Source organism: Panthera pardus, unplaced genomic scaffold (genome assembly GCF_024362965.1).
Source record: "Panthera pardus isolate Hobbes unplaced genomic scaffold, ASM2436296v1 HiC_scaffold_12, whole genome shotgun sequence".
Classification (NCBI taxonomy): domain Eukaryota; kingdom Metazoa; phylum Chordata; class Mammalia; order Carnivora; family Felidae; genus Panthera; species Panthera pardus.
The window spans coordinates 113,574,759-113,646,315 of record NW_026526677.1 but is presented as its reverse complement, the minus strand read 5'-3'; the positions used below and the strand labels follow the sequence as shown (position 1 = coordinate 113,646,315).

General features: G+C 45.2%; 2 protein-coding genes across 3 annotated transcripts; both read right to left on the bottom strand.

The window, feature by feature from the left end:
- Positions 1–4,077: 4,077 nt before the first annotated feature.
- Positions 4,078–12,401, bottom strand: LOC109257540 (stromelysin-1). The gene is made up of 11 exons (XM_019433700.2): positions 12,129–12,401; positions 11,121–11,365; positions 10,881–11,029; positions 10,631–10,756; positions 8,900–9,064; positions 8,565–8,712; positions 7,502–7,635; positions 6,913–7,072; positions 5,739–5,842; positions 4,317–4,471; positions 4,078–4,260 (listed from the first exon to the last, which is right to left on the bottom strand). Exons 1-10 carry the CDS (start codon positions 12,231–12,233, stop codon positions 4,371–4,373), a joined length of 1,437 nt encoding a protein of 478 aa, XP_019289245.2. The 5' UTR covers positions 12,234–12,401; the 3' UTR covers positions 4,078–4,260; positions 4,317–4,370.
- A 14,539-nt stretch (positions 12,402–26,940) lies between these two features.
- MMP12 (matrix metallopeptidase 12) lies at positions 26,941–71,267 on the bottom strand. 2 transcript variants are annotated; one of them, XM_019433698.2, is made up of 10 exons: positions 71,192–71,267; positions 38,349–38,596; positions 37,522–37,670; positions 37,309–37,434; positions 34,861–35,022; positions 34,226–34,349; positions 29,851–29,984; positions 29,326–29,485; positions 28,485–28,588; positions 26,941–27,582 (listed from the first exon to the last, which is right to left on the bottom strand). In XM_019433698.2, exons 2-10 carry the CDS (start codon positions 38,564–38,566, stop codon positions 27,482–27,484), a joined length of 1,278 nt encoding a protein of 425 aa, XP_019289243.2. In that variant the 5' UTR covers positions 38,567–38,596; positions 71,192–71,267; the 3' UTR covers positions 26,941–27,481. The 2 variants fall into 2 exon arrangements, with proteins under 2 accessions (XP_019289243.2, XP_019289242.2); XM_019433697.2 differs by lacking the exon at positions 71,192–71,267 and adding an exon at positions 39,745–39,888 and having other exon boundaries at positions 26,942–27,582.
- Positions 71,268–71,557: the final 290 nt, after the last annotated feature.

Here is a 71,557-nt window from a genome sequence, read left to right as displayed (position 1 = left end):
TCTATCCCATCACCAAAATCTCCCTATTTCCTCCACCCCCGTGTCCCTGGCAACCGCCATTCTTCTCTCTGCTTTTATGAGGGTGACAATTATTTTTTTTTCTGATTTCACATCTAAGTAAGATTATGCGGTGTTTGTGTTTTTCTGTCCGGCGGATTTCACTTAGCATAATGTCCTTGAGTTTCATCCGTGTTGTCATAAATGGCAGAATCTCCTTTTTTTTTTTAGGGCTTAATAATATTCCATTGTGGGGGTGCCTGGGTGGCTCAGTCAGTTGAGCAGCAACTCAGTCCGTTGATTTTTGCATTTTGACTCTGATTTCAGCTCAGGTCATGATCCCAGGGTTGTGAGATTGAGCCTCGCGTCGGGCTCCATGCTGAGCCCACCCTCTTTCCCTCTCCCTCTGCCCCTCTCCCTGACTTGTGCACATGCTCTCTCTCTTTCTCTCAAACAAAATAGAAACTAAAAAAAAATAGTATCCCATTGTGTATACATACGACATTTTCTTTATCCAATCATCCATCAGAGGACACCTAGGCTATTTCTGTGCTGGCTATCGTGACTCGTGCTTCAACGACGGTTGGAATTCAGATACCTCTTTGAAATATTGATTTCATTCCTCAGGATACACACCCAGAAGTGGATTTGCTGGACTGTAGTGTGGTAGCATCGTACAGATGGTAGGGTAGTTCTGTTGTGAACTTCTTGAGGAGCCTCCACACTGTTTTCCGCAGCGGCTGCACCCGTTTGCACCCCCACCGACGCTGCACAACGGATTCCCTTTCTTCACACCCTCACCAACACTTTTCTTTTGAAAAGAAAAGTGATAAACTGTCTTATTTTTAAGCCAGTCAGCAGTTACTGCTGCCTATAACCCAAGGCATCCCAACCTGCCAATGTTTGTGCCCTTTCAGCCAGCATTCAGCTTCATCGCTGCACCTGCACTGCTGGAGTAGATGGGGTGCAGCGACCTGCAGGGTGGAGACCCCCACCCCCACCAGGCCCCCTGCTCCTCCCTCTCTGCGCAGGCTTTGGAGGCTGACTTTTTCACCAGATGCACAAGTACGTGTATGGGAAAGACAGTAAAATATTGAAAATAACCTACTGATATGTCGCCAGCCGAAAATAATCTACGAGTCCACATAATTTTATTTGATGCATTTTCTATTTTTGATTTCAAACAAATTATATTCAAATATATTTTTCAAATGTATATTTTATATATCATTAAATTATTTTCCTTATAGAATATTTCTATTTCTGTCAGCTACATTTATTTTCTTTACTTTTGATGACGTTGTATTTTTAAATTTCATTTCTTCGATATATGCATTTATTGAAGTATTGATTTAGTCACCGAGAGGGGACTGAATACACAAATTACATGTTCATGTCATAGACGGCGGCCAATGAGAGGATGAAGCATGTACTTGTGTGGAATGGTTGCCAAGATGCGTTAAGTGAAAATAGCAAACAGCAGTGCGAATTTGCATGCCACCATTTTGGTTTCGAGAGACAGTGTTGATGTTTGCGTCTCTACAAAACAGCTCTGAAAGCTGCGTGTACGTGCCTGTGGTTATTTGCATGCACTCTTTCTTGCTGGACTATAATCTCGATGAGGGCAGGGGCCGGGTCACAATAGCTCTCCATGGTGGCCTCTGAGAAAATGCACTAGCTGTGGGTGACGGGTGTGAGGAAGGTTAACTTTGCAGTTTTTTACCTTTTGGAATTGTGTTGTGACCACATAGGACCCTGCAAAAAAAAAAAAAAAAAGGAAAAGAAAAGAAAACTGAAAAAATTCAGGTGATTTTGAGATAAAGAAATGCTCAATTCCTAGCAAAATGCAATCTCACATGTAGTCTCTTTTGTATTCATGGTTTTAAGGAGGATCTAAATGCTGACAATCTGTATATTTATACCTCCCCCTTTTTTTTTAACATGAAATTATTGTCACATTGGTTTCCATACGACACCCAGTGCTCATCCCGACAGGTGCCCTCCTCAGTGCCCATCACCCACTTTCCCCTCTCCCCCACCCCCCATCAACCCTCGGTTTATTCTCAGCTTTTTTATTTTTTATTTTTTTTAATTTTTTTTTTTCAATGTTTTTTTTTTTTATTTATTTTTGGGACAGAGAGAGACAGAGCATGAACGGGGGAGGGGCAGAGAGAGAGGGAGACACAGAATCGGAAACAGGCTCCAGGCTCCGAGCCATCAGCCCAGAGCCTGACGCGGGGCTCGAACTCACAGACCGCGAGATCGTGACCTGGCTGAAGTCGGAGGCTTAACCGACTGCGCCACCCAGGCGCCCCTATTCTCAGCTTTTATGAGTCTCTTACGGTTTGCCTCCTTCCCTCTCTGTAACTTTTTCTCCCCCTTCCCCTCCCCCATGGCCTTCCGTCAAGTTTCTCAGGATCCACAGAAGAGTGAAAACATATGGTATCTTTCTCTGTATGACTTATTTCACTTAGCATAACACTCTCCAGTTCCATCCACGTTGCTACAAATGGATACATTTCATTCTTTCGCGTTGCCAAGTAGTATTCCATTGTATATATAAACCACATCTTCTTTATCCATTCTTCGGTTGATGGACATTTAGGCTCTTTCCATAATTTGGCCATTGCTGAAAGTGCTGCTATAAACACCGGGGTACAAAGGCCCTGTGCATCAGCACTCCTGTATCCCTTGGGTCAATTCCTAGCAGTGCTATTGCTGGGTCATAGGGTAGATCTATTTTTCATTTGAGATACAATCGACATACAACATTGTACTCATTTTAGGTGCATGAGGTGAAGACTCCATACTTGTCCATGTTACAAAATGGTCACCACCGTGGGTGTGGTCCACACCCATCACCTCCCACAGTCACTGTGCCTCCTTTTTCCAATGTAGACTCCTTATGTCATGGCCTACCTGGATATCTCACAGACATTTCAAAACTTAGAAAACCTAAGCAACTCTTCCCAATTCTTACCTTTTCCTCACAAAGCTGTGCATCTCCAAGTCGTCCCCCACCTCAGCAAAGCTGCCACCATCTGTGACATTTGTCCTTAGGGTCTAGGAGGCCATCTGGGAATTACTTCTCTTCTCAGCCCCATCGTGAAGTCCTGCTCTCTTCTGTATTCTTGTCTGACTCTGCAGTGTGACTGCTTCAGTCCCAGCCACGATCCCCTCACCTGGTTTCACACCTCCCTCAAAACCTCCCCAGTGCCATTCCCTCAAACGTTCAAAGCAGCCCAAAGCAGAGTAGATCTCCCTATTATTCTGTCAAAGACACCGATGGTTTTCCTTTGTGACTCTTATTACATTGATGGTTGCATGTACATGTTTGTGGCTATCTGCCTATATTTTTTCTTGCTGGATTATAATCTTGATGAGGGCAGGGCTGTGTCCATTTTCTGAGATTCCGATGCCTACAACCCAGCACAGTGCCTGGCACACGGAATATGATCGACAAATTATTCCCCAATGAGCAAGTTAAAGTGTGAGTATGCTCTTACTGTGTGGTTGCCCAGACATGCCACTTAGGGGCAACAAATCTACCTCAGGATAAGCATTTGCCCGTGGACTTCTCGCACAGACAGCCACAAAGTGAGTACAAGAGGATACTTTCATGTGTGGGTGGACATGAGCAGACCACGAGGTCAGGCAAAGGGGCTCCACGGAGGGAACAGATACGTAAAAGGAAAAGATGAAGAGCGGGTGTGTTGGATTTTCTCCACCTGAAAAACAAAGTGCATGAACGAGGTGACTTGTGATAACCGTAGGATCCCGCTTCACAATTTTCTCTAGAGCCTTCCCTGCAAGATCACTTCCCTAGATCCTTCTCCTGGGGTATAGCAGGAACACATACGACGTCTGGGGGGTGGACATAGGGACACCTCTTCGTCGGACACCAGGGGAGGACAAGGGGCACATTGTCTTCAGTTCGGGATGGGCTCATGGTGAGGCTGCCGCATGGAGACCCTAGGACTGACACCACTGGCCAAGGATCTCAGCTGCCTTCTGTTTCGCCCCTACCCCACCCAAGGTTGTGAGGACGAGTCATTCTCGAAGCAAACGAAACAATAAAGCAACTGGCTGATCGTCTTTATTAAATAACAAGCAAACAGTCTATATACAGTCAGTCGTCTCGCACACGAGTGTTCTCCCTTCTCCTGGGGAAGCTGCTCTGTGTGACCCAAGTGCGCACCGAGCAGCCTGCTCGAAGGGCCCGTCATAGGTGAGGCTGACCGGCCAGACACGCAGCTTATACTCGTGCTCTGTCAGTGCATGTGCAGCAGGAAGTGAACCGTTTCGATTCACAAAGACTCAGGTGAAGAATCATCGGCTTCGTTTCAAATGCCCACGTGGTGCTTCTAGACACCTCAACAGTTCAACCAGCTGTTGGTCTTCAACACGTGTGTCACTTTCTTTGCGTTGGGGTCAAACTCCAACTGCGAAGATCCACTGAAGAAATAGTAAAACCCTGGAAATACGGACAAGGGAAATAAGGGGATATCTGTTCAAAAAAAGAAGTTGGCAACATGCAGAACTCAGAATAGTAGATGATGAAAATTACAAAGCGTTTATGGAGTTTCAATATGTGTCAGGGACGATGATAAGCATTTTAGATGATTGTTTTTTCATTGATTTCTGCAACGATCCTATGAGGGAAGTACATCTAAGTCCATTCTATAGATGAGCAGGTGAAGGCTCACAGTCTGCTTGCCCGAGGTCACCCCTGGGCGGGTTGGAGACGGCACTCCATTCCAGCGCAGTCTGGCAGTAAAGCCAGGTTCAGGTCATCAGGTTATTCTGCTCTGATCAGACAAAACTCTCTGCTTCTATGGAAACTGTGATCTCTTTACTTTTGTTTTTCCTGACAGCCCTCCTCCCCTTTCCTCGCTTCATAGCCTGAGGGTCACGTGTGGCCCCAGAGAAGCACAGAAACTCTTTCCAAACACCACAGGACCCTTTACGGCTCTTCCATCATGGTGCTTGGGTTACCTTTCGAGAAGGATCACCAGCCACCAGCCATCTCTCTTTGATTAGGGGGAAAAAATGTATCTTTTTAAAAACTTTGTGCACACACAAAAGCAATGACAGTAATGCCTTGGTTTGTGAGCATAATTTGGTCCAGAATCATGCTTGTAATCCAAAGCAGTCGTACATCAAACCGAACTGCAAGGACCATTGGCTCAGTTGCGATCATATGACATTCGGCATCATGTACTACTCGTATTGCAAGACATCACTCGTGTATCAGGTTAAAATGTATTAGAAATGTTTGCTTGTCTTGCGGAATACGCGCAGAACAAGTTACTCACAATCCAAGGTTTTACTGTATTTGCAAGTGAGCCCTGTGGGCAATGGCTGACTACTCAGGAAAATCTCCCAGCAGGATGGAGGGGAGGAGAAAACCAGCCAGTTAAGAAACTTGGCCACGCCCCCGAGGGGTTTTATAACGACATGGGAATCTGAAAGATAACAGCTCTGGAGGTGAGGAAGTGACTCTCAAGCACTTTGGTTTTATCCACAAGGACAAAATATAGGGATTTGTGTTGATTATTGTTCTGATTCAAATCAACGTACTATATAAAGTCGTCATAGAAGTGGTACAGACCTGGTAATTGAAATCTAGGGGAGGGAGGTGGAAATTGGTTAAAGGAAACCCGTCATCACAAATCAATCCAGTTGCCCTCTTCCCTCTGACACCAAGTGGCCCGTTGCCAACGGAGCAAGTACCCTCTTACCAAATGCTTCAAAAGCAGCATCAACCTTCGAGTCAACCCCTGGAAAGTAGTCTGCTATTTTCTTGGGGAAGTCTGGCTCCATGGACTGTATCTTCTCATCAAATCTGCATCCAGTCAAAGAAACACAGCTCAGCATTGCACGGAGGCCACGTTACCCACATTCTTAAGTCATGTTTGGTTTCATGTGGAATTCTAGTAAACTTTCTAAGTACTGCAAATAAATGTCAAACGTGTTTAGCACTACAGAAATATGGGACTTGAATGGAACTGCACACTTAGTTCTTAGAGCTGTATCTCCAGCAGGACCAGAGTCAACAGCCCGATCTGGAAGATGTTTGTTACCATATTTCTTAAGCCTGGACAGAAAGAACCTTAATCGTCTTTCAACCACAAAGACACGAAGGTATGCATGAACAGGTACATGAAGCGAATTGGCTCATTTATCTCAAATACACATCTCCAGTTCTCTGCCATGCCTGACTCCTATACGTCCTCCCCACCCTGCACATCTGCATTTCCTACGGCAGCCTGTTAGGAAAAGGCAGAGTGGTGACAAGGAAATCACAGTGAATGTGTTTTGGACTCAGGGGCTGGACCTTGGTTGGTCTGCCCAGTTGTGTGGGCGGTCGGCCCAGGAATCAGCCTCTGTGTGAGTCCTGGGTTCTATCCATAAAACTTAAACAGGCAGCACTAATGAGGGGCGGAGCTTAAAGGAAGCCCTTCACAATCATAGAGCAAATTTGGGAAGATGAGACAAACACCCAGGGAGGCAGTGAGTCCACAGGAAAGGAATGCTAAACTGTGGCCTGGATTCTTGAGGCTTCTTTCAAATCCATCTGGGTTTGGAGTCCGGCAGGGAAGGTCCGTAGTGGGGGGCGGGGACTCGAACCAGGACTTTAGGGTGAGTGGGCTGGGGGAGGGGCGAAGGAGAGAAGAGGCCGTCCAGGCAGGTGGGGCAACAGCAGAGGGAAGGTCCAGCCTGTGGCACAAGGGCTCAAGGCAGGAGCGCTTAAGAAATGCCGATTACCAGGCGCTGCTGCGTTGGAAAGTAGGCGTGTATCCGACCTCCTCAGTGAGACGGAAGCAGGGCTGAGAGTGAGGTGGGGGTCCCTCAGGGAAAGAACCTAACGTCCCTAATCAGGCTGCATACAGAGTCATTCCAACTGCGTCTTACCGCCAGTATTTGTCCTCTACAAAGAAGTACGTTTTCTCCTTTTCCTTATCAAAAAGAGCGGCATCTATTTTCCTGACACTCGGAGGAAAACCCAGGGTGTGGATGCCTTTCGGATAACCTGCTTGTACCTCGGTTCCTCTGATGGCCCAGAACTGATTTCCTGTTAAGAAAAATAACTCACGGAATTATTTCATTATTTCTACATTATTTACCTAATTACTTATAAACGCATTTAATTTGTAAAAGTTAAGCCTTTGAGTTTTAGAAATACTTGTTAGCGCCTTTGGTTTTCATAGTAAAAATGTAATCCCCGGCTCAAAGTGGGCATTGAACAACAATGTGTGGATTGAATGAATGAACACAAATCAAAGAAGGGAATTTACAACTCTGAGCCATGTATTTTGCTATGTTCATTTCTATCATTTGTAAAACATAAAGAAAATAACATCCGTTCCAGTTAGTTCTTCATTGCCTGAGAGCAACAATGTAGATACAATTTGTGATAGTAGAGAAAATCAAAGTCCTATTCAATTTTCCTGTGAAAGGGTTTTATTTCAACAAGTTAGAGAAATTATCGTATAATAATTACCTTTGAAAGTGAAAACGATATCCTTGCTAGTCTCTTCATATGCGGCATCCAAGCCCGAAGGTAGAGATGGCCAAAACGAGGAGATCAAATAAAACCCAGGTTCAGGCGTCCTGAGGGATTTGCGCCAAAAATGTCTGCAATATGAATAAAAAGAAATGAAAACTGAAACCCAGACCTTCGCCTGTAGCACATTTTTCTCATTGACCTGCCTCACCCATCTTCCCGCATTCTCTCATCCTCTGGCTGGATGACAGGCAGAAATTAGGTGTACTTCCAATGGAAAAATATGTTTTCTTTCTCCTGGGAAGCCTGCACCAGACCTCCTGGCAAAGAAAAGTGATCCTGTGGCGAAATTAATTAGCCAAGTGTAACCTCTAAATACCTACAATTCATGCACACTGCTGTGTGTGCGACAACATGGCTTACATTTTCTTTTTTTTTAATGTTTATGTATTTTTGAGAGAGAGAGAGAGAGAGAGAGAGAGACAGCACGAGCAGGGGAGGGGCAGAGAGAGAGGGAGACACAGAATCCGAAGCAGGCTCCAGGCTCTGAGCTGTCAGCACAGAGCCTGACTTGGGGCTCGAACCCACGAACCGTGAGATCATGACCTGAACCAAAGCCAGACACTTAACCAACTGAGCCATCCAGGTGCCCCGTGGTCTACATTTCTGAAAAGACAGACCGGTGTGTGCATGTGCGTATCTGTGTCTGTAAGTATTTTTTGGTATATGCATGGAAACCTTCTGGAAGGATGTACAGGGGTCCTTGAGTACGGGGATACCCTAGGGAACCCAGATTAGTGTGGTGAGGGAGACGTGCTTTCTACTTTCTGCCTGTTTGTGCAGCTTGAAATGTTCTCTTAAGTGCATGTGTATCCTGCAGACAGGAAATTATTGATTCAATGTAACACTCTCCTGACTCCATTTTTAAAGGAGGTAAAGATAAAGTTGCGATTCTGAAGTTGGACTTTTGAAAAGCAAGCGTGACTTATAGGAACAACAAGGAGAGGCCAAGAATGTACGTCAAAAGAATAGATAGGGAAATAGAATCTTCTGGTCTGACCTGTCTTTAAAGAACAGGATTTCTCCCCTCAGAGAGCTGATGGCATCGAAGGACAAAGCAGGATCGCACGTGGCTGGTGTCCCAGGTTCTGGAGGCACAGATTCCGTGGGCGCCGCGGGGCCATCAGGGGATGACATAGGGGGAGGTCCTAAAGGAAACAGATGTGGGGGATCAAACATGAGGCGAAATGGGATGCTTCCGTCGATTTCTATGCTTTCCAAACACTCTCTGAGTGCGTTGAGACGAATTGCAAATGCTTTATGCAGCATTTTAAAGCTTTCCCCGAAGACCATGACTGCAAAGCTCCAATGCCTCCTTTTTCCAGCATCACTCACCGTACAGGGACTGGATGCCGTTCACATCATCTTGGGCAAGGTGGAAGCGGGTCAGGTCTGTGCGTGGGTTGTAGACGGGATACATCAAAGCTGTGGGGTCGGCCGAGTGATAGAGACCCAGGGAATGGCCGAGTTCATGAGCAGCAACGAGGAATAAGTTGGTCCCTATTTAAGAAATCATAAATAATAGTTCCTAATCCCTTAAGTACATGTACATCACACAAGTCAGCTGTATTTTATTGGCTTACTTACTGGAAGCACAGAGGGCCTTCTTTGCCTTGTTTTTTGGTTGACTGATCGATTGATAACACACTTAAAGGAAGCCTAGCGTTTTTTAATGCTTCTCATTCTTGAAATCCGTCTTCGAGACAAAATATCCAGTGTGTTCACCTACTGCCCTCTCCCACCTCAGAAGCCTATTTACTTCATGAAAACAAGGTCCTCTTTCTTGTACTCCGGAGGGGAACCAACCCACTTGTTTAGCACATTCATAAATATTTCTCTTCATTTGTCAATGAAAAGCTAAACACTGTCTCAACGTATTAATGTTTGCCAGTTATAGTCTCAGTTAAAGGAATCACAGTTTATTCAACTCAAATCTGAAACCCTAAACAATCATACTTTTGTATGCAGACTGTTGCCTGCATAATTTTTCAACCCCAGGATCATTATTAAGTACACATTGGGTCTGGAAATATTAGTAATGATAATTGTCATAGGGCTTGTTAAGATTGGTCTAAAACATAGCATGCCTAATCATGCCCAGCATTTGTCACAAAAGAGACTTTGACCACACGAACACTAGCTGCATTCATATATTTTTTTCCGCGTATTATTAAAAAAAAAACCCAGGATGCTGACATTGGAAATCGTTGGGTAATTACGTTTGACATGCGAAGTTTACTTTTGCGAGCATTATCTGTGTAACTTGTGATCCTACTAAAGTCCTCATTTGTGACTTTGCAGGAAGAAGTTGTTAATTCGATCAAACCAAAGAAATTTATCCGGCACTAACCTCACATTTGTACTCCCTATAGATATTCTGTTTGCATTTTGATTATAAATCCCAGAAAATTTCAGAGGTTAGTATTATTTGTTTTAGCCAGTTGTTTGAAAACGTTGGAAGTCAGTCCTCAAAGTATACAGCTATGAACTGAGAAATACCGTCCTACCTAAAAAAATTGGGCACTGTATTTGGGGGCTAGTGTCTCCCTTTAGAACAAGTCCCTAAAAACTCCTCTTAACCTAGAGAGAGTAAAAGGCTGATTTACCAGAAAAACCTAAACTGGGACCTCAGTTTCTGGAATTTAACTCCCATCTCCATTTTGAAGAGTATAGAAGACATTTCCCCCAATTTGGATATAAGCACTATCAAGGGCCCATTTTAGCACAGAGGCAAGGCAACACGTGGTCCCTTGGATATCTGCAATTCAACACAATGAGAAAATACTCTTAAGGATGGTCCTAAGATCATACTAGAACCATTGTCCTCAAAGAAGTACTTTAACGATGCCTCCAAAGCGTGCTTACCAAGACAGAGAATAAACTTTTTAGACATCTGAAAGTGTTTTCAATGATGATCAAAACAAAAATACATTCTACTTCTTGAGCCATTTGGAAAATCTAGAACACACCACTTCTCGAAGATTTGTAGCCTCTCAGAATTTTCTAAATCTAAAAAAAACAACAAAAATAACCCACCCAAATCATTCTGAGAGATGTGCGACTCACCTGATGTATCCTTTGTCCACTGCTCATCATCGTCAAAGTGAGCATCTCCATTAATGCCGGGCCCCGGCGCGTAGGCATGACCCAAAACATTTCCAGGTCCATCAAAAGGGATAAAGTCTCCATGATCTGACGGAGAAAGTGTTTTTATTTGAAAGATAGGTAATTAAAATACCTTTGGAGTCTTCCTACCCCCACCCCCCACAACAGCACTACATAAATGCATGCATTTCATATTGTTTTTGGTTTTTACCTCTAACTGCAAAAAAGATCATTATGTCAGCCTCTCCTTCGGAAATCTTGGAGAAAGTAAGTGGCGTCACCTCCTCCCAGGCTTTCAGAGCCTTCTCAAAGGCAGAGTCAACAGCCTCTCTCGGCAAATCCAGTGTGTAATTCACAATCCTTTAAGAAAAAAATCGAAGACATTATTTTCCCCTGCGGTGGTACTTGGTAAAATCGCAGCGTGACGTGAACACCTCTTTGGACCCGTTACCTGTAGGTGAGGTGAGTTTTCCTCCACTTCGGCAGGCCAGGGAAGGTGGTGAACTGGCCCACGTCGGGAACGCCGCACCGGGGCTTGCGTATCATCGCCAGAGTGTCAGGGTCCAGCTTCCCCGTCACCTCCAACCCGAGGAACTTCTGCATTTCTCGGACTTTTTTAACGACAGGTCCGCTGTGCCTTCTTCTGACAAACTGTGTCACATCCTTTGCGAGGTCGTAGTAGTTCTCCAGGTATTGCTAGTGGGGTAGTAAGTATAGTCATGATTTTTAGCCTTTCGTACTAAATTGCAGCTGCAGACTTCATCTCGTTCTGGTATTCCTCCAGCTGGCTAAAATCAAAATAAGTGACATATTCCATTCCATTCTTCAATTACAGATTCTTCCTTGCGTCCGTTTTGTCTCTGTAACCAACTAACGTCTGGAGCTTAGTCTACACCCCAAGCAATGACAATGGCGTGGAAGCTGAGACCAATATCTAATGAACTTCAGGCAGAAACACAAAGCCAAAAGGCTTCTTTGGGCATATTTGTGTTTCAGTTACACTGATTCAAGCCCTTCAACTTTCTACTTTGTGCTTCTCCTGGGGACCTGACTTACGAGAGAAAGTTGGACAGATCTCTGGGTCCGAACACGACACTAGCCATGTAAATACTTAGCTTAACTTCTCCTGGATTAAAATACCTGAAGAAGTTCCATTGCAAGATGCATTTAATTACCCCCTCCTCTTGTACTCTTGCCCCTCGAGCCCCAGTGCTGCTGCTCCCGGGGGGTCAGGATCTTAGGCAAACACCTAAGGTTTCTGGCCTCTATTTGCTCCTGCATGAAAGGAGACACAGTAGGCTGGGGAGACCCCTCCACATCCCACACTTCCTAACCTCCTGTCCCTGAACTTCTCCTCCACAGTGAGCCCGAAGCATCCCGTGTGTTTATGAATGGAAAGCAGGGGTGGTGTTCCCACTCGGCCCTGCCAATGCCTGTGGGAGATGCGTCCATCAATTACCTGAAGGAGGTCCATGTTGCTGTCCTTGTCCTCTGCGGCTCTGTCCACTGGATAGGCTGAGCACACGGCCACACAGAGCAGCAGTAGAGCCGGAAGATTCTGCATTTCCACTGGCTCTCCTTGGCTCTTTGTCGTCTTAGTGCTTTCCTCTCTGCCTACCTTCTCCTGGGTCCGCCGAATGGAGCCCTGACTTTTATAGGGCGACAGTGTTGGTTTAGGTCACCCACAGCTTGACTCATGACTGCTTTCATCCGAATGGCAGCAGGACCCTGTCCAAAAATTCCAAATCCAAAGTAGGATGATACAACCTACTTTACTAATTTCTCTCAACCTTTCCAATTTTGCAAATCAAAACAGTGATTAAGCTCCAGGAAATGCTTCCTGTCTTCGTAAGATGAAAACTAGGGCTTTTTTTTTTTTTTTTTTTTTTTTTTTTTTTATTCTGGAAAGAAAAAGTGACTGGAATTTACTAGACAATTTCTGTTTGCGGTGTTTGAGAGGAGAAATAGGCTGACTCGGTAAAAAGTCAGAATTGAGTAGGACTTCTAGATGCGGTCTTATTTTAAGAAAAACGTACTTAAAATCAAATGTAATGAGATGTGAGTAAATGCAAAGCTGAGCATCCGTAGCTAGAGTCGTATTCGTTTCTGTCAAAACGGAAGAAGCAAGATCTAGAATAAAGCTGGAAGGGAGAGTTCAGTTTTTGAGTCTTTGATTTGAAATACGTGCTATTGGTATCTCCTTGGGTTCCTGAGTTTTTGAGGAGAGAAAGCTCAAGGGGAGGAGAGAACAAAGATCGCGAAGAAGGGAGTGTATCCTTCTCTTCTGGTCTGTGCGGGTCTGTGCCCCGTTTATTGACAGGTGGCCTTCCTGGAACAGGGGCTCTGTAAAAACAGTGGCAGCATCGAATGATTTACTTTGCGCAGGACTGGAATTCTCTGTCGGTATCTCCTACACATTTCTTACTCTCTTCCAATCCCTTTCCCTCCACCTTCCATTCAAATTCGTAGATAGTTTGAACTTAAAAAACAAAAGCCACCCTGAATGGTCTCCCCAGGGTGCTCACCTGTTTTTTCTCTCTTCTTCCCTTTCTCTCCCTTCCCCTCCCCTGCCTTCCTCTCACTCCTCTTCTGTGACCTGCGGAGGGCTGCTCACATGGGCTGTGTAACAGGTGCTCCTCTGGAAGACAGGAGACATCCCCGGGGGGAGACCTCCGGCCCCCTCTCCCCGGCCCACCCACCTCCCTTATCGAAAGGGAGTGCAAACCCTAGAGGGCGAAATTCACAGTTGCTAAACGTTGGCTGAGGGCACATTTTATCCGTCACCACACTTTGGTTTTCCTTTGTCTGCTTGCCTATCCGCTGGCCACGCGACAGACGGCCGGCCAGTGCGAACCTGTGAAATGACCCACGTGCTGTCCGTGTCCAGAACATTCAGTAAGGGCAAGGGCTGCTCTCGATGCCTTACTGGCTTTACCTTTTGTCTGTTTCTGAATAAACACCAGGGGTATCTCATCGAACGTGCATCAGAGATGTGGTAAGACCCTGGAACTGGAGGCGCCCAGGTGACCGATGGCCACCGGGCAGGGGCTGGGCATCGAGTGTGAACACTGGCGTTCGGACTCAATTCTATCGAAAGACACCTCATTCCTTCAGAGGAGAGAATTTGGACCTCGTCTTGACCGAAATCAGGGGGAACGCTGGTGCTCACTGACGTCAGCATAGCTGAGGGGGCTGGGACTGGGGAAGCGGGTGGGTGGGCAGGGGAGGTGGGGGGGGGACGTGAAGCACAGGTCTCAATTCCTTCCGGATCAAGGGTTTTTTCTAAATTTTCTCTGGTGTCATAACTCAGAAAACACATTTCAAGGTTATGGGGAAACCTTACAGACATCATGTTTATTTTCCCAGAGGTTCAAAGAGGATTGGCACAACGGGCCGCGCTGTTGTTCCTGAAATAAACGCAAGAGTCTGCTCGTGCAGAGTTTGTCCTCTTATAAAACGGCGACTGAGAGGTCTCGGGAAGTCTCGAGCCTCCAGAAGAGTTCGTTTTTGGCTTCTTAGTGGTGCCTTGCACCCACGTCTCTTGCGGACTTTTCCTGCTGGACTGTTGACCTGTCTGCCTCCCCTCCATCGCCGGGGCTCCTCGTTCATCTCTGAGCTCCTAGTGGTGAGCATAGTGTCTGGTGTAAAGCAGGTACCCCAGAACTGCTGACAGAATTCATTAATATATTAGTTATGAATGAAGGGCTCACAGGAAAAAGCAAAGAGGTGAATGAAAAGTTAAAAAAAAAAACAACTCACAAATCATGCAGATGTTTCTAAATCCCCAGAACCTACATGTCATATTTACTGAATACCCTATGAACTGAATGCTTTTGCTTCACTGTCTTCGGAAAAGAATCAGGCAATCATCTTGAGTCTCTCTAGTAAAGAATAAATCGAAGGCTTGTGTACTCATATCCCTCGTTCCTTTGTCTGTAAAATACTCAAGATAGCAGCGTCAAGGGATTTTCTGACAATGGGTGAGAGTCAATTTGCATTTTGGAGATTAAATTTTAAAAGGCAATGTGTTAATGAGGAAGATAGGTAGGTTATGAGGCAACTGGGTGGAAGAAAGAAGGAAGAGACAGAGAATAAATACCCCAAAGGTAGAGGGGAATCTGTGAACACTAGGAGAAAAACACTGGCTTTTCCAGCACCGCAGTGAGAACGGCCACTCGCCAGATGACCATTTATCACAGGGCTGAACACGTACAAGGGTCACACGGCGGCAGGTTGCGGAAAGCTAGCCTGAAGGGATCGGGCCTGGCAGGAAACTTAAATTCGATCTGATCCAAACTTGGGTTCAAAAGCTGGCAGCCAGTGCAAGCCTCATTCCTCCCGATAACTTCTCCCTTCTGTCCTCCCACTCACCACGCTTCTCCATGACTAATGAGACAAGATAATACATGAGGCTTGCTGCGGCCAGCTGATATAATCATCCCTTCGGCTCCAAACTCATTTATCATGTGTCCGAGTCTCCGTCTTGAATGTTTCAGGACTCCCAAACTAAGAGTGTACATTTGGAGGTAATAAGCAAAAGAGAAATTCAGAGAAAACGTGACCGAATTATCTATTTAAAAAGAGGAAACAAGGAAGGGGGAGATGAAATGAAGGAATGAAGAAAGAAAGACAGGAAGGGTGCCATCTAGCTGAGGTGATTCCTGCATAATTAGCTCTGCACGGAATAAAGAGAGGAGGTGTGTGGGAATTATGCATAAGGGAAGATGTTTCCTCCAGGAAAAGCCCACTGAAAGAAAGCCACGGAGGGGCGGACACGGAGGAAAGTCTGGAAACAGAAGAAACAACTGTGCAGAGTCAAGAAATTTGAACGTCTGTTTGGGAAAAGACAGAATTAATTTTTACTGAAATAAAAAGTGTGTGAAGGGTAGTAATGAAAAGTGAAAAACGAAGTTGTGGGCAGGCAGGTTGGAGCTCATTCGTGGAAACCCGTTAGTCTCCAGCTGAGACGTCAGTTTATTCTGCTGGTGATGGGAAGCCATGTTTCTACAGAGTGTTTAAAATAAAGTTTTATGTCTTTCAATAAAATTTCATATTTTTGTTATAGGAAAATACAGAATATACAAAAAGTTAAAAGTAGAAAAGAAATCATAAATAGTCATGCCACAAAGAGAAAAACACAATGAACGCTTTACTGTACTTCCTTCTAAGTTTTAATTTTTTACATCATGATGATCAGGGGGAATTTAGAAAATTGTATCCACTTTTTTCCACAATTGTGAATCTCACCAGCCAGAAAGGAGTACTTATAAGGCAACATATCTCCTTTGAATTATAAGATAAAGCATGTTGCTTACAGGTTTTTTTTTTTTAATGTATGTTTTTCATAGTTGAAATCTGACCACATATGCTAATTTTCACAAGTATTTGCCCCAGAAACTTCCAAACATTTTAGTTGGAAGATGAGCCAGAACAGAAAACGGGATTAGGAACAGATAACATGGGCACGTGGATGGCTCAGTCTTTCTTCATTTCTGAGAGCATAATGACTCAGATCACCCAATGTGAGTGGTAAAAATGTTGAAATCCATCACTGACATTCCTGGGTGGTGGCAACGGCCTTTATGTGGCTCCGGGCAACTCTGATATTATGGAAAGAAGGAGAGTGTTTTGTAATGTTCTTGGCATAAATATTCCAGTTATGCAAACAGAATAACATGAACTGAAGTTTTGAGTGGTACTCCGACAGGCAGCATATTCCGACCGATGGAAAAGACGCCTGAGAAGCACGTTTTCTGATGTGATGGTCACAGGGGCGACAGCACGGTGGGGGCACGGCCATCTTTCTGTTAGAAAACAGACTTGCTGGGTCGCCTGGGTGGCTCAGCTGGTTAAGCATCCATCCGAATTCGGCTCAGGTCATGATGTCACAGTTTGTGGGTTTGAGCCCCACGTCGGGCTCTGTGCTGACAGCTCACAGCCTGGAGCCTGCTTCGGATTCTGTGTCTCCCTCTCTCTCTGACATTCCCCTGCTGGTGCTGTCTCTCAAAAATAAATAAACATTAAAAAAAAGAGGACAAGAAAACGGGCTTTGCCAAACTAACTGTGGAAAGAAAGCTCTGTTACACTTCCTAGAGCCTGACCTATACATTCTGGAAATGTTCATTTTGAGCCAACTGGCCCCAATTTATGCCTGTATGTAATTTTTTTTCCAAGGGTGGTTCAAGAGTGAAATTTGCTGATTCCACCACGTCTGAGCCCCTCTTTCATTAAGCTCTCCTACAGGAGGTGCCTGGGTTGGTTATGAAATGGGACACAATTTTTTCTCTCTTTCCAAGTCAACACTCATCCAGTAGAGACATAGCTTCATGTTGTCTAGTGAGAAGACAGTGATAGAAGTAAGTGTCCTGTGCCCGAGTGCACATGTGAGGAACAAAAAATACCTTTCTAGTTCCTTCCAATTACCAGAGTTCCCGAGGTTTCCAAAGACAAAGATGGGCCTTTATTCCAACATAACTTCACAGCCTCTAGAAGCAGCTGAACAATTCATTTAAAGAGGCAACTTTGTTTTCAATGTCACAACTTTTGTTTTTTTTCATTTTGTGTGCAAGTCTGGGAAGGGTTCCTTCAGTGACTCCTAGCCAGGGTCACCTTTTTTTTTTTTTTTTTTTTTTTTTTTAGAAATGCTTCTTGTAAGGATAGATATAAATATAGAGACAAGTAAGTTTCAAATTTCTTTCTATCTTGGAGAGTAAATTAACATCTATATGGGCTGCTTCTCTTCAATAGATCCTATCCATGGAATATTAGGGTTTTAGGAGAAGGACCACTTCATTTTCTCACATTAACTTTTTTTTTTATTAAAAAAAATTTTTTTTTAATGTTTTATTTATTTTTAAGACAGAGAGAGACAGAGCATGAGCAGGGGAGGGGCAGAGGGAGAGGAAGACACAGAATCCGAGCCAGGATCCAGGCTCTGAGCTGTCAGCACAGAGCCCGACACAGGGCTCGAACCCACGAACCGTGAGATCATGACCTGAGCAGAAGTCGGATGCTCAACCGACTGAGCCCCCAGGGACCCACTCACACTGACTTTTTAAAAAGGACTTTATTATTTCAGAGAAGTTTTGGTTTCATAGCAAAATTGAGGGAAGGTACAGACATTCTCCACATACTCCCTGCCTCCAAACATGCACAGTCTCCCCAGTTGTAAACATCTCCCACCAGAGAGGTACACTGGTCATCACCGATAAACCTGCCCTGACACGTCGTGGTCGCCTGAAGTCCACAGTTTACATGTGGTTCCTCTTGCTGTTTGGACAAACGTATAACATGCATCTGTCATTATGGTATCATACAGAGAGCATTTCCACCGCCCTAAAAGTCCTCTGTTCTGTATTCATTCCTCCCCTCACTTCCACCCCCTTGGCAACCTGATCCTTTTACTGTTCCCATAGTTTTGCCTTTTCCAGAATGTCATGTGGTTGAGAACATAGAGTATATAGCCTTCAGATTGGCTTCTTTCACTTAGAAATATGCATGCGAGTCTCTGTCTTGTGACGTTTTGACAGCTCATTCCTTTTTAGTGCTGAATAATACCCACTGTCTGGATGGACCACAGTTCCATCGCCTATGGAAAGACATCTGGGTTGCCTCCAAGTTTTGAAAGTTATGAATAAAGCTGCTAGAAACATCCACGTGGAGGTTTTTGCGGGGACGTAAGTTTTCAACACCTCTGGGTAAGTATCGAGGATCATGATTGCTGGATCATATGGTAAGAGTATGTATAGTTTTGTTAGAAACTACCTGTTTTCCAAATGATACCCTTTTGCATTCCCACCAGCAATGAATGAGAGTTGCTATCGCTCCACATCATTGTCAGCATTTGGTGTTGGCAGTGTTCTGGATTTTGGCCAATTCCAATAGGTGGGTGGTGGAGTCTCGTCATTTTTAATCTGCATCTCCCTGATGTCACATGACGTGGGACATCTTCTCATATGCTTGTCATCTCTGTATTCCCTTTGATAAGATGTCTGTTAAGGCCTTTGGCTTTTTAAAGGCTTTTTACATTGGGATTGTTTTCTTATTGTTGAGTTTGAAGAGTTCTTTATATCTTTTGGATAATAGTCCTTTAATCGGGTGTGTCTTTTGCACATATTCTCTCCCAGTCTATGGCTTGTCTTCCTGCTCTCTTGACACTGTCTCGCACTCAGCAGAAATGTTTAGTTTCAACGAAATCGAACCTAACAATTCTTTCTTTCATGGATTGTGCCTCTGTTGTATCTAAAACGTCATTCTACACCCAAGGTCATCTGGGTGTCCTCCTGTGATTTCTTTCGGGAGTTTTATACTTTATGTTTCCCACTTAGGTCTGTGCTCCATTCATTTTTGTGAAGGGTGTAAGACCTGTGCCTGGATTCACTTTTTTTGCGTGTGGACCTCCATTGTTCCAGTGCCACTTGCTCAAAGTGTTATCTTTGCCCCATTGCACTGCCTTCCCTCCTTTCCCAGAGATCAGTTGACCATGTTTATGTGGGTCTGTTCTGGGCTTTCTGTTCTGTTCCATTGATCTATGTATCTTCTCTTTCTCTTATACCACACTGACTTACTTTCAAGTAAGTCTTGAAATCAGGTAGTATCAGCTCCAACTTTGTTTTTCTCCTTAAATATTGTGCTGGGTATTCTGGGTCTTTTTCCTCTCCATATAGACTTTAGAATGCAATTGTTAGTGTCTATACAATAACTTGCTGGGATTTTGATCCAGATCACTCGTCTTCCTAGACTGAGCACTTCCCCAGTTAGAGTTCCTGGCTAGGTATGTGACAGCACCAGAACTACGTTCTAGAAGATTTATCTGGTAGCAGTGGTTGAGGTAGATCAGAATGTGAGGAAAGTGAGGTCGATGGGGTTACGGGCCATTACAATCATCCCAGCAAACTAGAAGGAGCACCTGAAGGACTACAGACACAAGTGAAAAGAACTGAGAAAGGAAAGGGATGGTACATAGAGAAAGGACAGGCAGGAGGGAAAAGGCAGGACATGGCACTGAATCTTGTCAATTGAGAAATATGGAATCCAGCTGGTCTGCAGTTAAGGGTGAGTTCTCTCTTTGGGACTTGGCACACTTTTGCCTGGTGTGGAAATAAATGAAGACCAACCAAATGAGAATAAGAAATGGTTATTTGTTCAGAGCTGGTGGTAACAAGGGAGTCAGCCACCATCACTTGTGTTTTGGCAGACATGCAACGGCAGACAGAAGAGCAGGAAATGTTATTGTAGAAAGAGAAAAGGCTTCACATACACCTTGATCAGAGCTGTTGGCATGAGGAGGCTGGAGGTGAGCTAACTAGAAGCCGGGCCCCCATGCTGTTTGTTTGGAGCGCGTATTTGGCTTTTTCTGACTAGTCTGGACTTGGAAACAGGGAATGAATTAGAGAAGCTATCAGCTGTCAGTTAAGTCCTGGCCATTGTGGACTGATTGTCACAGAAGTGACTGTTTAGATTCTTGGATTATTACTAGAGATAACAATTGGGCTTCCTGCAAATTTGATGAGTGGGCTGGCTTCTGAGTTGTTTATTGTAGATAAGAGAATGGGTTTCCTTGGCAGGTTGCTGTGGATTGTGGGTCAAAGTTCTATTTTTATATAGGATCTGGCCATTGTCCATGTTATATTATATTCAGACTCTCAGTGGAAAAGTTGTTTCCAACCTATGGCTTATGTGGCTCTGTAAGAGATCAAAGTCTTGGGAATGCATCCTTGGCTGAATGGCCTCTTCTTTTGCTATCCACATATCTTTGCTTGAACCCTAGAATTCATAAGTGCTTTACTCTGGGGAGTAGGTCTCTTCACATTTTTCTCAAATACCTGAAACCAGTAATGCCCACTGCCCTGACAAATCTGTGGACCTGCGGTCCCAGGCATTGCTTCGCCACAGCTCTGAGATGCCTCACTTTCTTCTGAGTCATGAGTTGTTAATGTTGACACTTCTTTGGAGGGGTCACATTATGTAAGAATGACAAAATGAAGTTTTGTATTGTAGTCATAGCTAGAAGGAAGGTTGGATAGCTACCAAGGCACGGCAGACTCACAGCCTCACTGGTGGCATCGTTCCAGTTTATTCTCCATTAAAACTATACCGCGACAAAGACGGAATCAAGGGCCCTGAACTTCCATTATTTTATATAGTTTTAGGTAATAAATGTCTTTGGGTCTTCCAGCACGTGTAATACAAACAGATGTCTATTCAGAACCATTCTTTAAGGAAGGAAGAAACTGCATATCGATCATCTACTATGCATCCCATGTGTTACACGGAGTATGTCTTGGCATTACACATGCACTGCAGGTCAAGATCAGTACCCTCATTTCACAGGTGAAAACCTTGACGCTCAGGAAAGTTAAAACACTTGCTCAAGTCCGTAGGCAAACTAAGTGGCAGAGATAATGCAAATGTCGTCGAATCAAAACCCAGACAAACAGGAACACGAGTTTGCAGTGTCTGCCTCTCGTCTGTTAGTAAACCCTTCTGAGCCTGGACTTAACTGTCCCACAAATGTTATCTCTCGAGCTTTCACATTCTTGAAAACTGAATCCTCTATGTGTCTCTTAACCTGGTGTCTGTCTGATAATCAGGCTTCAGTTTGGGGGGCTTCAGTTTGGGGGGCAGCTAGCTCTCATCGATTTTAGACCCCTGACTTCTGTCTTCCCTTCTCAAGTCCAGCCTTTCCTGTTCGTTTCCTTCACTCATGCTGCCCAGATGTGACCCAGTTAGGACACATATCTGTGAGCAGTCACTATGCATCACTAAGATTCAGAAATCCACAAAGCCTCCTTATTCACCAAGGTTAGTCAACGTTCCAATTCCTGAAAAAGTTAGCAAAATCCTGCTGGCCATGAATTCCTGAGTGCTTGTCAAAAAATCCAACTCTAACGTTCTGAGCATAAACGCCCAGCGTGATACCTTTGTGTCCCAAAACACATTTCACAATCCTTGTTTCTTTTCAAAATTGTATGTTATTCAGCGACGAGAGGGGAACATGCTGTTCTAAGTCATGAATTCAGAGCTTAAGTGGAAAAACTTCTCTTCGAACCTTATTTTCACATCTCCCTTAAGATACTTTATTGCGAACTTGGCTGCTCCAAAAAAGCACAAAAGAAGACTAGAATTTTTGGTTTGGATGATAACTTATTGACTATTTTATCTTGCCGTTAGTAATGGGACCAAACAATATGAGATCATGCTCCTTGTTAGTCGAAAGATTATCAGCCAAGAGAAGGAGAGTGCCGAACGAAAAAGAGCATGAGTTTGGGGCTGAACGGCCCTCCGTTCCAGTCTTAGTCTGGCACCTACTAGCTCTGTGACACCAAAGAGACTGCTGTCTTCTCTATGCCTTTTCATTTTCATTCTAGAAATGGCAATAAAAATCTGTCCTGTGAGCTTGATATGTGACAGAAGATACATATAAACTTCTAGGCATATAATAAACATTATTATTCATGAAAAAATGGAGATCTAGAGTGATAACAACAAAATTAGGTGACTCTAACTTTGAATGGTCTTTAGTAATTGGGGATGAAGGAAACATGGAGAAAATGGAAGAGGGGCCCGGTGAGCTCCCTGCCTTTCCTGAAAGAGAGGTTCTTGGGTGTGAACATGCCTATGGGGGAGGGGAGCAGCAAGTCTGGGAGATTCTGGGTCGGGGCAGTGGAGATGGGAGGAAACAAGCTTCCGGTGAGGAACTACGGAGTGTCAGGAACTTCGCCTACAGTATCCCTCAGAACAGACCTACGAGACATCTACGGTTTTCCTGGAGACTCAAAGAGGTCAATTACCTTTGTTTCAGATCAGACAGTGAATCACAGCGCAAACTTCCTAACTTATCAATATTAAGGACTTTATACAACAATTCACTGCTGACATCTCTACTTTCCAAGATTTTCGCAGCTGGTCAAGAGAAAAGCCACACTTTTACTTCCTGCGACCTAGCAGATGATGTACTCCAAAGGGTCCTTTCACTGTAAGACAACCTCACACTTATTAAAGCTTACTTTTCTATGCTTTCTTGGGCTTGAAGAAATATCGGAAATCTCTAGGGCTCCCCCAGCCCTGCTACACACACGCACATGCACGCACACAGTGAGCTGAAGCTAAATTAAGGATGAAAGCACAAGTGAGCAGCTAGCCAGAACAAATGGGGGGAAAAGGGAAATTCTCCACGGTCAAATGCTTATGTCAGAAGGACCTTGAGGGTACTAAATCCTGAGCAATTTGCAAGGTAGAGATTCTGCATCCAAAAGCCCCAGCCACAAATCCTAGAAAGAGACCCCAGAAAAATCCTCTTGCTTCCTAATAGACGTAATAACCACTATCTTAAGAAGAAAAAAAAAAAAGAATTACTCCAATATGGCCAGAAACAAAAATGCTCCTTGGAAGTCATATTTATGTACACATAATATCCAGACCTTTTTACTGGGCCTGGATGCCATACCATTGTCTATCGGACATCCTCTTCTGAATGTCCTGAGGCTCCCAGACTCAACAGATCCAATGATCTCCACTGCACCAACCACATCACTACCCTCTCCACGACCCGCTTTTCCTGGTCTCTTCCCTATTCAAGATAATTTCTTAAACCAGATCCTTAAAGGTCATCCTCTATTAGTCCTTTTCAGCCATAACCCACATGCAAAGCAGTCACCAGACTCTATTAATTCTCTCTTGTAGCTGTTATAATATCCCCTCTTGAACGTCACTTCCACCCTCCCCATGACTTCACTTCTCTCGCATGGTCTAGTGGTGATAGCAGAGAAGTTGTTCTCCTTTGCATCTAGCCCTAATTCCTTCGGATCTACTTTTGAAACTTCCATCACAAAAGATCTTCTAGGGGCGCGTGGGTGGCTCAGTCGGTTAAGCGTCCGACTTCAGCTCAGTCATGATCTCACAGTCCGTGAGTTCGAGCCCCGCGTCGGGCTCTGGGCTGACAGCTCGGAGCCTGGAGCCTGTTTCGGATTCTGTGTCTCCCTCTCTCTCTGCCCCTCCCCTGCTCATGCTCTGTCTCTCTTTGTCTCAAAAATAAAAATAAAAAACATTAAAAAAATGTATAAAAAAATCTTCTGTATGCAGTTTGCTCATTTCCATTTTAAACCCCTCCAATAAGGCCATGTCATTTACGAGACAAAGGTCAAACTCATGGCAGGAAAGGTCCTTCATGATCTGCTGTCTCAACTCTTGTCATTCCTTCCTTCATATTTCACGCTCCAATTTTGTAAAAGCTACTCTTTGTGCATCGGGGGCCTCTGAAGAGGCTTCTGCCGCTGCTCTCAGTCCCCTCAGCCGAACACTCTGCAGCATGACAACGTTCTCTCGTATTTCAAAGCACAGCTCTGATACTGTTTTCCACAGCAGGCATTCTGTGTCCCTGAATTTCTGGGCAGAGACTGAGTTTTCCATCTTGTGCTTAAACTTCAGTTACTCTACCCACTTGACAACATGGCAATCTGTTCTGTCATCTTTTGTGCCTTTGGGGGCAGAGACTCTCCTAGTTCTCTCTGGGCTCCTCATACCCATCACGGGGCCGAGAATCCAGCAGATGATAAATATTCTTCAGTGAATGAACGAAGGCAACACAAGTGAACTGGCAAACTGACTGCCACCCAGAAGTGGCACGCTTTTCCCTTCTCTTCTGCAGTGGTGACGTCCTTCGCTACATTAGAGGGCAGGAGGGAGACAGGATCAGGAAGACTAGCTTCTGGTTCTGTCTGGGTTGAGGATTTGCTTTACTGGCATGGGGGCTTCTCTACCTGGTGGCCCCAATGGTGGGCAGCCTCTGCTCCTTCCTGTTGGCTAACTAGCGCCGAAGCGTAATTTTCAAAAAAGTTAAAAGTGTCTTTTGTGTACATAAAAGATGAACACGTTGGAGATATTATCCAACTCACTAACTAGCGAGGGAATTGGTTTTAAGAAGGATTTGAAAAATACGTATGCAGTAAGATATGCTGAAATGAATTTTCTTTTCTTAAAGTTTACTTTTGAGAGAGAGAGAGAGAGAGAGCAGGGGAGGGGCAGAGACAGAGGGAGAGAGAGAATCCCAAGCAGGCTCCATGCTGTCAGCATAATCTGACACAGGGCTCAAACCCACTAACAATGAGATGATGACTTGAGCCGAAGTCAAGAGTCAGACACTTAACCGACTAAGCCCCCCAGACGACCCTATAATGAATTTATCTTATAGGGCTATGAAATGTAATGTTTGGGGTTGTCTCTTCTACAAGGCAGAAATCAATTATATTTATTTTTTTATTTTAGAAAGTGAGAGAGAGTACGAGCAGGGAAGGGGCAGAAGGAGAGAGAGAGAGAGAGAGAGAGAGAGAGAGAGAGAGAGAGAATGAATTCCTGACATGGGGCTCGATCCAACAACCCCAGGATCATGACCTGAGCTAAAATCAAGAGTCAGAAGCTCAACTGACTGAACCACCCAGGAGCCCCTCAATTAAATTTCTAAGAGGTAACATTTATTTGCATTGCTACAGAAAGGAACAATTTGCATTATTGCCATTTTTATACTATTTCTATCTTTACAGATTTATGGATAGCCTGGTCGGTGCCAAGTCAGAGGTGCTCACCCTCGTAAAATCAGCTGTCCTCCAGAGGATCTACTAGACAATGTGAATCACTGTATCGTAAAGACAATCGTCATTTCCAAGTCTTGGGTATTTGCTCTCTGTCATTAGCAAGATAACACTATTACATTTCCCAAAGCAAAATGATACTCCGTGGACTGGACAAAGAATCCTTATGATGTATTAAAGACCTTGTAACTGAGAGGTCAAGTGGAGGTACAAAGTGGTACAGAGTGGGTACTTTGATTTTTCTCCACGTAATGATTTTAAAAGGCAGGGTTTGTGGTGGTTAATAACACAGATTCTGGAGTCAAACTGACTGGCTTTGAATTTCACCTCCAAGACTGTGTAGCCTCAGGCGAGTTGGGTTTACCTCTCGGTGCCTTGGTCTTTTCATTGAAACAAAAGAGAAAGACAGCATTTGCCTGGAGCTTGGGATGAAAGCAGTGAGGTGTGTGTGTGTGTGTGTGTGCGTGCACGCACGCGCATGCATCACTTAGAACAGTGCCTGGCACACGGTTCCCATTCTAAGGATTTGTTAAACAAAATTTAAAGATGCAGCACAAACAGAGGTAGAGGGAGGAAGGGTCCACCTGTAAATCTGTGGAGGCATTTGTCACGAGTGCCGCTGAGACTGAGAAGGGCACGCTCTTGGCTTTTACTCCAACACACTCATCTGTTAAGGGAAATGGCTGCCCCTGAATTACCTAAGGCCAAAGACAATCCAACCCAGATACCACTGTTTTCTTTTGATGTTAATCCCGTGGGGAAGTTTCTTCTTTTGAAGGATGTCCAGCGTGTAGTTTGCTGAGGGGAAATAACATTCCTTCTCAGAATGGCTTGACCCTGTGCCTTGCAAAGACAATGCCAGGATTATTATACTCAAAAAGCACTTACTAGAGAATGGATCTAAGCCCCGAAGGACAGAGAACTCCATCCCCATCTAGAATCGATCTGCTCCTCATATTTTCTGACCTCAGTTCCTCCCACTAATCAAAAGGGATCATCTGAGCTTAAATGGGATTCACTATTGCTTGGATCTTGCCATCAGCAGTGATGGTGTGCAAATAAATGGAAAGCTACAAGCATTCCACAAACCCGTATCATACGAATTGGAACTTTAACATGCGTATATGCAATCCAGAAATAGGGAAAGTGTGGGTCAAGGCAGCGAACAAAATCGACACTAGGCAGAACAAGCTACCAGCGTGACGTGCTCATCGTGTATCTTGTTTTCTCAATGAATAAAAACCTTGAAAGAAGGTAACACTTTCTAAGACTTTTTACTAAATTTGGGGAAGCTTAGATTTAATGCCTTGTCAAGGTGACACAGTAATTACAAGGCCCACACGGGGAGACTTGAGCCACAGTGGGAATCACAGGAGACCAGGAAGTTCCCATTACATCTTTTCTCTCCAGGCGCATGGTCGTACACTGGGCGTGCCCCTCGGGGTCACACGCAGTCCAGAGAATGCTTTCCTGCCTTGAGACCAGGGATTTAGGTAGCCTTAGATAAGTGGCCAAGGCAAATATGACCTCTCCCATTTGCCATATTCCCATTCACACCTCAGTCATGTAGAGACTCTTTATTTAGGAGTAGGTCCAAAACTATTTTCAAAATACAGTTTTTCATGAAAAAATTCCCAGAAACCAAATACTTTCTTTCAAAGTTTTTATTTGAGCAAAAGAAAAAAAATATATATATATATATGTATACTTCATATACGATTTAGAAAAGTCAACACTGACAACAGAATAAAATAACATTATCACCATAATTATATAATTTATTTATATATTACTTACATTAATTGTCATTTCCTGGTATATTCTGTTTTTACTCCAAAAGAATTAAAATAATGTACTTGTTGAAACCTTTAATGGCCACAGAAACAAATTATTTCTTAATATTAGTTAAGGCAAAGAAATCATGATAATGTCTCAGTTGTGGGATGGTCAGGGACCAAGATAGTCTATGGCCCCTTGAAGGTGTCTGTTTTGAAGCTGAATAGTTGAATCAAGTAAAAATTGACAGTGAGGGTTTTCAAAATCGAAAAATCTTACGCAATTTGTATGACCATTTATGTGTATGATCATTTATCTCTGGCCTATAGACTTTACCTTATTTTATGAAATGCACCAGCATGCACTGGTACGCTGGCCACAGAGCAAGTAAGCAATAAATTCTTATTTAACTGAAGTGAATTGACCAACATTACTAATTACACCCTTCCTAACAACCTAACTTGATATCGTGTTTCAGCCTTTTGGTGACACGATGGGATAGGACATCATATTCCGATACATCAGATCCTTGGAAGAAATAGTAGTGTCCTGAAAATGAAAACACATTGAATAGCTTAAATCCCCACTTGCATTTTTTAAAAAAAGAAGGTAACACACATCTGTGTTTTTACAGAATATCTATATTAGACCAGACTTTATAGATGGTTTATATTAGACATTTGAGAATATAAACGTTGGGTCCCGGCACTGGGTATCCTGTCCCTGGATATGTGTTTATCATCATTTCACCATTAAATATCTTCAGTAATTTTATTGAGAAGATTGCTTGGTCTTAGAAACTGACTATTAAGAGGTGAGTTTTTGAAAAGTCACATTCCAGGTGGAGAACTCAGAGTGAGAGGGAAGACACGGGGCCCAGGCAGGGCACACGGAGGCCTTGATGGAGAAGGAAGACAGACAGGGGCATTGGTATAGAAGCCAAACGCCTTGGCCCAGCCAACAATTTGCTTAGGCTGACCTTGCCTGAGGATATTCCTCAACACAAACACAAACAAGCTCAGCGTTTTTTTTATCCCACCCTTAGCCCTGCTCCATGAAAACCTACAAAGGGTGGAGGGGGCTGCCAGGAAGGGAAAAAAATGCAAGGCACAAATAAGTGTGTGAGTCCAGCTTGCCCGAGTCTTGCCATGTGCTCACTTGCCCAACTGCAAAGCTTGATGGGAACAGCAACTCCAGAGACTCAGACACATAGACGCGGCAACAACCATATGCTCCCACATGCTAGACCACCCTAGAAATAAACTGTTGGTTCTAGCTCCCTCATTCTTCAAGCCTACCGATTCTCAACTAAGCAGACTATGAATTTTCTGTCTGTGGCCCTGTGGAGAGATTCAGGGTTCTGTTCTTTTCTGATTTGATTCCACATCCTCTGACCTTGGAGCCTTTATAATCTTCAGTGTTTTAAAAAGGGATTCCCATAATCTACTTACTGTTATTATAGTAGACTGCATCGATTTTAGGCCCAATGCCCGGAAAGGCTTTGGTAATGAATTTGGGATAACCGGGGTCCATGAGTTGTCTCCTCTCATCGTACCTGAGCAAAAAAACAATCAGTAGGACCTCCAATGAAAAATGGATTTCATGATGTAGACCTTGATATTTTATGACATGAACCACAAAACCCACCTATTCTCTCCTGAAAGGCTTTTTCTGAACAGGCTTAAACTGCGCTGATAAGAAGATCAAAGACCTAAGCAGTTCACTGATTTATTCCTAGTCCCCACAGGACTCGGACCCTAGGAGTCCCAATTTCTGGTCAGGAACTTCCCTCGCTCCTGCGCAAGGCTTGCACCAGGACCTGGTCTTGCGTTACAGAGCCAGACTGTCTAATTTCCTGTTAGGGAAGACCTTGCAGGATTTGCTGTCACTCAGAAGATGGTCTCCTCATTTTGTCTTCCTGGGTCCAAGGTTATAAAAAGGAATCTGAAAATACCCACACTCCCTAAAGAGACTGTGTAAATTCTGGGTCTCGTACATTATACCACTATTTCCCAATGTGTCTGCACTATGATTAATAATGGAACATTTTATTTACAGTGTTCCTTTAAAAAAAAACCACATCGTGTGCCATCTTACAAATCAGAATCCAGAAGTCCCGAGAACTGACCCAGGATGATAATTAACTATTCCAGACGTATGTTCTCTTGATCTCTCTTCTAGGAAGGTCAAGGATCCTTAGGAATTTAAATAGAAAAACTACCTACTGGAAAACCCCACTCCCTGCCCATTCCACAAATTTTAGGAGTCAAATAACCAATCATTAAAGCTCACCTCCAATATTGATTACCTACAAAGAAGTAGGTCTTATAGAGAAGTGGATTAAAAACAGCTGCATCAATTTTTTTCACAAAGTTAGGAAAGCCCAAAGAACGTACATTCTTGGGATAGAGTCGTTGTGGTCTTAAGTTGCTAATTACCCAAAACTTATCATCTGTGAAGATAAAGAAAAAGAATACACTGGAGTCATATAAAAAGAGTCACAGAAACACCGACTCACTACAAACAATGTCATTCTTTATCCATAGTTCTAAAACATACTGCTCTTTGTTCTTGAACATGATTTGTCTCCAGTGGTTCTGTATATTTTTCACAAGTATTATGATCGATATTTGACAAACTTTTCCTGAAATTTTTACACATTACCTAGGTATTTAAGCTATTTTTGGCTCATAGTTAAGACTCACCATTAATTAGATCTGGGGTACTTTTTTCTATGTTTATAAAAATTAGTAGTATTTCCTTCATGTATTCTCTTCCTTGAAGTACACTCAATAGCAAACTAAACATGAGAGTTACCTTTAAAAAGAAAGACTTGATTTCTGTCTCCAATTTCATAAGCAGCTTGAATGCCAGATGGTAAGTTTGGCCAGAAAGAAGAAATTAAACTAATATTGCTCTTTGGACTCTCAGGATTCCTCCACCCAAAGTATCTGATGAAAAACATTTAAAACATGTTAAAAAATCACTGTAGACTCAAGAGCCATGAAATGTTCAGTGGGAATGACCTAAAGCAATGCTGTTTTTCAATATTCTTACATTCTGTTCCATGAATGTCTCTCTAGGAGCATGAGGAAAGGACCTTAATCAAGTCTTTCATAATAACAATGATCTGAATGGGCAAATCACCATATGGAAGCTTTGATACTTCAAGGGATCTAGGTTTTCATCTGCACCCACAATTCATTCACCAGTTTTGTAATCTAAATGAAGTTATTCAACCTAAATGCCCAGTTTTTGGATCTCAAAAATGGAGAATAACGAAACCGGAAATCATTTACAAGAAGAAAATTGGAAAAAAAAAAACCCCACAAATATGTGGAGCCTGAGTAAGATGCTACTGAACAACCAATAAAGAATGAAGAAATCAAAAAAGGAATTAAAAATTGCCTTGAGACAAATGAAAATGAAAACATAACAGTCTAAACTCTTAGGGAAGCAGCAAAAGCAGTTCTAAGAGGGAAGTTTATAGCGATATAGGTGTACCTCAAAAAAACAAGAGAAAGCCCAAATAAACAATCTAACTTGACATCTGAAGGAACTAGAAAAAGAACAAAGAGAGCCCACAGCTAGTTAAAAGAAGGAAATAATAAAGATCAGAGTGGAAATACATGAAATAAAGACTGAGAAAAAATTTACCAGATCAATGAAAGTAAGATTTTGGCCTTTCAAAAGATAAACAAAATTGATAAGCCTTTATCCAGACTCACCAGGAAAAAAAAAAAAAAAGAGGGCTCACATAAATACATTCAGAAATGAAAGGGAAGTTACAATGGATTCCAAAGAAATACAAACAATCACAAAAGACTACTATTAACAATTATGTGTGAACAAACTGGACAACCAAAAGAAATGGATATAATTTCTCAGAAACATACAATCTTCCAAGACTGAATCAGAAAGAAATAGAAAATTTGAACAGACGCTACCAGAAATGAAATTGAGTAATCAAAAGCTCTCAAGAAACAAAAATCCAGGATCAGGCAGTTTCAAAGGTGAATCCTGCCAAACAATGAAAGAAGACTTAATACCTACCCTTCTCAAATTATTCCAAAAAAAAAAAAAAAAAAAAAAAAAAGAAGGGGAAGGAATGCTCCCAAACTCATTCTACAAGGCCAGCATTACTCTGATACCAAAATCAAACAAATGCACTACAAAAAAAGAAAATTACAGGACAATATTCCTGATGAACATAGATACAAAAATTCTCAACAAAATATTAGTAAGCCAAATTCAACAATACATCAAAAGGATCATACACCACCATCCAGTGGAATGTATTCCAAGGATGCAGGGATGGTTCAATATCCACAAATCATTGCAATACATCACATGAACAAAACGAAGGCTAAAAAGCATATGATCGTTTCAATAGCTGCAGAAAAATAATTGGACAAAATTGAACAGTGATTCACGAGAAAAACTCTCAACAAAAAGGTTATAGAGGAAATACATGTCAACATAATAAAGGCCATGCATGGCAAACCCAGAGCTAGCATTATACTAAATGGTGAAAACAGAAAGCTTTTCCTTTACCATCAGGAACAAGACCATGAAGTTCACTCTTATTGGAAGTCCTAGTCACAGAAATTAGGCAAGAAAAAAAAGGGGGACATCCAAATTGGAAAGGAAGAAGTAAGACTGTCACTATTTGCAGATGACATAATACTACCTATACAAAACCCTACAGACACCACCAAAAAACCGGTACAACTAATAAGTGAACATAGTAAAGATTCAGGATAAAAAACCAATACACAGAAATCTGTTGTGTTTCTGTACATTAATAATAAACTATCAGAAGAAATTAATAGTGCATTCCAATTTATAATTGTATCAAAAAAATAAAGTACTTCAGAATAAATTTTGCCAAGGAAGTGAAAGACCTGTACTCTGAAAACTTTTAAGATACTAATGAAAGAATTGACGATGACACCAATAAATGGAAATCTATTCCATGCTCATGGATTGCAAGAGGAAATATTACTAAAATATCCATACTATCCAAAGCAATTTACAGATTCAGTGAGATCTCTATCAAAATAGTTACATCACTTTTCACAGAACTAGAACAAAGACTCTTAAAATCTGTATGGAACCACAAAAGATCCTAAGTAGCCAAAGCAAACTTGAGAAAGAACAAAGCTGGAGGTAAAATGCTCCAGATTTCTATACTACACAGAAAAATTAATCAAACCAGTATGGTGTTAGACAACAACAGTCACAGAGATCAATAAACAGAATATAGGGCGCAGAAATAAACCCACACTTATATGGTCAATTAATTTATGACAAAGGAGCTGAGAACATACAACAGGGAAAGGACAGTCTCTTCAACAAATGGTGTCAGGAAAACTGGACAGCTACATGCAGAAGAATGAAGCCAGACCACTTTCTCACACCACATACAGAAAAAAACTCAAAATGGATTTTTCTGTAGAACCTGAAACCATAACACTTCTAGAAGAAAACATAGGCAGTGAGCTCTTTGACACTAGCTTTAGAGATTTCTTTTTTTTTTAATCTGTCCCCTCACACAAGGACAACAAAAGCAAAAATGGACAAGTGGGACTGCATCAAACTAAAAACCTTTTGTACAGTGAAGGAAACCATCAACAAAAGGAAAAGGCAAACTATTTAATGGGAGACTCTTGCCGGAGATATATCCAATAAAATGTTAACATCCAAAATATATAAAGAACTCATACAACCTGATATTTAAAAAAAAAATCAATCTGATAAAAAAAAATACAGGCCTGGCACAGATATTTTTCCAGAGAAGACCTACAGATAGCCAACAGAGACATGAATAGATGCTCAACACCACTAACTATCAGGAAATGCACATAAAACCACAACGAGCTATGACCTGACTCCTGTCGAAATGACTGTCATCAAAAAGACAAGAAATAACACGTGGTGGTGAAGATGTGGAGAAAAGGAAGCCCTCAAGCACCGTTGGTGGGAATGCAAATTGGTGCAGCTACTCTGGAAAATAGTCTGGAGCCTCTTTACAAAGTTAGTTATAAAAAAATGCCATATGACCTACCAGCTCCACTTCTAAGTATTTATGCAAAGCACACAAAACGCTCATTAGAAAAGACATACGTACCCTTACGGTCATTGCGGCATGATTCACAATAGCCAAGATACAGAAGCGACTTAAATGTCCACTGATAGATGAATGGATAAAGAAGATGTGGTATGTATACAATGGGATACCGGCCACAAAAAAAGAATGAAATCTTGCCATTAGCGACAACACGGGGGGCCTAGAGCATATCAGGCTAAGCGAAGGGAGTCAGGCAGAGAAAGAAACGTCATGTGATTTCACTTAGATGTGGAGTCCACAAAACAACAAAAACAAATGAACAAACAAAACAGAAGAGAAGCAGACTCACAGATACAAACTGATGGTTGCCAAGGGGAGTCAGTCAGGGGTAGACAAAATAGCTGGAGGGGATTCAGAGGCACAAACTTCGGTGATGAAATAAGTAAGACACAGACAGGTAATGTACAGCATAAGGAATACAGTCAATAATGTTGTAAGAACTCTAAGTGGTGACAGATGGTAACTAGCCTTATTCTGGTGACCTTTGGTAAGATACATAAATATCAAATTACTGTGTTGAGCACGTGAAACTAATACGGTGTTGTATGTCAATTACTCTTCCATTTAAAAAATGGAGAATATTTGTCCCGTCCATCAAATACTAATTTTCTCCACTCCTCATACCTCCAATACCTGCTTCCATCTATGCTCTAAGGCAGAAACCATTAAGTTATCCTGGAATTACTTTCTCTGTAATCAAGACTTTTAATAGGTACTGTCACACCTGTAGTCCCAGACTTAACCATTTTTACCTGTGATTAAAATAGCCTTGTTCCACTTCTTCCTGTCTTGTCTTTCCTCACCCCAGATTCGTACTGTAAATCCTTTTTTTTTTTTTTTTTTTTACTTACTAATCTTATCATTAAACACAAATGCAATCACACCATTCTCTTCCTTCAAAACCTTCAGGCTGTCTACTTCCTACAGAATTCAGTCCAAGTCCCTCTTCATTTTCATCTACGTCATTCTCCATCATTTTCCACGATTCTCTGACCAAAAAAAAATTATAAATCCAAGGACAGAGCCTCCCATATTGGCTAGATGTAAGGAGGATTCTTATACCTGTCTTTAAAGAAAATGATTTTATTTCCCACAGTAGTGGCAGCATCAAGACTCAGAATGGGGTTGCAGGTGGCCGATTCTGTACTGTCAGGATGTGATGGGGGTTGGTGCCTTTCTGGACCTCCTGTAAAACACATTTCAAGAAGCATTAGGGGAAAAAATTGCATTTTAGCTGCTAAAGGGAAGAATCATTCTTTTACAACATTCACTTTTCGGGATGAGAAATGCATAAAAAGCAACTTAGGATTCTTATAATATTCACAGGAAGCATATAATAAAGATCTTTCTCCCATGTGGTTGCAACATCATGGGAGGAGAAAAATCTGATCACTCCAGTCCTGTTCCGGTCCGATTATTTCTCTGTGTGCCTTCATCAAAGACAATGGTATGTTGGACAGAAAGAACACGCTTGAGGCCAGAAGACTCAGAATCTGCCCGTCACTGGCATTAGCACACCGGGTCTCTGTGCTTTTCTGTAAAATGAAGATAATATCTGGGTGACCTACCTCACAAGGTTTTCAGGGGGCTCAAGAGAAAAGATCCATGTTAAAGTTTTTTTCAGATGCAGATATTATGAGACTATTCATGAGAGTGAGTATCTTTGTGAAGCAAAATGGTAAAGAAATTCAACTCACCATAGAGAGACTGAATACCACGTACGTCATCAGAAGAGAGGCGAAAGGTGTTGGGGTCAACGTAACTGTAAGTAGGGAACATTATGGCTTTTGGATCACTGGAATGGCCAAGACCCAAGGAATGGCCAAGCTCATGAACAGCAACTAGGAACAAGTTTGTGCCTAAGAGGAAATCAGAGGGGGGAAAAGAGCAGTGAAATATATTTGCATCCAGAAGACAATGACACAACTGAAATCTGACACAATGAAAGGGGACGCATTTGCGAATACTTTACTTATTTCCTTTCTCTCTTACATAAGGTTTTTTGATGTCAGGACTATTGACTTTATAGGCCAGTTAATCCCTTGTTGTTAGGGCTGTCCTGTGTATCACAGATGTCTAGAAATCTCTGGGTTTGCCACTTAAAATTCTTTCTTGTTTTTTAACATTTATTCATTTTTGAGAGAGAGATAGAGAGCGTGAGCAAGGGAGGGGCAGAGAGAGGGGGACAGAATATCTGAAGCAGGTTCTGTGCTGACAGCAGAGAGCCCCTTGCGGAGCTCGAACCCACAAACTGCGAGATCATGACCTGAGCCAAAGTCGGATGCTTAACCGACTGAGTCACCCAGGTGCCCTCGGGTTTGCCACTTAATTCAAGTAGCACACTCCCTCCACTTTGACAACCAAAAATGTCTCTCCACATCATCAAATTTCCCGTTGGGGGCAAAAAGGATCACAGCAGCAGCTCACATGGCATGTGTTCTGTCGTGAACACTTCCAGAATGTTGTCTTGTAGCTGTGTTCACTGGTTCTCACCACTTCTACAACATTCCCTTTCCATTCTGCAGGTACGCTTGATCAGACTTCAGTGGATATGGAAATATCTTTACTAACCATCCTTTACTAAACCCAAATAAAAGGCCAAATTAAGTTCCAGGTCCTCTGAGCCACCAAGGAATGTATCATACCCTGTCTGTTCCTTGCGAAACTTGAAAGGAAGCCAGCACTCAGTCTATTTACGGACGAGGACACAGTATCAGCAAGATTAATGGACCAAATTAAGGGCTTGAACCAAGAATCCAATCTAAATGTCTTGGCTCAAAAGCTCCTTTTTTTACTATACATGACTCAAAATGAAGGCAAAGTCTATGCTTACAATGTAGACACAGTGACGTCACCAAGTTACAGTCTCACCTGTTCATTTTTTCTGTATGTTCTAGAGAGATGCACATTTGTAGGGAAGAGAGAAGGGGCGTGTCCTTTCTCTCACATTTCTCAGTTTTCAGAAGATTTCACTAGCCCTGGGCTGTTATGATTTTTTTTTAAATCTCTGTTCTACTCCCATGCCTTCATTTTTATCTTTCTTTTTCTACGGCACAACTGAAGCTCAGAAAAATAGATTTTCCCAGAGTCACACGCCATTTAGCTGCAGGGTGTGGCCAGTACCCAAGAGTGAGCATCTCTGGGGGGGGGGGTCTTCAGGAACACAGACCCCCTAAGCATTCCCTCTAACACTGGGCTGAGCAACTAACTCACTTCTCTCCAATAATGAGAAAGAACCAAAGACTGTCATTCTCTGCATTCTGCCTAAAACCGGGAAAAGTAAACAAAACCTATTACACTTTGACCTAAATCCTAAATTTATCCTAGTCTCCATCCCTGTAATGTGTTGCACACAAGACCACCACCGGTCCTTATCTCAAAATCCCGGGTGTCTGTCTGTCCTCTGTTTCCCACTCCATTGTGTGCTTTTTGTCTCAGTGCAAAACTCCTCTTCTCGATAAAGAACTTAATAAGCCTTGGGGCATGCATCAGACTAAAACAAACAGCCTTTGTGGTCTGTAAAAATATTGCCATCCAATGCATGTAGTATCGGCCAGAGAGAGGGGGATGCTGAGCGGAGCTCATTCTTGAAGACCTTCTCTCCAATGACTTCCCTCGTGAGTCAGTCATACAGCATAGAATTTCCCACAGAGAGATTAGGAAGGCTTGTGATAGGATGGTTTGAATTTTCCAATGGGTAGTGATTCCTTCAAACAGGGGAGAGTAGTTGTTCCTCTTCCCCAACTGCCTGAGAGGGATGGTGAGTTACAGCCTCCTCCGTAAATACACACAAGGTATCGCTTTGTTCAAGGGTCAGCTGGGCATCCCGAAATTTCTATCCCGGAAGCTCAGGAGACTATGTGACCATATAACCTTGTGTTTTGCGACAGGCATTTCTAAACTTTCTATTATAGAACTTCATCTTTCTGCGCCACTAGAAACCTAAGGAAACGTCAGCATATGATGACATGTGTGGATGGCCACGTACGTGAGGACTGCTGTATGCCCAGGGTTGGCATCTGCTTTTGCTGGACTTCACGGACTGTGCCGTCAAGAACTGACCACCTAAATGCTTTTACCTTTCCAAACTATGGCTTCTCAGCTTCCTGAGTTCACACTCCGGGTGAGCTTTTATTTTTGCCTACCTCTGTAGTTTGCAGTCCAGGTTTCAGCCTCGTCAAAATGTGTGTCTCCCCCAATACCGGGTCCGGGTCCAAAAGCATGGGCTATGATTCCCCCTCTGCCGTCGAAAGGATTGAAGTCTCCATGATCTTTTGAAAGAGTAAAGACAATTAGTCCTTCTTTACAGACAACAGGTCGTGCCAATGACACAGATGAAAGAAGTCCACCTCCTTTACCTCCAGATGCAAATCCGATCATAATGTCAGCCTCTCCTGAGTGAATTTTCCTGAATTTCAGGGGAGTCACATCACTCCATACTTGAAAAGCTTTTTGGATGGCATAGTCAACATCTGCAGGCTTCATGTCAGGAGTATAACTGTTGATTCTGTATGAGAGGGAGAGGGAGAGGGAGAGGGAGAGGGAGAGGGAGAGGGAGAGGGAGAGGGAGAGGGAGAGGGAGAGGGAGAGGGAGAGGGAGAGGGAGAGGGAGAGGGAGAGGGAGAGAGAGAAATATATGGGAACCATGTGTTAGTTCTTATTGTGACACCTCACTTCTGTCTGCATCGCTGGAGAAAGAATCTTCTCGTAAATCGATACTCTGGAAAACCAAACCCCACATCATTAACTACTAAAACATGTATCCTTGGACAGCTTCCTCCTGAAACAGAATCTAACTGGATTTCTTCTCATTTATGATTTATGGGTTTTCTCTGCGAAGGACTTACATTCACAGAAGCCTATGCCTTTTGTCCCCACTCCCAGACGTCTGGATTTATCCATCTTGACTATCCTATAAAATGCTCTCCTGTCTCTTGTTTATCATAGATATAGCTTAATTCTCCTTTTATTTGAAGGCTTTCTACTCTGCTCTGGGTGGACAAGCCAAACAGTCCCTCTTTGAGTGAACAATCCCCCCTTCCAGAAAGAACGAATTTTAACACAGGGATGGCGTTGACAATCGAGAGAGGCTTCTCACCTACTCTCAGACTTGGGGCTGTATCTAAATGGTTCAGGCTTCTGGAAGTCAGACCTCAGGGAAAGGAGAAAACCGCCACGACGTTACCTGTAGGTGAGAAAGCGTTTCCTCCACACTGGCCTCCCTGCCAGTGTCCTGAACTCGTGGACATCAGGCACCCCACATCGGGGCATGTGCATCATGTCCAGAGTAGAGGCGTCCAGTCTCCCAGTCACTTTCAGCCCCAAGAACTGCTGCATTTCCTGAAGTTTATTCTTCATCAGGTTCAGACTGACTTTCATTTTTGTCACTGGAACTCCATCCATGACAAAACCATAAAAGGTTTCCAGGTACCTCTGGAAAGATGTACTTCATTAGAGGCTCTACTTTAGTTAGACGTTCTACTACACAGAAAGGTTTCTGAGGCACCTCTGTATATATGACTCAACGGTACACTGATGCTTCTGAACCAGGTATCAGACAATTAATTATAATGAGAAAAAAATCTTTATTTTCTGTGCCGTCAAGGTGAGTCATAAACCATTAGCGATTTTGATTGCTGGAAGCCCACTGAAAACACCTTGATGTCTCCCTACCTCTCTGAACGGGCTTCTATTTTTTTAAAATATATTTCAGCATCTAGCACATCACAGCATCAAGTAGAGAGCAAGACCTTCATTGTCAGGATGCACAAATTATTAGTTTAAGTTGGGATAAAATTTTCCTGCTTACAAATCCAAAGCTCAACACAATGGACAACCACGACAAATTCAAAGTGAAAAGAGTCTTGGAAAACGGGGAGAGCATCCAAACTCAGAGGAAAGAGACAAATGGAAAAAAAAATCCTGTTTTTTATTTTTAAAATTTTTTAACGTTTATTTATTTTTGAGACAGAGAGAGACAGAGCATGAATGGGAGAGAGTCAGAGAGAGGGAGACACAGAATCTGAAACAGGCTCCAGGCTCTGAGCCATCAGCACAGAGCCCGACGCAGGGCTCGAACTCACGGACCGCGAAATCATGACCTGAGCCGAAGTCGGCTGCTTAACTGACTGAGCCACCCAGGCGCCCCAAAAAATCCTGTTTTAAAAAAAAAGCTCATGAAGAAACAGCTGGGATGACTGAAGGTAACAAGTCGTCTTGAAAGATCATGGCGGGCGGAAGCGGTTAAATAATGAAGCCACTGTTTAAACCTCAGATTGTTAAATGACATTAAACGACGATTGTACAACACAGACCAGATGTACGACTCCAATTATTTTTTAACTAAAACTCTTTGGCCACAGCTTTTTAGCAAAAGAAACAAAGTCATCCCCCAATTTTATAAAACTTTCAAAACCAGTACTTCTCCTACATTCGTCTTTGGCAAAGAAAAATACAGTGATCAAAGCAAAGAGCCGCTTAAACCAGTTTGCAACTAGTCCGTGTCAAGAGGAAACTGGTCAATGAGATCAATTTTGAAGACAAAAGTCAGGCTGCGTAAATGCTGTGGGGTCAGTACTTACTTCAGCGAAGAGCACATCATTCTCCTCAGAGCCTGTGGAGTTAGTCAGAGGAACGGCTCCAGAGGCAGTGGCCTGTAGGACCAGCATCAACAGAGGAAACTTCATTCTCCACTTCTGAAGGGTTCTCCCCAACTAACCCTGTTCCTCCTCCGTGCAAAGTTCCTCAAACGTCCCTGCTTATATAGCCCTTAGGCCCTGTTCTGTGAATATGAAATCCTGAGTGACTCACAGTTGATATCATCCCTTGACTTATCTCAAAAACCCGCAAACACAAGCACAGATATTTTTCTAGGACCAACAATGGGTCAATTAGCACCGAACTCATGACTCAGGCAATTCAGAGTATGTTTCCTCAAAATAAAGAGGCCCTATGAAATAAGGCATTATATGAGGACCACTAAGCACTACAATGTTACAGTAACTTAGAAACTTATGTCTAGAAAGCTCAGTGTCTGAATTTTTGCTATAACAATTTCCTTATATTTATTATAGGCAAAATAAGCTTTTTAAAAAACATGTAGAAAGTTGGATGCATAAAGGCCTTTTTTCTAACTTGGAAGAATCCTCTCCAAGCTGAGTCTAGCTCCCTAGAGAACTGTGATGTATGGAGACATCGTGTTGAACAAGGAAAAGTCCGTAACATCACGATGCTTTGATGTTTTGTTCTGTGTGCAGGCTGTGGAGACAGATCCCAGAGGCGGATCCCGTGCCTCCCTAACGGGCTGGAGTCAGCAGCTTAAGGTCAACTGTGCAGGGGGAAACGTTTGCTCCCGGAATCGATCTCCCTCTCCGCTCAGCTCCCCCCTTTTCCCTTGATGTGGTTGCTCTGTTCGCACAGCATCTGCCTCTCAGTCAGTAGGGAATGCTCGAAGACGAGCATTAGATTCCGTCTAAGAATCCAGGAATAAATCACGATGGTGGAAGCATGAGCGGTGGGGCTGTCCCCCGATTCTGTGTGAACGGTCTGGTGGTTGAGGGGTCACATGACACTGGGTTAGGGTTCAGCCATTGCTGTCACCCACCTCCCAGTGGGTCCCCAGCGCTTCCCTGAGGCTGATGCTCCGGGAAAACAAGGGATCTGTCTGCCCTACAGCCAGCATCCCACCTCCAACTCTGCCCTTTCAGGCTCTCTGATTTGACCTCTAGGATCTTCAGCTGTTTCATCTGAAATGAGGCTGATAACCTTCACCTCCTTATGCTTTTGTGATGATTACACAAGACGGTGTATCATAAATACCAGCGCATAGTCGTATTATCCGTCTATAGTGGTATAGACGAATATTCAGGTCCTTTCTCTCGGCCCAAAAGGAGAGAATCATGCACCTTTAGGGTGCACCCAGGTGAGGCTGTATGCCCCACGAAAACGAGGATCAAGCAGAAGTATTGGAAGGCAGTTCTGTCAGATACTGAACTTAAGAATCATTGGAGAAGCATGATGGTCTGGCTAGGAAGCAGCAGAACATGGGATTTAGAGAAAACATGGGAGGGGCTGGTTCTCTGGCCACAGAGCATTGCCCCATGAGGGCAGGGTCTGGTTGCATTGTTCAGCCCTGTATTTCTGGTGCCTAAAACCACCTTGAGGTTAGTAGGTGCTCAAGAAATAGGTATGGAGCAATCTTGTTGGAGAATAGGGCCGGTAGAACAACAGTACTGAACCGTCTTTGTGGGAGCTGTTGTTACACAGCAGGTGTGCCCCTAAACCTCACTGAAAGCACACGAGAACCCATTGTGTTCCTAAGCAGGAAGGGGTCGGGTGTGGGGAAGACTTTCAGGAAGTCTAGAAAGCGTAGGATGTAAAATACAAGGTAAAAGCCGCCCAACTACAAAGGAAGTGAAAAATGTCCTCACTGGAAGCTGTCTTTAAAAACAAAAAACAAAAAAAAAACTGGGGTAGCTGGTGGCTCAGTGGGTTAAGTGTCCGACTTTAGCTCAGGTCATAATCTCACAGTTTGCAGCTTTGAGAGCCACATCAGGCTCTGCGCTGACAGCTTGGAGCCTGCTTGGGATATTCTTTCTCTCTCTCTCTCTCTCTCTCTCTCTCTCTCTCTCTCTCTCTCTCTCTCCCTCCCTCCCTCCCTCTCTTTCTGCCCCTCCCCTGCTTGCTCCCAATCTGTCTCTCTCAAAAATAAACAAACATCAAAAAAAAACCACAAAACCCTATACTCAAATTGTAATAGTTTCTGGTCTTGGCTTATCAAATGCCCCAAATGGGTTAAGTATGAGCAATAAGGGCCATTTGGGCAGCCATTGAATGTTACAGGGGGTGTGACCTTAGGTTCTGGGGTCAAGTCAACAAGCTTGAGAATCTGAGCTCATGTTACGATCTTTCACAATCACTGATCTCTTTAGGACTTAATGTCTTCGTTTGTGAAACTGGAATAAAAATAGCAGCTACCTGCAGAGTTGTTGCCAGGATTACCTTAAATTACAGGGAAAAGTACTTAGTCTAATGCCTGACACACCTTATGGTTTCAGTGAGACTTCAGGAAGTCTTGCTTCCTTTACTGCACGCTTAGGCGAGACACTGAAAAGAGGGTGGTATTGGGGATGAGAAGGGAAATCACGTGCGTGTCCAGACCTCCCTCCCACGTTAGGGTCACAAAAAGATTGTGATCCAGGCCCAGCCTGGGAGCTGAGGGTCCCAGCAGGCACATGGCTTCCAGGGGATGCACTGAGGGGGGTCAGAATCAAGGGCAACGCTCCCTGTAAAGAACAGTGTGTCTACACAAGTACAGAAAGTACCCCAGGTCGGAGACCCTCATAACGGGGACAACTTGCTGGAAAGACCTTCTTATTGAAAAGCAGATCCAATAGCACAAAGCTTCCCTATTACTCTGTTTCCCTCCTGAGCCAGATACCAGGACATTCTGAGGCATGTCCCCGATATAATCACCTCCAGCTATTCGGGGCGTCGTCCCTAAGGATCTAGAGGCAAAGGGCAGTGTGGTCATCGGTGAGGACCGGGGAGGAGACACGTTCCCCAAATATAGAAAAAAATCCCCCAGCTTACCCTTTCACCAGTTGCGGGGAGAAAACTTCAGCTAGTTAATCCTCTCCTTTTATGGATGAAAAACTGGGAGTCCAGAGAAAGGAAGTGAATTGCCTGAGGATGCATCAGGGAGGTCTCCTGACTGTCCTGACTTGTTGTCACAACAGCCATGGTTCTGTCACACCTCACGGGTTTTTCTGCAGATTTCTGTCTTCCCAGGGTTATCTTACTGCCACAAACCACTACGCGTGTCCCTGCGATGCCCTCGGTCCTTTCCGTTGAAGCCACGCTCTCCCCTTTGCTGCTGTGGGGCCCGGAGGAAGCAGACAGCCTGAGACACTGTAGGGGATCTGGATGCCCGGCAAGGTGGCAGGCCCCGTCCATCCCTGGAGAATCACCTCTGCGCCCCTCCCCCCTGCCCTGGCCTGGGCCGTGGCCACTGCCAAGGTGGCTAGCTGCCAGAGCCCCCCAAGAACTGGCCCAGAGCACCCCCGAGAAGCGCGACATGAAGAGTCAACCAGTTGTGTGCACTTAAACCTAACTTCTCCGTGTCCCTGCTTCGTTTCCTTCATGGGTAAAGTGGGGACGATATTAAGGTTGTGTGAAGAACAAATGACATAATTCGTGAAAAGCATTTATCTTCCTATGACAGCACCTCAAAAATGTTCATTCTTCGCCTTTACCCTTTACCTCTTGTCCCTGAATGTTGGTCATGTTAGGGTTGGGTTAGCCCCGCTAACCTTTTCCACATGGGAGAAGAGTTCACCTAAAGACCAATTTTCACCCACGAGACTATCCATGTACATCCGGCACTGAATCGAAAACAGCCTGGAGAAGAGCGGATGTTGGTGGGGGAGACAGCTTGAAGAGTCCCCTCCACCTTCTTCCAGAATGACTCGGAACTTGACCCGACCTGGAGCTGCTACTAAGCCCTAAGGCAGAGAATGTCAGAGTGACTGGTCAGAAATCTGCTGCCTTCAAATGGCTGCTCGGCCCTGCATCGTACCCGAGTTCACCAACCCCAAGCGGAAGGTTGTGGCGTGTTGGTGAGAAACCCAGAGTGTGCTGGGTTCGGGAGTGGGGCCAGCCCCACGGGGTGCAGCCCACAGAAGGGGCGAGGAGGGAGGAAACACGGAAGGTGAAGGTCGCCATGGTTTCTTTCCGTGGTCCCTTTCCTTCCCCCTGCAAGTGGCTCCCCCTCAAGCGACCATAAGCCAAGGCACAAACTGCAGCAGGAAGCCAATGTCTGACGCGCACATCACAGAGTAGACACAGTGTGAGAACATAAACCCGCGTGCTGTCAGCTGTCTATTTTCCTGTTCTTGCTCTCCAACAACACGGTAAATACCCAGGGGTGGAGATAAGGACGCAGATATCTCCCCACTGGCTTCAGCTGTAAGGCCTGGCTTCACAGGAGGTTCAAAGCTTGGGAAAGAGACTTGGCCTCAGACCTCGGCTACGCGTCCTACACACTGTGTGGCTTTGGGCAAGTCATTAACATGCAGCTCCCAGATCCATAAACGACTGTTGGGAGGATGAAATAAGAGGATGCATGGAACCACCGGGCACTGCTCCCGGCACCTGAACGGTCTGTCCGTAACCTCTTGTGCCACCCACGCAGGGCCCCCCATAAACAGACAGTTGAGACATTTCCCCATGAAATGTTCACACCAGAGATAAACTGTATCTGTTCAGGGGCGCCTGGGTGGCTCAGTCGGTTGAGCGTCTGACTTCGGCTCAGGTCATGATCTCGCGGTTTGTGGGCTCGAGTCCCGTGTCGGGCTCTGTGCTGACAGCTCGGAGCCTGGAGCCTGCTTCGGATTCTGTGTCTCCCTCTTTCTCTCTGCCCTTCCCCTACTCACTCTCTGTCCCTCAAAAATAAATATATGTTAAAAAAAATTTTAAAACTGTATCTGTTCATATGCCACATGGATGTCTGTCCTTTATACATAAAAAATAAGATTTTTTTGCCCCAGGGACCAATTTCACCCACTGAGGAGTGCACTGCTCCGCTGAGAATGTATGTCCTATATGCAACATACTCCACACTCCTGGGTCGGTACCAGACCTGTGATACCACTTCTGCCTGGCCTGACACGACACCTCACGTCTGATCTAGGCAGTCTCTGGAGGAGCACATCAAGCCCAGAGGCCTGGATCTCAGAGAGACTCTTTAGACCACAGAAGGCAAAGCTGTTGAAGCGACACTGAAAAGTATCTGCATCTGCAGAAAAGACGGACTGGCTGTATTTGTGGGCCAGATCAACGCAGAGGGAAAACAAACCAGTGGAGAGAGAGAGGGGAAGAGATTAGAGACAATCCGCACAGTTCCCTTCGAGAGTGGGACAAGGTAATTTTTAAACTACGTGATGTTTTCCTGTGTTTCTCTCCTTTCGTTCAAGCTCCACTCAAGCCGCTAGCCAACTCTGTGGTTTTTGCCTCAACCTTTGTGACGTTGAACATATTATGCTCATTCTGACTTTTTCCCAAGAATCGAAATCCCCCGAAATGGTTACCGTTTGGGAAGAGAGGGATGTTTTCTTCACCGAGCCAGTGCCGGAGGTGGTTGGGGAGCCTATGGGTTCCGGGCACCATGATGAACTGGGCCCTGCTCAGTGGGATGAGGTGGGACCACAGAAGCTATCATCGCAAGGTGCAGCAACGAAGTGAAACCCTGGGCCTGAGGCTCTGGCTCCCCTCAGGGGTCCGGGTCCTGTGGCCACAGGAGCCACAGGCAGCAGAAGTCAAGAGCACGCGGGCTGGGTGAATCGATATGGAGGGCACGGAAAGCCAGCATGACTGACTGAATTTCCTGCCAGTCCAGTGATGTGGAAGCTCAGACTTGAAGTTAAAAATTTAAAAACGCATTGTACCTGGCACAGCTGGACTGAGGTTCATGCAGGCTACATGTACCAGCTACTTAACACGATCCTTTCTGCAGAGTGGGCGTGGCCTATCATCACCATCATCATTGTTGCTGCTATCAGCATACTTTAAGCATAATTTTTTGAACGTTTTGTCTATCTTTTCCAGAAAGTGTATATATTTTATAAACTAGCGATGGTTGTAGACCCTGTCTTAGCCCTCAAAGAACACAAAAGGATAGTGTTACTAAACAGTCAATACCTAGGCATCAGAGTTTAGAGGAGGAATTCAAATAGAAACATGGAGGCGTCACCATAGCCCAGGTCCTCTGGGTCCTCTAGCCCGGACCTAGAGGAGGAACGGGCTCACATTTCCGCAGCAGGAGTCTCTCGTCTATGCATGTCCTTAAATCAGGGATGATCCCAGGCAAACTTAATGAAATATTGAGATGCCTGCCCACCTCAATTCCTGAGCCATTTCCATCCAAACAAGTTAGAGCCCTCGGAAGCCTCTCTTGCTCTCAGCTGCCTTTCAACAAACTTTTCTACCAGATATTGTTCGAGGTCCCCTGAAAGAGCTACAGCATAATGGACCTTTTCATTGCCATAAAGCACTCTAAAAGACATAAAGAACTTCAAAATATTGACCTAAGACTCTCCGCTGGAAAAATGTGCAGTCATAACCAGTCTCTACCGGAAGATTCGGAATCAGCACAGCTAGCCTATGAGGGAGACGGTTTCTGAGTGAGGACTCTTCCATTGGAAGCCCTCTTATTATCCAAAGTTGGGATATGCCAGGGTCGTGACCAAAAGTGCACTGTATGGGATCCTGCTGAACAATGACATGGGCCCACACAGAGGAAGGGAAGGGGGGCACCTAGGGAAGGGAAGGCAAAAAGAAGGACGGGGACACACACACACACACACACACACACACACACACAAGGAGGAACCGAATGAAGCCACCTGGGCATGGCTTTACAAAATTCCGTGTGGAACACTCTCTGTGCATGACGGCTACCTAACGTAACTTAGACAAACACAGAGAAAGACAGGCTCTTCCTTAGTACCAAGGAAATTCATGAAGTCAGGTTTCATATCTTAGTTTCACTATGAATAACAAAGCTCTTGGGATTTCCAACCCAAGGTGGCCCTAAAAAGATCTACTCTGTGGAGACAGCAAGGAACTTCCTCCTTTCCAACACCAACTCGATCAGATGATTAATAAGTCCTGAAGGAAGCATGAATCATGCTGAGAATTCATTTTACAAATGGAAAATATCTCACAGTGAGTGACAATAATGTCTAAACAACCATGATTTCGGCATCCGTCAAGGAAGTTCAAGAAGGTCCCTTATGCATCTAATCACATTCTTGTCTGCTTCTGGAAAGACCAATCCTGCTGTTCATCAGCCCCAGGGAAGCTGGCCTTCCGGTGCCTGTCCACAGGTATGTTCTGGTCACACACTGCCCGCGAAGCCCACTCCTTTGCTTCAAGCCCTGCTCAAGCCTCTAGCACGTTCTGTTTCTCGCTTCCACATTTGGGACCGAGCAGATGGTCCTCCTTCTGACTTCTTTCCCGGAGCCTAATTCCACTGAAGGAAACCAGATTATGTCACCCCAAAATATGTCTCTTTGGCATGAAAACTGTTTTGGGCTGAAGACGATTAAGCAATGGCAAAGGCAGAAAAAGTTCCCCCTTTTCTGCCTAAGGGCAAGATCCAAATCCTCCTTTTACTGGAGTCAGGAGCCCGCACACACAAACCTCACTCCATTAACTTCCCCCCACATTTACCTTCCCACAGCTTGCCACCCTGGGAACACTAAAACCGTTTTTCTCTGTCTTGTCATTTCTCTGCAAACATACTGTTCTTTGTTGAACATGGACGTACGCTGGAATTCTAAGCCAGCGTTCCGAGTTACTTCTCTTCTAGGTTTTTGCTGTGTGCAGTCCACAGCTGCTGCTTTTCTCTTGGGAAGTCTCTCTTACTGTTCAAGAGCTCCGGCTGAATGCCTAAGGCGAACAGAGGTGAAGTTCTGCCTCCCCTACACCACTAATGTGGACTTAGTGGGTTTCATCTCAATTTTTAATCTAGTCCGTTGGTGCCAACGACATGCCATATCCTTGTTGAATCTGCCCAAACAAGTTACATGACACAGAGATCAGGATTTATGTGCTATGTCCAAGTTCTTTACATAATACTTTTTTAAAGTTATTTATCTTGAGAGAGAGAAAGCACGGGGCAGGGGCAGAGAGAGAGACAGAGAGAATCCCAAGTAGAGAATTTCTGTGCTGACAGGGCAGAGCCTGATGCGGGACTCGATCCCACGGACTGTGAGATCACGACCTGAGCCGAAATCAAGAGTCGGGCACCCCCTGAACATAATTAATTTAATGGCTACTGTAATTATACACCGACAATGATAACTGCCACCTGAAATAAAAATAAACCAATATTTTTCATTTTATCACAATGAAATTTAAATGTTTTTCTCTGATTATATAATAATGGATGTGAGTCATAAAATATTTGAACTACAAAAGATTTAAGGAAAAGAATGGGGCTCAACTTTGTGAAACATGAAGAATAGAACATCAGTCAACATTCCATGTGTGAGATCACTGCCACTGTAGTCGCTGTGCTTTGCATGTCTCCGTGCGTAAATGCACATGCAGCTAAGTCCATTCAGAAGACTTCATACCGTGCATGCAACTTATATTACGGACACTTTCTTTTTTCAGGGCAGGGGACTTGTTTGTTAGTGTGTTTCACACGTGTGCCCCTCGTTTCTTCTCTCTCCACTGAACAACTCACCTCTTCCTGCTCTCTGGTTCCTCTTCATTAACAATCCAGATACAGACTTCTATATTTTTCCTTCTATATATATTCTGTATTTTTCCTTCTTGATCATATTGTATCGTTAAAAAGCCATTCATGAATCAGGCAGCATCCCATCCAGCATGTAGAGGGGAGCTCTACAGAAGAACTCTGTCGAGCTACAGAAAAGAAAGTGTTTCCAGGAGTAGGAAAAAGGAAATTATTAGCAAAGGATGTGTTGTTTTAGGCGAGGTTGCCTTCCTAGGGGTCGAGGGGCAGATTACCTCCTTGTGTTGACCAGGACATTCCAGGCTGGCTGGTTAAGGTCACACTCCGGGCACACTTCAAACTGTAGTTAAGTTAGGTATTAAGTCTGAGTTTACTGAGTGAGGTGTTAGTGTAAGCAATGCCATTGCCACTGTGGGGCTGTGGTTTGCCTTTTAACAGAACACACACACATCTAAGGGAGAAGGAAGTTTGTCATGATTTGTTCTATGAAATGGAATTATGTTACATACATTTCTCTGATTCTTGCTTTTCTCACTAGTGACTGCCACATAGAAACACCTCCAAGGCCTCCAGGATAGATTCAGACCGCCCTTAAAACATCCCATTACTATACTCCAAAGTTTAGGTGCACTGCACTCTTCAAGGCTTTTCTCACTGGCACATGTGTGCTCTGTTTCCAGCTCTTCCCTCCACAGAAGGGAAGGGGATCCTAAATCCATGGTACCGGAGCACTTGCCTTCCCTCTGGGTCACAGATTTGGGAAGTAATTTCTGTTTTTCTCCATATGGCTGTCTAGTGACTTTTGTGGAGCAGTGCCTCAGAACACTTGGAGATTATGAGTGTCTTCAAAAACCTCTGATGTGGTTTGTATATACAATGGAATACTACTTGGCAATGAGAAAGAATGAAGTCGGGCCATTTCTAGCAACATGGATAGAATTGGAGGGTATTAGGCTAAGTGAACTAAGGCAGAGAAAGACAGATATCATATGTTTTCACTCATATGTGGATCTTGAGAAACTTAACAGAAGACCATGGGGGAGGGGAAGGGGGAAAAAAGTTACAGAGAGGGAGGGAGGCAAACCATAAGACACTCTTGGATACTGAGAATAAGCTGAGGGTTGATGGAGGGTGGGATGGAGGGGAAAGTGGGTGATGGGCATGGAGGAGGGCACCTGTTGGGATGAGCAATGGGTGTTGTATGGAAACCAATTTGACAATAAATCATATTAAAAAATAAATAAATTAATTAATTAATTTAATTAAATTAAATTCAATCACTAAAAAAAAAAAAAAAAACCTCAGCAAAGTGATAAAACCTCTTAGGAAAATGTACTCATCTTTTTAAAATTACTTATAATTTTAGTGGCCTTGGTCCCTGGTGAAGAATTCTTGAAATTGAGAAAAATCATGCACAGCAAAGATGATTCTGCCATGGTCCTAATCATCCCCTAAATCTCCAGACCTCTTCCTTGTGATGGTGGCCTGTAGCAGATGATGGGCTCATAGCACAGAACAAGCAGGCAGCTGAGAAGGCGATGCCCACCCCCTTCTCTGTAGAAGGAGCAAGGGACCTCACAGGCCATTGGACAAATGTTCCTGCACATCCCGACATGTGTGAGCTTAGAGGCTTCTAGCAGGCGATTGCTGCCTTCCATGCAACCTGATTAGTAAGCTCTTATCACTTGCGGGTCCCTTTATGCTCACAGACTGTCATGCCACCTGTCACTGTTGATGTTGTTTCAGTTCTCATTCTGATAGCAACAATGGGCATAATGACTCCTTAAACCCAGATCATTCAATGATGTGTAGGGGACAAGGACAGGTCCCTCCGACACTGGTCACTTTGACATGCAGATTATTTTGAGCTGAAACGATCAGGAAGAAACTTTGACCTTCCCCCTCACTGCCTAAAAGAATAGAGAGGACCTGTTCCAGGAAGAGAACGGTCACCACACATAACCGTGTTACGATATGAACGAGTGACAGTGGACAGGGAGGAACCCGGCGAGGCCTGTTTGTTCAAAGCCTTCTCTGCGTCCCACTCTTTCTGATCACCCAGAAAATTGTTACTAAACATGTCCTTTTTTTCATCCTCCTGCGAATTCATTCCTCCCCTTTGAAGGCCCCTACCTCTACTGCCTTCTGCTTTTCCCGGATGACGTTTATACCTCACTGTGCCTGACTGCCTTTAGACTCTCATGTCTGTGTGGGTTCCCCACACAAACGAAATTAAATTTTATTTTCTCCTGTGAATCTGTCTCCTGTCAATCTGATTCTTAGTCCAGTTAGAAGAATCTTAAATGGCAAAGTAAAATTTTTCTCCCCCACAGATGCACACAATCTGAATTCCCCACACCTTTGATGCTTGCCTGTTGGCTGGAATTCTAATGGCAAAACGTAATCCCAAACTCCAGCCAAGAGCTACCTTCACCCCCCCTGTTCCCATCTCCATAGGACAGGAGGAGCACTTGTATCACAGACTGATGGGTGAGAGACCAAGAGCCTTCCTGAGCACCAACCCCTGTTTCTGTGGTAACAATCAACAAGTGGACTGGAGATGCTAAGGTCAAAGTACTAGACCCCATGGGTCACCTCTTCTGTATGTTTCCCCTTCCTCAGGTGTCTCTTCAAAGGTAGAGGCTGGCCCAAGGCCATAGGGCATCAGGGACAGACCAGGTCAGATGTTCTACTGAGCCACGGATGGAACCCTGGTATCCACATGTGGTATCACCTTTGGAGTAGCTTTTGCATTTAAGCACTATGTAATTTTCAATAACAAGTGTCCTCTGTTTAAGTCACAGTTTGGTGGGATCGATCATTACTTTACAATGAAGTGAAGGGAAGGAAAATTTCTGCCTCTGACCTTCAAGGTCTTCCAGCTGGACTAAGAATTAAATTTACATGAGACAAATTAACAATAGAAAAAACCAGTTGTGTAACATGTACGTGGAGGCCCAATAATGAAATTGAGACCCAGAGAAGTGACCGATGCAGACACCTGTCATAGTTTCGAGACAAAGAAACCATAAATCTGTGAGGCACTGACCGAGAAGGGAAAACTGAACTGTGGGATTTTTAATTAGTAAGGAATCCTCAACAGACTTTGGACTGGGGGAGCACATCAGTAAAAAGTAACAAGGGTTGTTTACACAGGCTGCTTGGCTCTGAACGTCCCATCTCTGGTGATGAGGATGTGTCTTTACGTCCTGGTATAAGGACCACAACTTTCACCTGGAGATGTATTCCTGTGTCCAGGGCGGCAGAGGAGGGTCTCGGTGTCCTTCCTGCACAGGCTATCTCTTAAGTAACGTATTTCAAATAACTGATATGCCAAAGTGGCACATTTTGGGGCAGCCTGCCCTTGGCCCCCACATAAGAAATACACAAAGAGAAAAATGCCACCTACTGGGGTCTAAGGTGGCACAGTATTCAAGAAAACAGCGACCTCCTCACCCCAAGGAGACGAGGTATCAGTGGGGGACCACTGAACTGGTGATGTGTGACGAGGAAGGGATCCCTCAGGTCACCCACCATTCAAGCACACCAATCTGCAGCCTACGGCCGGGGTAAATCTGACGTGAAGAAGGCACAGAAGAGGAGACACGACAAAGGCCAGGAGGGTCCCCAGGGAAGAAACGGAGGGAGGAACTGGGGAAGTTTTAGAGCTAATGACCGTGCAGATTCTATTGCTAGATGAACCTTGATCGAGTTACCTTAGGCACCACGCGAGGGAGAGTGGACAACTCAGGGGAAACCATTTTAAGAAAAGCAAGTTCATGTCACAGGCTGCTGATGACAGGATATCCCAATTCCTCAAAACCCCATGTCAGAAGATGGCACACACGAAAGTTGCCACTGAGTGGATTTTAATGAGTCAACCAAACGTTCCTGTAAGACTGGTACCGAAAAGTAACCCCAGATTCCCTGCTATACTCATACCCTGGGAAAATCCACTATTTTGATAGATCATATTGCCGTTTTTTGACCTACTCCTCCTAGTTTTCTGTGGGGAAAATCTGCGCGGTGAGCAAATACTCTAATTTCAGCTTCTCTTGTTATCGTTGGCACCCGGGCGGCAGCATCTGGCCAGGTTTCGACAGTGACAGGGATCCCTTCACATTTTCCTTCTTATTCACGAGTGCCAGCACCCGGCTGACCTCGGCTCCTCCCGGGGCCTCTCCTGCCCCCCAGTCCTTGGCATATTTGCCCCTTAGCATCTCCCTTTGGCTTCCCCGGGAGCTCAGACGGAGGAAAGCCCATGAAGGTGGGAAAGAGGGACACTGTTGGAGCGAGTGAGGACCCAACATTCATGAGGGGGTTCTGTGCGGCAAAACCTCGACCGGACACTGTAAACACGTCATCCTGTTCAAGCCGTAATGACCCCAAGAGAGTGATATGATTCCCATTTTGTGGATGGGTTCCACGAAGCTCGGAGAGTTTTAATAATGTGCAGCGGTCAACCAGCCAGTGAAGTGGAATTAGGATGTGGTGTGTCCCCACTGACCGAGCCCAGAGTCTGAAGCCTGGAAAGCTGCCTCGAAGGTTCTGTCCTAAGTCTGCAACCGTTCTCCTCATCAGAGAAACAGAGACGGATTCTCCCGGTTTGTTGTGTTCTTGTCATTTTTTTTTTAGAAGATGCTGTATCCAGAGCAATTTTGCTTTTAGATAAAATTTGTATTGCTATGTAATATATGTACAGAGAAAAGTATCCAAATCCTAAATCTCAAATGATTGATCTCAAAGTACCACTCATGTAACCCTAATGGGGCCATTTAATTTATTTAGTGCTTTTTTCTTCTGAAGTTTCTTAAATTTCCTAGCTATTGACTATTAAGGGACTTTTTTATTAGTGAGATGGATTCCCAATTTTCCTCACAAAGAAATCTGGCTCGTTCACATCTGGCACCAACGAAAAAGTAGCCATTGCACAATCAGGGGTTTTTATGCCTCTGACAAGTGTCTCCTTTGTCTCTGGCCAGGAAGATGCCATCTCACCACTTGTGTCACAGCCCTGAACACGCATTCCTCCCATCATCACTGCGTATGCTCGGGGGGATTGAAGGAATATGTCTGTGCTTTGAACATTCTTTCATGGACTTTTTTTTTTCAGTTTATTCCTTCGAGAGAGACAGAGAGAGCATCTGCAGGGAGGGGACAGAGAGAGAGGGACAGAGAAAATGCCCAACAGGCTCCACACTGTCAGCGCAGAGCCCTCCCCACATGGGGCTTGAACTCATGAAATCACGAGATGATGACCTGAGCCAAAACCAAGAGTCTGAGGCCTCACCTACTGAGCCACCATGGCGCCCCTTTCAAGGACATTTTAGCGTTCCTCGATGGCTCTCCAGGCCTAAATCTGAGAGCTCTCCCAGAGGCACCACATTCCCACCACCAGAGCTGACTCTGGACAAGGCTGGGGGCTTTGCTGATGTGTTCACTGATGCACCTGTTACCCTGAGGACGAGGGGCTGCGGTTCGGGGGACACAGGTCCAGATCGAAACCCAAGCAGTGCCCCCACATGCGGGGTGGAAGCAAGGGGACGTGTGAGGAAAAGGAAGACACAGCTACATGACCTGGAGGAAAACCATTTCCTACCAGGGCCAACGGACTGAGCTGTTCTGTGTTACACGGTGATGACTCCTGGCTGCTCCTCCAGAAAGCCCACAACCGCCAGTCCACGATCAGCGTATCTGTTCTCTCATCAACTTCTCAAGAAGTTGCTTAAAACGTGGTCACCGTGGCCAGTGCAGGGGTGAAGGCGAAGGGCAAACAAAGCTGTGTGGCCGTGTGGTGGCAGTTCTTCCGCTTTCCCAGCGAGCAGACCAGCGCCGGGCGCAGAAGACATGCCTGATAAATATTTGATGAGGGAGGAGATGAGGGCAGGACACCTCCGTTCACCCAATCTCAAAATCTTCCATTTATTTAGCTGCGTATTAACCTCAGGTCAGCAGACGGTCCTCCCACTGGCTCACCACCGCCCCGACTCAATTTCCAGGCCCGGCCACCAAACATCCTGGTAACCACATGCATCTCAGGCCTCCCTTCGTCCCATCTGGTCCACACGCTTGTCATTTTATACCTGGAGTCTGGACCCTCTTCTAACTGGTCTTTGAATCCCATTCTCTGTGTGAGACACGGTGTTGCCCGAAAGTTCCCACAGTCTCCTTTTTACGTGGTGTCCCCTTTCTCAAGATTAATGCATCAACTAAAAGGGGCTATCTCGGAGTAGGGGGGATTACAGCTGATTTGAACTTCTTGCCTTGGGCATTGTTGTGCTTTCCAAATTTTCTAGAATACAAGTTTTATTTCAAAATTCCAAAGTATATATTTTTTAATTTTTAAAAAATGTTTTATTTATTTTTGAGACAGAGAGAGACAGAGCATGAGCAGGGGAGGGGCAGAGAGAGAGAGAGAGACACACACACACAGAATCCGAAGCAGGCTCCAGGCCCTGAGCTGTCAGCACAGAGCCTGACATGGGGCTTGAACTCACAAACTGTGAGATCACGACCTGAGCCGAAGTCGGACGCTTAACCGACTGAGCCACCCAGGTGCCCCATATTGTTTTTTTTAAAAAGGTAATATTCTTTCAACCACTAATTCCATAAATATTTGCTGAGTGTATGCTAGGCATGGTGTTAGGTTCTGGGGACACAGTCTTGCTCCCAAGGGGCTCACAGTGTAATGAGGGAGGCTGTCCTGGGGTAATGCCCTGGGGGCCCTATGGGGATCAAGCAGTGAGTATGTTGTCGTGGAGCCTGGGAAACACACAGGAGGGGTTAGGAAGGGCTTCCCAGAGGAAGTGTAAGGGGAGTCTTAAACCAGGCGAGCATATAGACGGAAAGCAGGGGCTGAGGCAAGTGAACTGGGAAGAGACTGTGCAAAGCCAGAGAGAATGGCTGGAGCTGAGGGGAGTGTGTGCTTATGTATGTGCAAGCATGTGTATGCATGCTTGCATGTTAAGTGTGTGCATGCATGCGTGCATGTGTGTGCGTGTGCATGTGTGTGGGTGTATGCGTGCGTGCATGTGTGTTGGGGAGGGAAGGTATCTCTAGGGATGGGACTGCAGAGGAAATCAGGAGCCTCGATGATGCAACGGCTCCAATTCAATCCTAAGGGCACTAGGAGGAAATGAAGAATTTAAGCAGAAGCAGGAAAGGGTTGAATTTTCATCAGAAATGTCTTTCTGGTGGCTGCGTAGAGAATGCATGAGAGAAAGGCGGAGTTGTAGCCCAGTTTTCCAAGGTCAAATTTCTTGGTCATTCAAAGTATGACAAAGACATCTCTCTGATCTGGCCCCTCCCTTCTTTTGCGGACTTCTCCCACATGACCCAGGAAGGGTATGAAATACCCACCTGAGATGGGAGTGTCCCCAGTGGTGGGTGTGGCGGTACTGGGTGATTTCCTGGGGGTGGGGGGAAAGCTTCCTTTCCATCTAGGTGAACCCCTAAATACTTACCAGAGGATCTCCCTATTAGCTCACAAATTATACTCCCTCTTAAAGGCTCATTCCTCAATGTGAACCAAAGCTTTTATCAGTTATTTTTACTTCAATTTGAAACAATCTTAGATTCTTTTTCAGTGATTCGATAGATGCCTTTTTTCTGCTTTAGTCCTCTTTTGTCCTAGCCAGAGGACAATGATGACGTGGTTTATTGTCCTACAGGACAATAAAACCACCACCATCGGGGTTATCTTTCCTACTGGACAGAAACCACTGATAGTGCTGAGAGGCAAAGATTATAAATTAACACGTTGCTTCTCTAAGCCTAGATTTTAATCAATAGTGAATAACAGTTCAATAAAATTGCATTCTCCTACCTGATTAAATAACCCATGGGCAGACCCGTCACATGATGCCCTGGCAGGACACTAAAAGGACACGCTGTCTTCTGCCCGAGTTATAAGTTTTGTCATTTTTTAAAACAAAGGCTTTGTTCCCAAAAAATGTCAAGAGGTGAGAATGCCTATGGGTTCTTGGGCCTGTGTGGGAGGCAAAGTGTTGAAAAGTAGGAGCCAGGAGAGCCGGCCGTCCCTGGGAGCTGGGTGTGGGGTGCGGCTCTGGCACTGCCTTCCCGTGTCTAAGCAGCTGTCCCCTTCTCGGTCAGGTGTCCAACCTACACTGTGCATTTGACCTTCTCACCCAGTAGCCCCCACCTTCCAAAGGAAATAAGAAATTTCACATTATACTTTGAAAAGCACTTAAGAAGGCAACGTCCAAAATATACCCAAAGAACCAAAGAAATGAGAAAGCGAACCCGTGTTCACCCATCTTAGCAGTAAAATAACGGCATCTTATTCCTGGCTTGATTTGAGGGCTACTGGAGAGGTTCAACATTTTTACACTCATGCTTTCCTTTGCATTTCCTGCTCAGGTCGTTAGTTTTCACCTTTCTTTCTTTCTTTCTTTCTTTCTTTCTTTCTTTCTTTCTTTCTTTCTTTCTTTCTTTCCTTACTGAGTTAATTTCTTTCATCTTACAAATCTGTAAAAGCTCTTTTATAATTATAAAGGAAATGACTCTTTATTTATATCCACAGCCAATATTTTCTCCTGGTTATCATTTTGAGTCTATTTACAATATCTTACAGCATTCCAAACAGTGGAGAAGGTTTTTTATGTGATAATACCTGCCCATCTTTTCTCTTTTGGCTTTTAGTTTTCCTACATTGTTTAAGTGTGTCTTCTCCACTCTTAAAGTGACCGGCATATTCTCGTAAACTTTCTTCTAACATCTTTTATATTTGCTTGTATACAGCTCTTACATACGGATCTTTAACCAAAGCTGAATTTAATTCTATATGTAGCATGAATAGGAACCTAACGTTTTTCTTCTCACAGCCAATTGTTCCAGGATTGCTTTTCAAATTAACCATCAAGTCCCCAATAGAATTAAAATGCCACCTTTGTCCTACACCAAGTTCCCTTGTACGCTTGCCTCTTCTTAACTTTCATCTTGTTATAGATTAATTCCTAAACTCTTGTAAAATCCCCATTTTGGACACAGGCCAGAGTTTCTTCAGGTTCCTGTAAGTGTGCATATGATTCACTACTCACAGCTGTCTAGACATGTCCACTGGAAACAAGCCTGGTTTCCCCGAAGCTCTGGGACCATACAGCTATCCGGCCGAATAACACCGCTGTGGTTCTCGGTTCCACATACATCTCTACGTGGGCTCTTTCTACAGGTTAACCCTTTCTAAACATGACTCAGCTAACGAGCAACATGTTTGAAGGAAAGTAGATAAAACATCAACATCTGCTTTGTGGTTACCAGGGGTGCTGTTTCAATGTGGACACTGGGTGAATGCACGTTCACTGCGCAATGTTGGTTCCGCGCCGAGCACGGGCTGTGCGACAGGTGCTTCCCAGACACTGAGGATATAGCAGTGAACAAAACACACACAAATCCTTACCTCATACCATATACGGTCAAGCACATGGCTCGCTTAACATTCACATATGCATATACCTCTGTAACCACCTCCCACAGCAAGAGAGAATGGTCCCAGCCTCCCAGGCTTCCTGTTCTCCCTCCCTCCACGGGAAAGACCCCCCGCAATGTAACTACTACCTGATTGGTATCAGTAAATATTTGTTTTGCCTCAATATCAATAGAATCATAATATGTACTATCTTGTGTCTGACTTCTTTCACTCATGTTGTCGCGCAGAGCTGAAATTTATTCTTTATGTTGTGTGGTATCCCATTTTATGAACATGTCATCAGTTTTTTAATCTACTCTAGATATGTCATTATGTCCAGTTTGGGGATATGGGGAATAAAGGTGGTATGGACGTTCTTCTAAATGTGTATGGGTGATCATATAACTAATCTCATTTCTCTGAACTCAGGAATGGATTGGGCTGGTTCAATTATACACACGGTATATTGATATATACAGTCAGTTATATATAGTCAATTATACATACTATCTATATAGTATCATCTATAATATGATGTCTTGGTGTCTTTTATTATCCTGAACACCAAAAATTTTGGGGGGATGTATGATGGTATCTGTCCACCTTTTCTCTTTTGGCTTTTAGGTTTCCTGTGTTGCTTATAAATCTATCTGTATGTTTGTATATATAATAAATGTATACATGTGTTACATAAATGACAAAGAATTCATATACAAAGTACATAAAAAACTCCTACCGATCAATAAGAAATTGGTAAGACAATTCAGTTTTTTAAAAAATAGGCAAAAACCTAGGACACTTCATAAAATAGAGACTATCTAAGTGGTCAATAAGCATATGAAAACCTAGCAGTCGGGAAATGCAAATTAAGATCACAGTGAAAGACGAGTACCCAAGCTACCAGGATGGTTAAGATGAAAATGTCTCAACACACTGCCCAAAGCCAGCTAGAGATTTGGAGCACCCCCCATCAAAGCACCACCAGCACTGTTCACAGAGGTAGAACAATGAAATTTGTATGCAATCATAAAAGTCCTCAAATAGCCAAAGCAATCCTGAAAAAGGAAAACTGGAGGCATCACAGTTCCAGATTTCAAGTTATATTATGCAGTGGTAGTGATTAAAACAGTACAGTACTGACAAAAAAAAACCCAAAAAACGGACACATAGATCAATGGAATGGAAAAGAAATGCAGAAATGGACCCATAACTGTATGGTCAATTAATCTTTGACGAATAAGAAAGAATAACCAATGGGAAAAAGACAGTCTCTTCAACAAATGGTGCTGGGAAAACTGGACAGCAACGTGCAGAAGAATGAAACTGGACCCCTTTCTTATACCATACCCCAAAATAAACTGAAAATGGATTAAAGACCTAAAAGTGAGACCTGAGGCCATAAAAATCTTAGAAGAGAACACAGGCAGTAATTTCTCTAACATCAGCTGTAGCAACATTTTTCTATATAAGTCTCCGGAGGAAAGGGAAACAAAAGCAAACATGAACTATTGAGACCTCATCAAGATAAAAAGCTTCTGCACAGTGAAGGAAACCTACGGACTATGAGAAGATATTTGCAAATGACATAGCTGATGAAGGGTCAGTATGAAAATCTATAAAGAACTGATACAACTCAATACCCAAAAAACAAATAATCCAATTACAACAATGGGCAGAAGACATGAATAGACACTTCTCCAAAGGAGACATCCAGATGCCTAACAGACACATGAAAAGATGCTCCACATCACTCATCATCAGGGAAATACACATCAAAACCACAATGAGATACCATCTCACCCCTGTCAGAATGGCTCACATTAACAACTCAGGCAACAACAGGTGTTGGCGATGATGTGGAGAAAGGGGAGCCCTCTTGCACTGTTGGTGGGAATGCAAACTGGTGCAGTCACTCTGGAAAACAGTATGGAGGTTACTCAAAAAATTAAAAATAGAACTACCCTATGACCCAGCAATTGCACTACTAGTTATTTACCCAAAGGATACAAAAATATAGATTCAAAGGGTTCCATGCCGTCCAATGTTTATAGTAGTGTTGTCAACAACAGCCAAATTATGCAAATAGCCCAGTGTCCACCGACTGATGAATGGATAAAGGAGATGTGGTATGTATACACACACACACACACACACACACACACACACACACACACACACACACACTGGAATATTACTCAGCCATCAAAAAGAATGTAATCTTGCCATTTGCAACAACATGAAAGGAGCTAGAGACTATAATGCTAAGTAAATAAATCAGTCAGATAAAGACAAATACCATATGATTTCATTCATATGTGGAATTTAAGGAACAAAACAAATGAGCAAAGGGGAAAAAAAAAGAGAGAGAGAAACCAAAAAATAGACTCTTAACTATAGAGAACACACTGATGGTGGGATGCCTGGTGCCTCAGTTGGCTAAGCGTTCAACTCTTGCTTTCGGCTCAGGTCATGAGCTCATGGTTTGTGGGACTGAGTCCCGCATTGGGCTCTGCACTGACGCGTGGAGCTTGCTTGGGGTTCTCTCTCGCTCTCTCTCTGCCCCTCCTCTGCTCTCGCTCTCTCTCAAATAAATAAACATTTAAAAAGAGAGAGAGAACACACTACCAGGGGTAGTGGGAGGGGAGGCGTATGGGGAAAATAGGGTATGGGAATTAAAGAGTACACTTTAAAAAAATTTTCAAAAGAAGAAAAAGAAAATAACCTCATAGCTCCAAAGGTTGGATATGGTTTGGAATAGTCAGAATCTCCTACTTGCCTGGGAGCTGCGTCAACAGGTACAACCATTCTGGGAACAAAATTGGTAATATCTATTAAAGCTGAACATGCCTTACGGCTGAATCATCAATAGAATTTTTCAAATTTAAAAAATACAGTGTATAGTGTATTTGACGTTTACATACCAGGAAGAAAAACAAAGCAGTGACAAAGAGCAGAGAGGACAGGGAGAAGTCTGAGATGTATTTTCAGTGACACGGCATTTGCCGCGTGGCAGGTCTCATGTAAGTAACTGGGTCTATAACAGAGGGACAGGATGAGTCACCTGTTGCTCATGCATTCCCAAGAAGAGACGGCCCGTTAACTACCCCTTGCAGCATTGTGGGACGAGTGCTCCTCTCCACCTGGCATGGCTATAAGAAGGGGCATCACGAAGGTCTGGAAAATTCAGTCCAGTCTCCAGTCTGAAACCGTGCAGGAAGGCACAGCTTTGGAAGGAAAACTGAAAATATGAAGCCAGAGGCAACGTCACGGAGCCTGTGGAAATGTGACAGGCCACGTCCAATGCTCCCAGGCGAATTTTGACTTTTTCTCGAGGCAGAACTGACACAGTATTATGCTAGAAAACATACACAATCTTTCTTTCCAAAAGAGGGAAGGATGAAGAAGGGAATCAGTCTTGTCACAAAAGATTAGGGTCCGATGGCCCTGAGTCATATGCCAGCCTTTCTAATGTGACAGTGTCGGTCTCCAGGTCTGCTGAGAGCGGCCAAATGCGTCTTGGAGCTGGGTGTCATGCAAAATCTGAGCTGTATCAGCCCTCCCAGGATTGAGGAGCCAGAGAGTGAGCCTTCTGCTAGGCCAGCCTCAAAGGAAGAGAGAACAGGAGCATCCTAGGCTGATCTCCAAACCATACTCTTCGGGAGCTTAAATGTTACCAAGGAATTTTCAGTCAGGCACACCATTACCCTAGAGCAGTGAGTCAACTTCTGGTTCAAACAGAAAACTCTGGATCCCTGGGACGTGGGGAGCTTCAGTGATATCTGTAATATTTTCTTTCTACCATAAATAGACTAACTATTTAGGGTAGACATAAAATTATAGAAATAACGAATGCAACAAATTATTACAATATACGTTAAATATACGCATCATAATACATATCATATATAAATATATAATAGATTAGTTTTTAGAAAAATAAAGAAAACAAGAGCGTGAGGCAAATACCACCAACTCAGAGTATCTAACAACATGCCCACTGCCTGGGTTTGCAGGATATGAACTGGAGCTTGCCTTTTGTGACAGTGGATCGCGGGTGGCAGAGGCGAGGTCCGTGACTGGACAGTGGATGGTGGTGGGACGGAGACCCACAAGGAGGAAGTCGAGACTGCAGAGCGGAGGCTGGAACCAGAAGCCACCGCCCAGAGGTACAAGCACTGGCGAAGCATGAGGAAACTAAGCCACAAGCGAAGTACGATACAAACAGATGGCAGGACACTCCTCCACCAGGGCTCCGCTCTCATGTGCCGCACGGGCACCCGGTCGGCCAGGGAGAGAGCTTGGCAAACATGGAAAGCAAGGGCCATAAACTCCTGATTACAGGAGATTTATTGAAGGTTCCTGTTTGTATCTAGTTCATGTTAGGCACTGCCAGGCTGTAGCAAACCATGGACAGTAGAAATGAGTGATGCAATTAGGTTGGGGGGAGAAGGACAAAGTGTCGAAAACACCAGTCTAGTCGGCATTTCAAGCATCCCGAATGTGGATTGGAATCGACACAAATGCTCAGTAATCAGCCAGATAAGATTGTCGGGTGAGAAGAACCAATGGGAATTCTTGTCCAGGTGACAACACTCAGACGATGGAAAGCTGTCTTTTTTCTTTAGCTCTTTCGAAGCTCACTTTACGAGTTGCTGGATTATCATCATCCCTGGTGACACGGGGGGGTAGACGAGGCTGAGACCGTCTGAGACCGCACCGCCCCTAACTGGCAAAATCAAGGATCTGACTGTAAGGTCTGGTTTTCTTCACTCTTTTGACAGTGGATTATCAAAGAAGAAAACTACATCCGTTCATTCAAAGAAATGTTAACGAATGTCCACTACGTATCAGACGTTTGTTTAGGCACTGAGCAGTGGTACATGTAGGATTCAACCCACTTTTTATTTAGAAATGGTGATCCCTACGTGACTTCCTCACCGTCCTGAAAAAGAGAGTGTGGCTGGAATCAATTTTGAGAATAAAGAGAAAAAAAAAAAAAAGAACAGTAAAAGCAAGTATAGCCTATATATCAGAAAATTTTGTCTATGCAAGGCTATTTTCTAAGTGGAATTGAATGACAGATATATAAATTGTTTGGTGCTGAAGGACGGTTTCTAGGAGCAGTTTACAACATACTGCTGGTTTACAAATTTTTTGTGACATTAAATTTTTACAAACTTATTTTCGTCTCATTTACTGATGTATAATTTTTATACGGTAACATGTGTATTTTGGTGAATTTTGGGAAATGGACACAAAGCAGAACCACAACGAGGACGTAAACCACGTGTGCGGCAATATCAGCCGGACGGCAGCGGGGGCACCCCCACACTCGCCCTCCCCACCTGCAGACACGGATCCAACACCACCTCCCGGGCCAGGTCCATTCGTGAGAAATCCGGAAGGCAGCTGAGTGGCTCCTGCATCCCAATGAGGGCAAAATTGGCAGGTACTCCCCAGAGGACCCCCCTCCCCGGATCGGCACGGCGGGTAAGCAGAAAAGTGCCAGCTCCCAGCGCCTCTCTTGGGAGAAAAAGACTAGACACTGTTCAGGGGGCCGCCAAGGAGCTGGTCTCTGTCTGGCTCCACTCCAAGCACTGGCAGGAAGGGGCACAGGTGTGGGGGCCCCTGAGAAGGAAGGGTGCGGTTGGGACGTTCATCACTCTGCCTGCCTCTGGCTCAGCGCCCTCACATCGCAGTACTGGTGCACAAAAGACACTGATAACTGATGCCCCCCAAAGCAAACGCGACACCTGGGCAGCAGAAGCCGTCCTGAGCCACAAGCGGGTTCGGGGGGAACTCGTATCTGAAGTCAGGCGGACTTTGCTGAATGAGTCTGTCTGCTGACTCCAGACACTCTTCCTTGCCTGTCTCTGGTGGACAGAGCCCGGTCCTCTCCGAGCCCAGGTCCTTCCCCCACAAGACGGGAACGGCAGCAATGTGTGCACCTGCGACCTAGGGAAACACGGTTTGCGCTCCTGGCTGGAGTGCGGAACAAGAGCAAATATAAGCGTCTCATCCGAATCACTGGCTTCAACCCTGCCTGAGCCGGAACACGACCACTAGAATCTGAGAACACGAGCACTCGCCCGTCCTCGCCCCTGACTTTGGCCTCAGAACCTCCAGGTTTGTGCTAGAGTGTGGGCATCTAAAACACGGCGGTTGGCCCCAGGGAATAACCAGAGTTGAGAATCCCATGTTGAAATTCTCGGTTCTGAGAACATGAATTCTCTAGTGACAGGAGACCCAAGCTTCATCTCTTCTCAGCTGTTTCTGCCTTTTTTCCCAAGATAAGGCAAAGTCTTGGGGACAGGTAGCCCGTGGAGAGGCGGGTGACATCCACATCCACCCTCCGTGGAAGTGGCTGCAGGGAGCCAGGAACCACGACCCTGGAGGGTCCCGGGGGGCCCATGACCCGATCCCGCTGCCCCCATGGAGGTGGGGGGCAGTCAGGAGCCAGTGACAAGCACGAAGAAAGACCGAGGTCAACTTACTGGCTTACTCTTACGCACGGCACAGGACTCACAGTGGTACGAGCCCCACGGCTTTACGAAGGATGGTTAGGTCTTTGTGACCAAACTGCTGGGCTGAAAACTGGGCAGACGAGTTTGTGGGCAGCTTAATGAGCGGATTATAGAAGGTCTGTAACTCACATTATGTACGAATTCTACAAAAATAGTCACTACAAGTGCCCCAAACTATTGTGTCATGCAAAGGAATTAATCTGTTGTCTATATATAGACATGGATTTTATCCCCCGTCTTAATTTTATGGTGACCATTGGAGAGGAAGTGAAGCCATTCCCGGACACATGAGCCATTGCTGATAACAGAGTGAATTTACAGTGAAAAAGCTGACCACATCTTCCTAAATCATCTGAAACACTCTACAGCGGGTACTGAAGTTTGAAGAGTTCTTATTTTTCCTTCCTCTTTTGCAGAAGACTCCAAATGATCTAATTTAGACTCTCACACCTTTGCTTAGCTGGCGTGGTTTAGGTGGGGATGAGAATAACTGCATACATGACTTAAAGCAAGTGAGCCTTCAGCGGGCGAAGGGAGGCCGCAGGTACGGGCTGGGCGCTCTGAATGCCCAGCTCGCAGCCCCTGTGCAGCCAGCGCCCAGCATGGTTTTCTCAGCCAAGGCTGCCATGCTGCTGTGGACAACTGACCTGCCCTTGTGGCCACAGAGGTGCCACGACGCTCGCGGGCTGGCAGATGGTCTGGAGACACGGGCACTGGAGGTCTGCCCCAGCGGGGCTCCGGACGCGGGGTGCCCGGCCAACCGGCAGGATCCCCTTGGAGGCACCTTGGACGTGAGCAGCTCAGGCGGGAGTGGAATCTACAGAAGCACATGTCCAAAGGCGAGTGACTCCCTGAACAGCAGGTGACACGGAGTAATGATGCCCAGTGGCCTCCAAGGAGCCAACTAGCACAGAGTCTCGGGCTATGAAGTGAAATCCTGAGGGGGGAGCACCAGGGAGGATCCAGTGGACGCCCACCTACTCCTCGTCTAAACACTGAGAGGTTATAAATCCGCTCTGATCCCTACCCGACAGCCCGCGGCAGAGGTGGGCTCACGGGCCGTGGCCCCACAGGTGCCAGCGGTCTGTTGGCACGAATGTGGCACACGTCTGCTGGGGCAGGATGGAAGCCGGGCTCTGGCCAGGACCCTGGGAGCCACGGGCCCTGTCCAGACCTGCGATGGGGGCTCATGCGGCCGAGCACTTCGGGCCCCACCCCCCCAGTGCCTCACTTTCCCGACTCAAGATTTCCAGACTATGTGACACCAACAGAGGAGCAAAGGAGAGAAGGTATCTGGGGGCCATCTGCAGAGATGCACGCGTCAGAGACGAGGGGTCTCCCCACCACACTCACACACACAGCCACACCCCAGCCGTGCCTCTCCCAACGCGGGGGCCGCGTCCATGTGAGCGTTCCTCTTCAAGATGCGGCTCACTCAGGGGGTAAGAGACTTTCGAAACACCTTCTAGGGATCTCATGTAGAAAGAAAGCTTCTCTATTTCAGTGTTTCCATATTCAAGACTCCCGACAGCACGGGGCCCAGTTTGGGGCCCAGACGGTGGCACTGGCTGTGTGCCCGTCTCCTCCAGCCCACAGCAACCTCCCCATGAACTAACTCCCTCTCTGGGGCACCCCAGGCTTTCCTGCACCCAGCACTCGGAGGGACCTAAGGACAGGGCACCGGATCATGAGAAGTGACACAAATCAGTTTACCTCTTTCCTGTTCAATTTGTGCACATATGTGTGTGCACACGTGTGTGTGTGAGCATATACACGGCTCTCACCTCCCTGCCATGATCCAAGTTTACGATCTTAGCCGAGAATACGGAATAGAAAACAGGCAATTATATGGGAATGCAAGCTGGCGCGGCCACTCTGGAAAACAGTATGGAGGTTCCTCAAGAAACTTAAAACAGAACTACCTACGCCCCAGCAATTGCACTACTAGGCATTTATCCAAGGGATACAGGTCTGCTGTTTCGAAGGGACACATGCACCCCCATGTTTATAGCAGCACTATCGACAATAGCCAAAGTACGGAAAGAGCCCAAATGTCCATCGATGGATGAATGGATAAAGAAGGTGTGGTATATATACAATGGAGTATTACTCAAGCAATCAAAAAGAATGAAATCTTGCCATTTGCAACTACGTGGATGGAACTGGAGGGTGTTATGCTCAGTGAAATTAGTCAGAGAAAGACAAATATCATATGACTTCACTCATGTGAGGACTTTGAGACACAGAACAGAAGAACATAAGGGAAGGGAAACAAAAATGATATAAAAACAGGGAGGGGGACAAAGCATAAGAGACTCATAAATATGGAGAACAGAGGCTTACTGGAGTGGGTGTGGGAGGGGGGATGGGCTAAATGGGGAAGGGGCATTAAGGAATCTACTCCTGAAATCATGGTTGCACTATATGCTAACTAATTTGGATGTAAATTTCAAAAATTAAATTTTAAAAAATGCAAAAAAAAAACCCATCAGAAAACAGGCAATTATAATGAAAAAAGGAGTCACACCCTTAGCCCAGACCTAAGGTCAGGCGAGGCTTCCCAGATTAAGTGACATTGAAAGTGAGATCCGGGGGCACCTGGGGGGCTCAGTCGGTTGAGTGTCCGACTTCGGCTCAGGTCATGATCTCATGGTTCATGGGTTCCAGCCCCGCGTCAGGCTCTGTGCTGACACCTCGGAGCCTGGAACCTGCTTCGGATTCTGTGTCTCCCTCTCTCTCTGCCCCTCCCCTGCTCATGCTTGCTCACTTGCTCTCTTTCTCTCAGAAATAAACATTTAAAAACTTTTAACAAAAAAAAGAATAAAGTGAGATTGAAGGTTGAAGAGGGAGTTGAAGGTTGAAGAGGGAGTTAGCTGGGACAGAAAGAATGGCAAGTAGGGGACAGGTGTGGAGTCTTCAGGAAACTCAAGCAAGAATCAGAGAAGCATGGAGGGCGCTGGGAAGGGGGAGGGACGTTAGGGGATGGAGCGCACGGAGCCAGAGACGGCGGCAGGTGCACGGGGTCAGACCCCGTTTGTAAGCCACACGGGCGAGTGTGCCTCTAGTCCCGACAGCTGACTGGAACCACCGGTGGGTTTTAAGCAAGGGAGTGACACATCATTCAAGAAGGAGGAAGTGCCCGGACCTCCCCTCTCCTCCCTGAACAAAAGCTATGACTAGTGCCTGACTTTGGCCTCTGGTGTTTGCACTCCTGACTAACTTGGAGCTGATTTGAAATTTTGCTTTTCTGTGAATTATTAATAAAAGAAAGCAATGGATAGGCCCTCATTTTAAAGTAGAAGGAAGCAATAGTTTCACCTCTTTAGATCATGTTCTAAGTAGAATTAACTGAGCAAAACTATGCCTGAGAAAACAAAAGGTTTTAAAATTCTGTTTTATGGGGGGTTTTTTCCCAGTGTGTTTTGAATAATCTATATAAACTTGGAAAACCTTCTCCGTTTTTCTGAAAGTTTCTTTCAACCTAGAAGGTACTTCCGTCTCATTCACACCCAGCCCTGACATTCACGTGACAAGCACGAAGGAACAGATTCTACCGACTTGTGGCCGATCGGGACCCCTCCGGCATACGTGTGCACATGTGAGGTCTACCTTCAGGACTCTAAGCATGTCCTGACATCGGAGATTACGATGTCATCGGAGGAAAGAAGGGCAGAGGAAGGAAGCCCGGCCAGGAAAGCACCCTCCGGGCAGGAAGCCCCATCTCACACCGCAGGAGTTGTTGCCTCTTGCTGTGAGGCCCGTGGGCGTCCACCGGACGCGAGCTCCTGGGGTGTCACCTACAATCTGCATTCCCGGTAAGGACCCCGTGTAAGACACACGCTGCCTTTCGAAAGCCACTAGCAAGTGTTACAGGAAACAAAAAGGAAGGAGTGAAGATTTCATTTTCCCATGGTCAAAGCGGAGCGCGGGGTCAGGTCGGGACGAGAGAGGGATGAGTCAGACTGTGGAGGAACCCACAGTCTTCCATGGAACCTCTCCCTTCCCTCGGATCGTCCCCTGTTTTGGATGTGGGTCAACCTGTCACGAAGGAAACCCTGATCAAGGAAATTTTCTACATTTAAAAAAAAAATTTTTTTTGTACATTTAGTTGAGAGACATAGAGAGACAGAGCACAAGTTGGGGAGGGGCACAGAGAGAAGGAGACACAGAATCCGAAGCAGGCTCCAAGCACAGAGCCTGATGCGGGGCTCGAACTCACAAACCGTGAGATCGTGACCTGAGCCGAAGTCGGACGCTTAAGTGACTGAGCCACCCAGGCGCCCCAGAAATTTTCTACTTTTGATGTCTGTGGCCCTGCTCCTGGGCTCCCACGGAAGCCCTACGTTAACATTTGACATTTTCCAATTTTTTACGTTAACATTTAACATTTACCAAGGTCAAAATGATTCCGTGAAACCTCACAGCACGGGCTCTGTTTCTGCCCCGAGCACACATTGCAGATCTGCTTTTTTATTATTTAAAAAATATTATTATTATTATTAGTTAAAAAAAATAAATAACCAAAAAGCAGCATTCTAAACACAAAGGTGAGAAAAACCAAACCCTCCCTGGCTCCCCTAAGATGACACTTGAACATACTTGCACGTATTGAAAACGTAACATAAAGTGTGTAACTTTCTGGAATGTCCCTCGTGAGGATGGTTTGTAAGTCTTTATGTAAGAGCCATACATAACCCTGTGCCAAATGTCCCCTCCCGGGGGCCTCTCCTCTTTGTGAAAACCGTGTAACCCAGGCACCTGTCCCTACCGTGGCTCGAATAACGCTCTGTTCCATTCTCTGTGACATTTTTAGAAGGTTTGTCCCCCGCGGGGATGCAGCCAGGAGCGAGACCACGGCTGTTAGTTGTGAAGGCCAGCGCACAGGGCAGGGTCGCCTGGATTCCCAAACGACCTGGATTCTGTCCGTTTCCGACTGGTTCTACCCGGATGCCTCTGGCCCCTCCCCAGGCCCGCCTTCTAGGAACACGAGTGACACGCGAGGTGTCCCTGAGGTGGGCATGTCCAGCCCGGCAGTGTCACCTCCCAGGAAGGAGTCACAGTCTCGTGGCGAGAGGCAGGTTCCGAGTCCCTCCAGCCCGGCCAGGTGGCGTCGAGGCTGGGACCGGGACTCCACCACCTTCGACCCGCAAAGGGACAGACAGCCCCCGAGGGCCTTATCTTCATGTGAACCCCAGATCCGTCTAAAACGTGTTGCTTTTACTTAACATTTCTGTCTGTTCTATGTCCGAGAGTCAAAATAACCCAGTCTTCTCTGTGCACGGAGACTTGCTGTCTACAGAAGGGCCCCACGCACAGCCCAGGTGTTTTTCACAACCTGGGACGTCCCTTAGTCCACAGACATGGGGTCCACCGGACCAGCCACCGAGGGGATTCACCTGAGGGTCATTTTGCTTTTCAGACTTCCTTTCCGCGACCGTTTGCTTCCTTGCCGCCGTCGGTAGCCTGTCCTCCCTCACATCTTGGCCAGCGCGCCTATAACCTGTGTCAGCTGCGGTTTTCTCCAGGGTAAGGGGGCTTAGTAACACAACTACCGCCAAAGTCAGACGACACGCGGGACGTAGGACGGACCCTCGGCCGGTTCGCAGCTTGCTGTGTGCTAAGTGTTCTCCAGAAACAGGAATCTTGTGAAGGTCGAAAGGTCAAACAGACTTGGTGAACGGACCCTGCCCTGGAGGGGGAGGTGCGTGCTACCCGCCTCCGTGGGGCAGACGCGAAGACACCCCTGCCAGCAGTCGCGGGCAGAGGACGGCGCTCCGGTTCGATGTTCTGTGTTTGCCTGCAAACATCCTTCCCCTTCCAGAAGCAAAAAGCAGCCTTCCTTCGTACAGAGCACCTCTGCTCCCTGCTCCCCGGGATCACCCAGCTGTGGAACTGAGTGTCGGTTCGGGCCCGGGGTGGCCAAGGGGTTCAGGCCAGGAGAACTGGACTCTTCCTGGCCTGTGACTCCCTGGTGGGGCAACGGAGGCTGGAAGCAGTGGGTGGAATCGTCCCTTTGCCGCCCGACAAACGCCGGCCCCCTCCCTCCTGCGTCTCTCAGGACTGTGTGGGCCTTGCCGAGGTGGCGCTGGGTGGGAGGGTCCCTCTTACCTATGCCCCGCCCTCCACACGTGCCTTAGGGGGCCTCCCAGATGGTGCCCAGAGTGGTGGGGGAATCACCCTCCATCCCTCCCAGGTAAGACTGCTGCCCTAACAGGCAAAGTGCGTTTTCTCAGGGCTCACAGCTGATCAGCAGGACGGTGGCCCAGGTTTCCTAACACACAATCCACTGGTGGACCGTTAGGGCGCACGGCCCTGCACGGGTGCTGGGGCTGCGATGTGACAGACCAGGTGGGCAGGGGACAGGGTGGCCCGTCCGGGACCCGCCCGCAGTGCGAAGAACCAGGGGACTGGGCTCCACGGAGCAACGGCAGGTGCAAGGACCCTGAGGCAGACACGAGCATGCTTTGTGCCAAGAGCAGAAGGGCAGAGGACAAACGAGGGATAAATACTACGAGGCGCGTGGGGTCCGAGGAGCAGACTGGAGGGTCAGGCACCGTCCTGCTGCGTGAAGGCCGGTGTGCCAGCAAGACTGCTGAATGTCCCGGCGCGCTCCTCCAGGAGTGCTGGCCCCTGGAACAAGAGGGGCATCCCGGAGGGTCGCCAGACAGGGGTACACAGGCGGTCCTGGAAGGACTGGGTTTGAACGGCACGGGTCCACTTCTATGCTTTTCTTTCTGTAAGTGCTGCCGGCAGAAGCCACAAGGCCTTAGTTCCCAACCGCGCCTCCTCCCCACTCCGTCTGCACAAGACCTTACCAGTCCGAGAGCGCGGGGGTCCTGTGCGCTGACCCTTCGCACCGGGGAGGAGGGGCCTGGGCTGCAGGGGCCGGTTCCCAGGGGAGCTCAGGCCTGGAGACGCTGGGGGCCCGGGTCGGCGCAGCACAGGGAGGCCGGGTCCTCCCTGACTGGGTGTCTCCGGGGCTGCCGCCGCCAGGCGACCACTACACCTGCGGGCTGGCCGTGCGGGCGCCTCTGCTCATGCGCAGTGTCTGGCCCAGCCCCACCCAGCCCGGCTGTACCGCCTTCCAGTAAATACACCCGCGGGACTGTAAACATATTTTCCTTCTTTAGGGTTGTCTTAACCACGTTTCCTCTTCTCTAGCGGACTTCATTAGGAGCATG

Bases quoted from the DNA above. Each gene is read 5' to 3' on its own strand.
- LOC109257540 (XM_019433700.2), bottom strand. From the start codon at position 12,233: ATGCAGAATCTTCCGGCTCTACTGCTGCTCTGTGTGGCCGTGTGCTCA. The intron at 9,065-10,630 runs GTGAGTCGCACA...TTTCTTAAATAG, and splicing joins GTGGACAAAGGATACATCAG to GGACCAACTTATTCCTCGTT. The intron at 4,472-5,738 runs GTAAGAGGGTAC...CCGTATTTCCAG, and splicing joins TGCTGCTTTTGAAGCATTTG to GGTTTTACTATTTCTTCAGT.
- MMP12 (XM_019433697.2), bottom strand. From the start codon at position 39,849: ATGAAGTTTCCTCTGTTGATGCTGGTCCTACAGGCCACTGCCTCTGGA. The intron at 37,671-38,348 runs GTAACGTCGTGG...CCTCTCATACAG, and splicing joins AAACGCTTTCTCACCTACAG to AATCAACAGTTATACTCCTG. The intron at 28,589-29,325 runs GTGAGCTTTAAT...TTTTTTGCTCAG, and splicing joins GTAGGTAATCAATATTGGAG to GTACGATGAGAGGAGACAAC.